Raw genomic sequence first — 72089 nt, forward strand, 5'->3', positions numbered from 1 at the left:
GTCCTCAGTAATATTAACACACTGACAGAGAACACAGATTAATATTAACACACTCACTGACACACTGTGTACATCATGACCCACAGTCAGATGCACCCTGTGAAGTGTAAAACACCCCCACTGTCCTCAGGAATATTAACACACTGACAGAGAACACAGATTAATATTAACACACTCACTGACACACTGTGTACATCATGACCCACAGTCAGATACAGCCTATGAAGTGTAAAACACCCCCACTGTCCTCAGGAATATTAACACACTGACAGAGAACACAGATTAATATTAACACACTCACTGACACACTGTGTACATCATGACCCACAGTCAGATACACCCTGTGAAGTGTAAAACATCCCCACTGTCCTCAGTAATATTAACACACTGACAGAGAACACAGATTAATATTAACACACTCACTGACACACTGTGTATATCATGACCCACAGTCAGATACACCCTGTGAAGTGTAAAACACCCCCACTGTCCTCAGGAATATTAACACACTGACAGAGAACACAGATTAATATTAACACACTCACTGACACACTGTGTATATCATGACCCACAGTCAGATACACCCTGTGAAGTGTAAAACATCCCCACTGTCCTCAGTAATATTAACACACTGACAGAGAACACAGATTAATATTAACACACTCACTGACACACTGTGTATATCATGACCCACAGTCAGATACACCCTGTGAAGTGTAAAACACCCCCAGTGTCCTCAGGAATATTAACACACTGACAGAGAACACAGATTAATATTAACACACTCACTGACACACTGTGTATATCATGACCCACAGTCAGATACACCCTGTGAAGTGTAAAACACCCCCAGTGTCCTCAGGAATATTAACACACTGACAGAGAACACAGATTAATATTAACACACTCACTGACACACTGTGTATATCATGACCCACAGTCAGATACACCCTGTGAAGTGTAAAACATCCCCACTGTCCTCAGTAATATTAACACACTGACAGAGAACACAGATTAATATTAATACACTCACTGACACACTGTGTATATCATGACCCACAGTCAGATACACCCTGTGAAGTGTAAAACACCCCCACTGTCCTCAGTAATATTAACACACTGACAGAGAACACAGATTAATATTAACACACTCACTGACACACTGTCTATATCATGACCCACAGCCAGATACACCCTGTGAAGTGTAAAACACCCCCACTGTCCTGAGTAATATTAACACACTGACAGAGAACACAGATTAATATTAACACACTCACTGACACACTGTGTATATCATGACCCACAGTCAGATACACCCTGTGAAGTGTAAAACACCCCCACTGTCCTCAGGAATATTAACACACTGACAGAGAACACAGATTAATATTAACACACTCACTGACACACTGTGTATATCATGACCCACAGTCAGATACACCCTGTGAAGTGTAAAACACCCCCACTGTCCTCAGTAATATTACTACACTGACAGAGAACACAGATTAATATTAACACACTCACTGACACACTGTGTATATCATGACTCACAGTCAGATAAACCCTGTGAAGTGTAAAACACACCCACTGTCCTCAGGAATATTAACACACTGACAGAGAACACAGATTAATATTAACACACTCACTGACACACTGTGTATATCATGACCCACAGTCAGATACACCCTGTGAAGTGTAAAACATTCCCACTGTCCTCAGTAATATTAACACACTGACAGAGAACACAGATTAATATTAACACACTCACTGACACACTGTGTATATCATGACCCACAGTCAGATACACCCTGTGAAGTGTAAAACACCCCCACTGTCCTCAGTAATATTACTACACTGACAGAGAACACAGATTAATATTAACACACTAACCTGACACACTGTGTATATCATGACCCACAGTCAGATACACCCTGTGAAGTGTAAAACACCCCCACTGTCCTCAGGAATATTAACACACTGACAGAGAACACAGATTAATATTAACACACTCACTGACACACTGTGTATATCATGACCCACAGTCAGATAAACACTGTGAAGTGTAAAACACCCCCACTGTCCTCAGTAATATTAACACACTGACAGAGAACACAGATTAATATTAACACACTCACTGACACACTGTGTATATCATGACCCAGAGTCAGATACACCCTGTGAAGTGTAAAACACCCCCACTGTCCTCAGCAATATTAACACACTGACAGAGAACACAAATTAATATTAACACACTCACTGACACACTGTGTATATCATGACCCACAGTCAGATACACCCTGTGAAGTGTAAAACATCCCCACTGTCCTCAGTAATATTAACACGCTGACAGAGAACACAGATTAATATTAACACACTCACTGACACTGTGTATATCATGACCCACAGTTAGATAAACCCTGTGAAGTGTAAAACACCCCCACTGTCCTCAGGAATATTAACACACTGACAGAGAACACAGATTAATATTAACACACTCACTGACACACTGTGTACATCATGACCCACAGTCAGATACACGCTGTGAAGTGTAAAACATCCCCACTGTCCTCAGCAATATTAACACACTGACAGAGAACACAGATTAATATTAACACACTCACTGACACACTGTGTATATCATGACCCACAGTCAGATACACCCTGTGAAGTGTAAAACACCCCCACTGTCCTCAGGAATATTAACACACTGACAGAGAACACAGATTAATATTAACACACTCACTGACACACTGTGTATATCATGACCCACAGCCAGGTACACCCGTTGAAGTGTAAAACACCCCCACTGTCCTCAGTAATATTAACACACTGACAGAGAACACAGATTAATATTAACACACCCACTGACACACTGTGCACATCATGACCCACAGTCAGATACACCCTGTGAAGTGTAAAACACCCCCACTGTCCTCAGCAATATTAACACACTGACAGAGAACACAGATTAATATTAACACACTCACTGGCACACTGTGTACATCATGACCCACAGTCAGATACACCCTGTGAAGTGTAAAACACCCCCGCTGTCCTCAGGAATATTAACACACTGACAGAGAACACAGATTAATATTAACACTCTCACTGACACACTGTGTATATCATGACCCACAGTCAGATACACCCTGTGAAGTGTAAAACACCCCCACTGTCCTCAGGAATATTAACACACTGACAGAGAACACAGATTAATATTAACACACTCACTGACACACTGTGTATATCATGACCCACAGTCAGATACACCCTGTGAAGTGTAAAACACCCCCACTGTCCTCAGGAATATTAACACACTGACAGAGAACACAGATTAATATTAACACACTCACTGACACACTGTGTACATCATGACCCACAGTCAGGTACACCCTGTGAAGTGTAAAACACCCCCAGTGTCCTCAGGAATATTAACACACTGACAGAGAACACAGATTAATATTAACACACTCACTGACACACTGTGTATATCATGACCCACAGTCAGATAAACCCTGTGAAGTGTAAAACACCCCCACTGTCCTCAGCAATATTAACACACTGACAGAGTACACAGATTAATATTAACACACTCACTGACACACTGTGTACATCATGACCCACAGTCAGATAAACCCTATGAAGTGTAAAACACCCCCACTGTCCTCAGGAATATTAACACACTGACAGAGAACACAGATTAATATTAACACACTCACTGACACACTGTGTACATCATGACCCACAGTCAGATACACCCTATGAAGTGTAAAACACCCCCACTGTCCTCAGGAATATTAACACACTGACAGAGAACACAGATTAATATTAACACACTCACTGACACACTGTGTACATCATGACCCACAGTCAGATAAACCCTGTGAAGAGTAAAACACCCCCACTGTCCTCAGTAATATTAACACACTGACAGAGAACACAGATTAATATTAACACACTCACTGACACACTGTGTATATCATGACCCACAGTCAGATACACCCTGTGAAGTGTAAAACACCCCCACTGTCCTCAGGAATATTAACACACTGACAGAGAACACAGATTAATATTAACACACTCACTGACACACTGTGTACATCATGACCCACAGTCAGATACACCCTGTGAAGTGTAAAACACCCCCACTGTCCTCAGGAATATTAACACACTGACAGAGAACACAGATTAATATTAACACACTCACTGACACACTGTGTACATCATGACCCACAGTCAGATACACCCTGTGAAGTGTAAAACACCCCCACTGTCCTCAGGAATATTAACACACTGACCAGAGAACACAGATTAATATTAACACACTCACTGACACACTGTGTATATCATGACCCACAGTCAGATACATCCTGTGAAGTGTAAAACATCCCACTGTCCTCAGTAATATTAACACATTGACAGAGAACACAGATTAATATTAACACACTCACTGACACACTGTGTATATCATGACCCACAGTCAGATACACCCTGTGAAGTGTAAAACACCCCCACTGTCCTCAGTAATATTAACACACTGACAGAGAACACAGATTAATATTAACACACTCACTGACACACTGTGTATATCATGACCCACAGTCAGATACACCCTGTGAAGTGTAAAACACCCCCACTGTCCTCAGGAATATTAACACACTGACAGAGAACACAGATTAATATTAACACACTGACTGACACACTGTGTATATCATGACCCACAGTCAGATACACCCTGTGAAGTGTAAAACATCCCCACTGTCCTCAGGAATATTAACACACTGACAGAGAACACAGATTAATATTAACACACTCACTGACACACTGTGTATATCATGACCCACAGTCAGATACACCCTGTGAAGTGTAAAACATCCCCACTGTCCTCAGTAATATTAACACGCTGACAGAGAACACAGATTAATATTAACACACTCACTGACACTGTGTATATCATGACCCACAGTTAGATAAACCCTGTGAAGTGTAAAACGCCCCCACTGTCCTCAGGAATATTAACACACTGACAGAGAACACAGATTAATATTAACACACTCACTGACACACTGTGTACATCATGACCCACAGTCAGATAAACCCTGTGAAGAGTAAAACACCCCCACTGTCCTCAGTAATATTAACACACTGACAGAGAACACAGATTAATATTAACACACTCACTGACACACTGTGTATATCATGACCCACAGTCAGATACACCCTGTGAAGTGTAAAACACCCCCACTGTCCTCAGGAATATTAACACACTGACAGAGAACACAGATTAATATTAACACACTCACTGACACACTGTGTACATCATGACCCACAGTCAGATACACCCTGTGAAGTGTAAAACACCCCCACTGTCCTCAGGAATATTAACACACTGACAGAGAACACAGATTAATATTAACACACTCACTGACACACTGTGTACATCATGACCCACAGTCAGATACACCCTGTGAAGTGTAAAACACCCCCACTGTCCTCAGGAATATTAACACACTGACCAGAGAACACAGATTAATATTAACACACTCACTGACACACTGTGTATATCATGACCCACAGTCAGATACATCCTGTGAAGTGTAAAACATCCCACTGTCCTCAGTAATATTAACACATTGACAGAGAACACAGATTAATATTAACACACTCACTGACACACTGTGTATATCATGACCCACAGTCAGATACACCCTGTGAAGTGTAAAACACCCCCACTGTCCTCAGTAATATTAACACACTGACAGAGAACACAGATTAATATTAACACACTCACTGACACACTGTGTATATCATGACCCACAGTCAGATACACCCTGTGAAGTGTAAAACACCCCCACTGTCCTCAGGAATATTAACACACTGACAGAGAACACAGATTAATATTAACACACTGACTGACACACTGTGTATATCATGACCCACAGTCAGATACACCCTGTGAAGTGTAAAACATCCCCACTGTCCTCAGGAATATTAACACACTGACAGAGAACACAGATTAATATTAACACACTCACTGACACACTGTGTATATCATGACCCACAGTCAGATACACCCTGTGAAGTGTAAAACATCCCCACTGTCCTCAGTAATATTAACACGCTGACAGAGAACACAGATTAATATTAACACACTCACTGACACTGTGTATATCATGACCCACAGTTAGATAAACCCTGTGAAGTGTAAAACACCCCCACTGTCCTCAGGAATATTAACACACTGACAGAGAACACAGATTAATATTAACACACTCACTGACACACTGTGTACATCATGACCCACAGTCAGATACACCCTGTGAAGTGTAAAACATCCCCACTGTCCTCAGCAATATTAACACACTGACAGAGAACACAGATTAATATTAACACACTCACTGACACACTGTGTATATCATGACCCACAGTCAGATACACCCTGTGAAGTGTAAAACACCCCCACTGTCCTCAGGAATATTAACACACTGACAGAGAACACAGATTAATATTAACACACTCACTGACACACTGTGTATATCATGACCCACAGCCAGATACACCCGGTGAAGTGTAAAACACCCCCACTGTCCTCAGTAATATTAACACACTGACAGAGAACACAGATTAATATTAACACACTCACTGACAAACTGTGTACATCATGACCCACAGTCAGATACACCCTGTGAAGTGTAAAACACCCCCACTGTCCTCAGCAATATTAACACACTGACAGAGAACACAGATTAATATTAACACACTCACTGACACACTGTGTACATCATGACCCACAGTCAGATACACCCTGTGAAGTGTAAAACACCCGCACTGTCCTCAGGAATATTAACACACTGACAGAGAACACAGATTAATATTAACACACTCACTGACACACTGTGTATATCATGACCCACAGTCAGATACACCCTGTGAAGTGTAAAACACCCCCACTGTCCTCAGGAATATTAACACACTGACAGAGAACACAGATTAATATTAACACACTCACTGACACACTGTGTATATCATGACCCACAGTCAGATACACCCTGTGAAGTGTAAAACACCCCCACTGTCCTCAGGAATATTAACACACTGACAGAGAACACAGATTAATATTAACACACTCACTGACACACTGTGTACATCATGACCCACAGTCAGATACACCCGGTGAAGTGTAAAACACCCCCAGTGTCCTCAGGAATATTAACACACTGACAGAGAACACAGATTAATATTAACACACTCACTGACACACTGTGTATATCATGACCCACAGTCAGATAAACCCTGTGAAGTGTAAAACACCCCCACTGTCCTCAGCAATATTAACACACTGACAGAGTACACAGATTAATATTAACACACTCACTGACACACTGTGTACATCATGACCCACAGTCAGATAAACCCTATGAAGTGTAAAACACCCCCACTGTCCTCAGGAATATTAACACACTGACAGAGAACACAGATTAATATTAACACACTCACTGACACACTGTGTACATCATGACCCACAGTCAGATACACCCTATGAAGTGTAAAACACCCCCACTGTCCTCAGGAATATTAACACACTGACAGAGAACACAGATTAATATTAACACACTCACTGACACACTGTGTACATCATGACCCACAGTCAGATAAACCCTGTGAAGTGTAAAACACTCCCACTGTCCTCAGTAATATTAACACACTGACAGAGAACACAGATTAATATTAACACACTCACTGACACACTGTGTATATCATGACCCACAGTCAGATACTCCCTGTGAAGTGTAAAACACCCCCACTGTCCTCAGGAATATTAACACACTGACCAGAGAACACAGATTAATATTAACACACTCACTGACACACTGTGTATATCATGACCCACAGTCAGATACATCCTGTGAAGTGTAAAACATCCCACTGTCCTCAGTAATATTAACACATTGACAGAGAACACAGATTAATATTAACACACTCACTGACACACTGTGTATATCATGACCCACAGTCAGATACACCCTGTGAAGTGTAAAACACCCCCACTGTCCTCAGTAATATTAACACACTGACAGAGAACACAGATTAATATTAACACACTCACTGACACACTGTGTATATCATGACCCACAGTCAGATACACCCTGTGAAGTGTAAAACACCCCCACTGTCCTCAGGAATATTAACACACTGACAGAGAACACAGATTAACATTAACACACTCACTGACACACTGTGTATATCATGACCCACAGTCAGATACACCCTGTGAAGTGTAAAACATCCCCACTGTCCTCAGGAATATTAACACACTGACAGAGAACACAGATTAATATTAACACACTCACTGACACACTGTGCACATCATGACCAACAGTCAGATACACCCTGTGAAGTGTAAAACACCCCCACTGTCCTCAGTAATATTAACACACTGACAGAGAACACAGATTAATATTAACACACTCACTGACACACTGTGTATATCATGACCCACAGTCAGATACACCCTGTGAAGTGTAAAACACCCCCAGTGTCCTCAGGAATATTAACACACTGACAGAGAACACAGATTAATATTAACACACTCACTGACACACTGTGTATATCATGACCCACAGTCAGATACACCCTGTGAAGTGTAAAACACCCCCACTGTCCTCAGGAATATTAACACAATGACAGAGAACACAGATTAATATTAACACACTCACTGACACACTGTGTATATCATAACCCAGAGTCAGATACACCCTGTGAAGTGTAAAACACCCCCACTGTCCTCAGTAATATTAACACACTGACAGAGAACACAGATTAATATTAACACACTCACTGACACACTGTGTATATCATGACCCACAGTCAGATACACCCTTTGAAGTGTAAAACACCCCCACTGTCCTCAGTAATATTAACACACTGACAGAGAACACAGATTAATATTAACACACTCACTGACACACTGTGTATATCATGACCCACAGTCAGATACACCCTGTGAATTGTAAAACACCCCCACTGTCCTCAGTAATATTAACACACTGACAGAGAACGCAGATTAATATTAACACACTCACTGACACACTGTGTACATCATGACCCACAGTCAGATATACCCTGTGAAGTGTAAAACACCCCCACTGTCCTCAGGAATATTAACACACTGACAGAGAACACAGATTAATATTAACACACTCACTGACACACTGTGTATATCATGACCCACAGTCAGATACACCCTGTGAAGTGTAAAACATTCCCACTGTCCTCAGGAATATTAACACACTGACAGAGAACACAGATTAATATTAACACACTCACTGACACACTGTGTATATCATGACCCACAGTGAGATACATCCTGTGAAGTGTAAAACACCCCCACTGTCCTCAGTAATATTAACACACTGACAGAGAACACAGATTAATATTAACACACTCACTGACACACTGTATACATCATGACCCACAGTCAGATACACCCTGTGAAGTGTAAAACACCCCCACTGTCCTCAGCAATATTAACACACTGACAGAGAACACAGATTAATATTAACACACTCACTGACACACTGTGTATATCATGACCCACAGTCAGATACACCCTGTGAAGTGTAAAACACCCCCACTGTCCTCAGGAATATTAACACACTGACAGAGAACACAGATTAATATTAACACACTCACTGACACACTGTGTATATCATGACCCACAGTCAGATACACCCTGAGAAGTGTAAAACATCCCCACTGTCCTCAGTAATATTAACACACTGACAGAGAACACAGATTAATATTAACACACTCACTGACACTGTGTATATCATGACCCACAGTTAGATAAACCCTGTGAAGTGTAAAACACCCCCACTGTCCTCAGGAATATTAACACACTGACAGAGAACACAGATTAATATTAACACACTCACTGACACACTGTGTACATCATGACCCACAGTCAGATACACCCTGTGAAGTGTAAAACATCCCCACTGTCCTCAGGAATATTAACACACTGACAGAGAACACAGATTAATATTAACACACTCACTGACACACTGTGTATATCATGACCCACAGTCAGATACACGCTGTGAAGTGTAAAACACCCCCACTGTCCTCAGTAATATTAACACACTGACAGAGAACACTGATTAATATTAACACACTCACTGACACACTGTGTACATCATGACCCACAGTCAGATACACCCTGTGAAGTGTAAAACACCCCCAATGTCCTCAGTAATATTAACACACTGACAGAGAACACAGATTAATATTAACACACTCACTGACACACTGTGTACATCATGACCCACAGTCAGATACACCCTGTGAAGTGTAAAACATCCCCACTGTCCTCAGGAATATTAACACACTGACAGAGAACACAGATTAATATTAACACACTCACTGACACACTGTGTACATCATCACCCACAGTCAGATAAACCCTGTGAAGTGTAAAACACCCCCACTGTCCTCAGCAATATTAACACACTGACAGAGAACACAGATTAAAATTAACACACTCACTGACACACTGTGTACATCATGACCCACAGTCAGATACACCCTGTGAAGTGTAAAACACCCCCAATGTCCTCAGTAATATTAACACACTGACAGAGAACACAGATTAATATTAACACACTCACTGACACACTGTGTACATCATGACCCACAGTCAGATACACCCTGTGAAGTGTAAAACATCCCCACTGTCCTCAGGAATATTAACACACTGACAGAGAACACAGATTAAAATTAACACACTCACTGACACACTGTGTACATCATGACCCACAGTCAGATACACCCTGTGAAGTGTAAAACACCCCCACTGTCCTCAGTAATATTAACACACTGACAGAGAACACAGATTATTATTAACACACTCACTGACACACTGTGTATATCATGACCCACAGCCAGATACACCCTGTGAAGTGCATAACACCCACACTCTCCTCAGGAATATTAACACACTGACAGAGTACACAGATTAATATTAACACACTCACTGACACACTGTGTATATCATGACCCACAGTCAGATACACCCTGTGAAGTGTAAAACACCCCCGCTGTCCTCAGCAATATTAACACACTGACAGAGAGTACAGATTAATATTAACACACTCACTGACACACTGTGTACATCATGACCCACAGTCAGATACACCCTGTGAAGTGTAAAACACCCCCACTGTCCTCAGTAATATTAACACACTGACAGAGTACACAGATTAATATTAACACACTCACTGACACACTGTGTATATCATGACCCACAGTCAGATACACCCTGTGAAGTGTAAAACACCCCCACTGTCCTCAGGAATATTAACACACTGACAGAGAACACAGATTAATATTAACACACTCACTGACACACTGTGTATATCATGACCCACAGTCAGATACACCCTGTGAAGTGTAAAACACCCCCGCTGTCCTCAGCAATATTAACACGCTGACAGAGAATACAGATTAATATTAACACACTCACTGACACACTGTGTATATCATGACCCACAGTCAGATAAACCCTGTGAAGTGTAAAACACCCCCACTGTCCTCAGGAATATTAACACACTGACAGAGTACACAGATTAATATTAACACACTCACTGACACACTGTGTACATCATGACCCACAGTCAGATACACCCTGTGAAGTGTAAAACACCCCCACTGTCCTCAGGAATATTAACACACTGACAGAGAAAACAGATTAATATTAACACACTCACTGACACACTGTGTATATCATGACCCACAGTCAGATAAACCCTGTGAAGTGTAAAACACCCCCACTGTCCTCAGTAATATTAACACACTGACAGAGAACACAGATTAATATTAACACACTCACTGACACACTGTGTATATCATGACCCACAGTCAGATACACCCTGTGAAGTGTAAAACACCCCCACTGTCCTCAGGAATATTAACACACTGACAGAGAACACAGATTAATATTAACACACTCACTGACACACTGTGTACATCATGACCCACAGTCAGATGCACCCTATGAAGTGTAAAACACCCCCACTGTCCTCAGGAATATTAACACACTGACAGAGAACACAGATTAATATTAACACACTCACTGACACACTGTGTACATCATGACCCACAGTCAGATAAACCCTGTGAAGTGTAAAACACCCCCACTGTCCTCAGTAATATTAACACACTGACAGAGAACACAGATTAATATTAACACACTCACTGACACACTGTGTACATCATGACCCACAGTCAGATACACCCTGTGAAGTGTAAAACATCCCCACTGTCCTCAGTAATATTAACACACTGACAGAGAACACAGATTAATATTAACACACTCACTGACACACTGTGTATATCATGACCCACAGTCAGATACACCCTGTGAAGTGTAAAACACCCCCACTGTCCTCAGGAATATTAACACACTGACAGAGAGCACAGATTAATATTAACACACTCACTGACACACTGTGTATATCATGACCCACATTCAGATACACCCTGTGAAGTGTAAAACACCCCCACTGTCCTCAGGAATATTAACACACTGACAGAGAATACAGATTAATATTAACACACTCACTGACACACTGTGTACATCATGACCCACAGTCAGATACACCCTGTGAAGTGTAAAACATCCCCACTGTCCTCAGTAATATTAACACACTGACAGAGAACACAGATTAATATTAACACACTCACTGACACACTGTGTACATCATGACCCACAGTCAGATACACCCTGTGCAGTGTAAAACACCCCCACTGTCCTCAGTAATATTAACACACTGACAGAGAATACAGATTAATATTAACACACTCACTGACACACTGTGTATATCATGACCCACAGTCAGATACAACCTGTGAAGTGTAAAACACCCCCACTGTCCTCAGCAATATTAACACACTGACAGAGAACACAGATTAATATTAACACACTCACTGACACACTGTGTATATCATGACCCACAGTCAGATACACCCTGTGAAGTGTAAAACACCCCCACTGTCCTCAGTAATATTAACACACTGACAGAGAACACAGATTAATATTAACACACTCACTGACACACTGTGTATATCATGACCCACAGTCAGATACACCCTGTGAAGTGTAAAACACCCCCTGTGTCCTCAGGAATATTAACACACTGACAGAGAACACAGATTAATATTAACACACTCACTGACACACTGTGTATATCATAACCCAGAGTCAGATACACCCTGTGAAGTGTAAAACACCCCCACTGTCCTCAGTAATATTACTACACTGACAGAGAACACAGATTAATATTAACACACTCACTGACACACTGTGTATATCATGACTCACAGTCAGATAAACCCTGTGAAGTGTAAAACACACCCACTGTCCTCAGGAATATTAACACACTGACAGAGAACACAGATTAATATTAACACACTCACTGACACACTGTGTATATCATGACCCACAGTCAATACACCCTGTGAAGTGTAAAACACCCCCACTGTCCTCAGTAATATTAACACACTGACAGAGAACACAGATTAATATTAACACACTCACTGACACACTGTGTATATCATGACCCACAGTCAGATACACCCTGTGAAGTGTAAAACACCCCCACTGTCCTCAGTAATATTAACACACTGACAGAGAACACAGATTAATATTAACACACTCACTGACACACTGTGTACATCATGACCCACAGTCAGATATACCCTGTGAAGTGTAAAACACCCCCACTGTCCTCAGGAATATTAACACACTGACAGAGAACACAGATTAATATTAACACACTCACTGACACACTGTGTATATCATGACCCACAGTCAGATACACCCTGTGAAGTGTAAAACATTCCCACTGTCCTCAGGAATATTAACACACTGACAGAGAACACAGATTAATATTAACACACTCACTGACACACTGTGTATATCATGACCCACAGTGAGATACATCCTGTGAAGTGTAAAACACCCCCACTGTCCTCAGTAATATTAACACACTGACAGAGAACACAGATTAATATTAACACACTCACTGACACACTGTATACATCATGACCCACAGTCAGATACACCCTGTGAAGTGTAAAACACCCCCACTGTCCTCAGCAATATTAACACACTGACAGAGAACACAGATTAATATTAACACACTCACTGACACACTGTGTATATCATGACCCACAGTCAGATACACCCTGTGAAGTGTAAAACACCCCCACTGTCCTCAGGAATATTAACACACTGACAGAGAACACAGATTAATATTAACACACTCACTGACACACTGTGTATATCATGACCCACAGTCAGATACACCCTGAGAAGTGTAAAACATCCCCACTGTCCTCAGTAATATTAAAACACTGACAGAGAACACAGATTAATATTAACACACTCACTGACACTGTGTATATCATGACCCACAGTTAGATAAACCCTGTGAAGTGTAAAACACCCCCACTGTCCTCAGGAATATTAACACACTGACAGAGAACACAGATTAATATTAACACAATCACTGACACACTGTGTACATCTTGACCCACAGTCAGATACACCCTGTGAAGTGTAAAACATCCCCACTGTCCTCAGGAATATTAACACACTGACAGAGAACACAGATTAATATTAACACACTCACTGACACACTGTGTATATCATGACCCACAGTCAGATACACCCTGTGAAGTGTAAAACACCCCCACTGTCCTCAGTAATATTAACACACTGACAGAGAACACAGATTAATATTAACACACTCACTGACACACTGTGTACATCATGACCCACAGTCAGATACACCCTGTGAAGTGTAAAACACCCCCAATGTCCTCAGTAATATTAACACACTGACAGAGAACACAGATTAATATTAACACACTCACTGACACACTGTGTACATCATGACCCACAGTCAGATACACCCTGTGAAGTGTAAAACATCCCCACTGTCCTCAGGAATATTAACACACTGAGAGAGAACACAGATTAATATTAACACACTCACTGACACACTGTGTACATCATGACCCACAGTCAGATAAACCCTGTGAAGTGTAAAACACCCCCACTGTCCTCAGTAATATTAACACACTGACAGAGAACACAGATTAATATTAACACACTCACTGACACACTGTGTATATCATGACCCACAGTCAGATAAACACTGTGAAGTGTAAAACACCCCCAATGTCCTCAGTAATATTAACACACTGACAGAGAACACAGATTAATATTAACACACTCACTGACACACTGTGTACATCATGACCCACAGTCAGATACACCCTGTGAAGTGTAAAACACCCCCGCTGTCCTCAGCAATATTAACACCCTGACAGAGAATACAGATTAATATTAACACACTCACTGACACACTGTGTATATCATCACCCACAGTCAGATAGACCCTGTGAAGTGTAAAACACCCCCACTGTCCTCAGTAATATTAACACACTGACAGAGAACACAGATTATTATTAACACACTCACTGACACACTGTGTATATCATGACCCACAGCCAGATACACCCTGTGAAGTGCATAACACCCACACTCTCCTCAGGAATATTAACACACTGACAGAGTACACAGATTAATATTAACACACTCACTGACACACTGTGTATATCATGACCCACAGTCAGATACACCCTGTGAAGTGTAAAACACCCCCGCTGTCCTCAGCAATATTAACACACTGACAGAGAGTACAGATTAATATTAACACACTCACTGACACACTGTGTACATCATGACCCACAGTCAGATACACCCTGTGAAGTGTAAAACACCCCCACTGTCCTCAGTAATATTAACACACTGACAGAGTACACAGATTAATATTAACACACTCACTGACACACTGTGTATATCATGACCCACAGTCAGATACACCCTGTGAAGTGTAAAACACCCCCACTGTCCTCAGGAATATTAACACACTGACAGAGAACACAGATTAATATTAACACACTCACTGACACACTGTGTACATCATGACCCACAGTCAGATACATCCTGTGAAGTGTAAAACACCCCCACTGTCCTCAGGAATATTAACACACTGACAGAGAACACAGATTAATATTAACACACTCACTTACACACTGTGTATAACATGACTCACAGTCAGATACACCCTGTGAAGTGTAAAACATCCCCACTGTCCTCAGTAATATTAACACACTGACAGAGAACACAGATTAATATTAACACACTCACTGACACACTGTGTACATCATGACCCACAGTCAGATACACCCTGTGAAGTGTAAAACACCCCCACTGCCCTCAGTAATATTAACACACTGACAGAGAACACAGATTAATATTAACACACTCACTGACACACTGTGTATATCATGACCCACAGTCAGATACACCCTGTGAAGTGTAAAACACCCCCGCTGTCCTCAGCAATATTAACACGCTGACAGAGAATACAGATTAATATTAACACACTCACTGACACACTGTGTATATCATGACCCACAGTCAGATAAACCCTGTGAAGTGTAAAACACCCCCACTGTCCTCAGCAATATTAACACACTGACAGAGTACACAGATTAATATTAACACACTCACTGACACACTGTGTACATCATGACCCACAGTCAGATACACCCTGTGAAGTGTAAAACACCCCCACTGTCCTCAGGAATATTAACACACTGACAGAGAACACAGATTAATATTAACACACTCACTGACACACTGTGTATATCATGACCCACAGTCAGATAAACCCTGTGAAGTGTAAAACACCCCCACTGTCCTCAGTAATATTAACACACTGACAGAGAACACAGATTAATATTAACACACTCACTGACACACTGTGTATATCATGACCCACAGTCAGATACACCCTGTGAAGTGTAAAACACCCCCACTGTCCTCAGTAATATTAACACACTGACAGAGAACACAGATTAATATTAACACATTCACTGACACACTGTGTACATCATGACCCACAGTCAGATACACCCTGTGAAGTGTAAAACACCCCCACTGTCCTCAGGAATATTAACACACTGACAGAGAACACAGATTAATATTAACACACTCACTGACACACTGTGTACATCATGACCCACAGTCAGATACACCCTATGAAGTGTAAAACACCCCCACTGTCCTCAGGAATATTAACACACTGACAGAGAACACAGATTAATATTAACACACTCACTGACACACTGTGTACATCATGACCCACAGTCAGATAAACCCTGTGAAGTGTAAAACACCCCCACTGTCCTCAGTAATATTAACACACTGACAGAGAACACAGATTAATATTAACACACTCACTGACACACTGTGTACATCATGACCCACAGTCAGATACACCCTGTGAAGTGTAAAACATCCCCACTGTCCTCAGTAATATTAACACACTGACAGAGAACACAGATTAATATTAACACACTCACTGACACACTGTGTATATCATGACCCACAGTCAGATACACCCTGTGAAGTGTAAAACACCCCCACTGTCCTCAGGAATATTAACACACTGACAGAGAACACAGATTAATATTAACACACTCACTGACACACTGTGTATATCATGACCCACAGTCAGATACACCCTGTGAAGTGTAAAACACCCCCACTGTCCTCAGGAATATTAACACACTGACAGAGAATACAGATTAATATTAACACACTCACTGACACACTGTGTACATCATGACCCACAGTCAGATACACCCTGTGAAGTGTAAAACATCCCCACTGTCCTCAGTAATATTAACACACTGACAGAGAACACAGATTAATATTAACACACTCACTGACACACTGTGTACATCATGACCCACAGTCAGATACACCCTGTGAAGTGTAAAACACCCCCACTGTCCTCAGTAATATTAACACACTGACAGAGAATACAGATTAATATTAACACACTCACTGACACACTGTGTATATCATGACCCACAGTCAGATACACCCTGTGAAGTGTAAAACACCCCCACTGTCCTCAGCAATATTAACACACTGACAGAGAACACAGATTAATATTAACACACTCACTGACACACTGTGTATATCATGACCCACAGTCAGATACACCCTGTGAAGTGTAAAACATCCCCACTGTCCTCAGTAATATTAACACACTGACAGAGAACACAGATTAATATTAACACACTCACTGACACACTGTGTATATCATGACCCATAGTCAGATACACCCTGTGAAGTGTAAAACACCCCCACTGTCCTCAGTAATATTAACACACTGACAGAGAACACAGATTAATATTAACACACTCACTGACACACTGTGTATATCATGACCCACAGTCAGATACACCCTGTGAAGTGTAAAACACCCCCACTGTCCTCAGGAATATTAACACACTGACAGAGAACACAGATTAATATTAACACACTCACTGACACACTGTGTACATCATGACCCACAGTCAGATACACCCTGTGAAGTGTAAAACACCCCCACTGTCCTCAGTAATATTAACACACTGACAGAGAACACAGATTAATATTAACACACTCACTGACACACTGTGTACATCATGACCCACAGTCAGATACACCCTGTGAAGTGTAAAACACCCCCAGTGTCCTCAGGAATATTAACACACTGACAGAGAACACAGATTAATATTAACACACTCACTGACACACTGTGTATATCATGACCCACAGTCAGATACACCCTGTGAAGTGTAAAACACCCCCACTGTCCTCAGGAATATTAACACACTGACAGAGAACACAGATTAATATTAACACACTCACTGACACACTGTGTATATCATGACCCACAGTCAGATACACCCTGTGAAGTGTAAAACACCCCCACTGTCCTCAGGAATATTAACACACTGACAGAGAATACAGATTAATATTAACACACTCACTGACACACTGTGTACATCATGACCCACAGTCAGATACACCCTGTGAAGTGTAAAACATCCCCACTGTCCTCAGTAATATTAACACACTGACAGAGAACACAGATTAATATTAACACACTCACTGACACACTGTGTACATCATGACCCACAGTCAGATACACCCTGTGAAGTGTAAAACACCCCCACTGTCCTCAGTAATATTAACACACTGACAGAGAATACAGATTAATATTAACACACTCACTGACACACTGTGTATATCATGACCCACAGTCAGATACACCCTGAGAAGTGTAAAACATCCCCACTGTCCTCAGTAATATTAACACACTGACAGAGAACACAGATTAATATTAACACACTCACTGACACACTGTGTATATCATGACCCACAGTCAGATACACCCTGTGAAGTGTAAAACATCCCCACTGTCCTCAGTAATATTAACACACTGACAGAGAACACAGATTAATATTAACACACTCACTGACACACTGTGTATATCATGACCCATAGTCAGATACACCCTGTGAAGTGTAAAACACCCCCACTGTCCTCAGTAATATTAACACACTGACAGAGAACACAGATTAATATTAACACACTCACTGACACACTGTGTATATCATGACCCACAGTCAGATACACCCTGTGAAGTGTAAAACACCCCCACTGTCCTCAGGAATATTAACACACTGACAGAGAACACAGATTAATATTAACACACTCACTGACACACTGTGTACATCATGACCCACAGTCAGATACACCCTGTGAAGTGTAAAAAACCCCCACTGTCCTCAGTAATATTAACACACTGACAGAGAACACAGATTAATATTAACACACTCACTGACACACTGTGTATATCATGACCCACAGTCAGATACACCCTGTGAAGTGTAAAACATCCCCAGTGTCCTCAGGAATATTAACACACTGACAGAGAACACAGATTAATATTAACACACTCACTGACACACTGTGTATATCATGACCCACAGTCAGATAAACCCTGTGAAGTGTAAAACACCCCCACTGTCCTCAGTAATATTACTACACTGACAGAGAACACAGATTAAAATTAACACACTCACTGACACACTGTGTACATCATGACCCACAGTCAGATACACCCTGTGAAGTGTAAAACACCCCCGCTGTCCTCAGCAATATTAACACCCTGACAGAGAATACAGATTAATATTAACACACTCACTGACACACTGTGTATATCATCACCCACAGTCAGATAGACCCTGTGAAGTGTAAAACACCCCCACTGTCCTCAGTAATATTAACACACTGACAGAGAACACAGATTATTATTAACACACTCACTGACACACTGTGTATATCATGACCCACAGCCAGATACACCCTGTGAAGTGCATAACACCCACACTCTCCTCAGGAATATTAACACACTGACAGAGAACACAGATTAATATTAACACACTCACTGACACACTGTGTATATCATGACCCACAGTCAGATACACCCTGAGAAGTGTAAAACATCCCCACTGTCCTCAGTAATATTAACACACTGACAGAGAACACAGATTAATATTAACACACTCACTGACACTGTGTATATCATGACCCACAGTTAGATAAACCCTGTGAAGTGTAAAACACCCCCACTGTCCTCAGGAATATTAACACACTGACAGAGAACACAGATTAATATTAACACACTCACTGACACACTGTGTACATCATGACCCACAGTCAGATACACCCTGTGAAGTGTAAAACATCCCCACTGTCCTCAGGAATATTAACACACTGACAGAGAACACAGATTAATATTAACACACTCACTGACACACTGTGTATATCATGACCCACAGTCAGATACACCCTGTGAAGTGTAAAACACCCCCACTGTCCTCAGTAATATTAACACACTGACAGAGAACACAGATTAATATTAACACACTCACTTACACACTGTGTACATCATGACCCACAGTCAGATACACCCTGTGAAGTGTAAAACACACCCAATGTCCTCAGTAATATTAACACACTGACAGAGAACACAGATTAATATTAACACACTCACTGACACACTGTGTACATCATGACCCACAGTCAGATACACCCTGTGAAGTGTAAAACATCCCCACTGTCCTCAGGAATATTAACACACTGAGAGAGAACACAGATTAATATTAACACACTCACTGACACACTGTGTACATCATGACCCACAGTCAGATAAACCCTGTGAAGTGTAAAACACCCCCACTGTCCTCAGCAATATTAACACACTGACAGAGAACACAGATTAAAATTAACACACTCACTGACACACTGTGTACATCATGACCCACAGTCAGATACACCCTGTGAAGTGTAAAACACCCCCGCTGTCCTCAGCAATATTAACACCCTGACAGAGAATACAGATTAATATTAACACACTCACTGACACACTGTGTATATCATCACCCACAGTCAGATAGACCCTGTGAAGTGTAAAACACCCCCACTGTCCTCAGTAATATTAACACACTGACAGAGAACACAGATTATTATTAACACACTCACTGACGCACTGTGTATATCATGACCCACAGCCAGATACACCCTGTGAAGTGCATAGCACCCACACTCTCCTCAGGAATATTAACACACTGACAGAGTACACAGATTAATATTAACACACTCACTGACACACTCTGTATATCATGACCCACAGTCAGATACACCCTGTGAAGTGTAAAACACCCCCGCTGTCCTCAGCAATATTAACACACTGACAGAGAGTACAGATTAATATTAACACACTCACTGACATACTGTGTACATCATGACCCACAGTCAGATACACCCTGTGAAGTGTTAAACACCCCCACTGCCCTCAGTAATATTAACACACTGACAGAGAACACAGATTAATATTAACACACTCACTGACACACTGTGTATATCATGACCCACAGTCAGATACACCCTGTGAAGTGTAAAACACCCCCGCTGTCCTCAGCAATATTAACACGCTGACAGAGAATACAGATTAATATTAACACACTCACTGACACACTGTGTATATCATGACCCACAGTCAGATAAACCCTGTGAAGTGTAAAACACCCCCACTGTCCTCAGCAATATTAACACACTGACAGAGTACACAGATTAATATTAACACACTCACTGACACACTGTGTACATCATGACCCACAGTCAGATACACCCTGTGAAGTGTAAAACACCCCCACTGTCCTCAGGAATATTAACACACTGACAGAGAACACAGATTAATATTAACACACTCACTGACACACTGTGTATATCATGACCCACAGTCAGATAAACCCTGTGAAGTGTAAAACACCCCCACTGTCCTCAGTAATATTAACACACTGACAGAGAACACAGATTAATATTAACACACTCACTGACACACTGTGTATATCATGACCCACAGTCAGATACACCCTGTGAAGTGTAAAACACCCCCACTGTCCTCAGTAATATTAACACACTGACAGAGAACACAGATTAATATTAACACATTCACTGACACACTGTGTACATCATGACCCACAGTCAGATACACCCTGTGAAGTGTAAAACACCCCCACTGTCCTCAGGAATATTAACACACTGACAGAGAACACAGATTAATATTAACACACTCACTGACACACTGTGTACATCATGACCCACAGTCAGATACACCCTATGAAGTGTAAAACACCCCCACTGTCCTCAGGAATATTAACACACTGACAGAGAACACAGATTAATATTAACACACTCACTGACACACTGTGTACATCATGACCCACAGTCAGATAAACCCTGTGAAGTGTAAAACACCCCCACTGTCCTCAGTAATATTAACACACTGACAGAGAACACAGATTAATATTAACACACTCACTGACACACTGTGTACATCATGACCCACAGTCAGATACACCCTGTGAAGTGTAAAACATCCCCACTGTCCTCAGTAATATTAACACACTGACAGAGAACACAGATTAATATTAACACACTCACTGACACACTGTGTATATCATGACCCACAGTCAGATACACCCTGTGAAGTGTAAAACACCCCCACTGTCCTCAGGAATATTAACACACTGACAGAGAACACAGATTAATATTAACACACTCACTGACACACTGTGTATATCATGACCCACAGTCAGATACACCCTGTGAAGTGTAAAACACCCCCACTGTCCTCAGGAATATTAACACACTGACAGAGAATACAGATTAATATTAACACACTCACTGACACACTGTGTACATCATGACCCACAGTCAGATACACCCTGTGAAGTGTAAAACATCCCCACTGTCCTCAGTAATATTAACACACTGACAGAGAACACAGATTAATATTAACACACTCACTGACACACTGTGTACATCATGACCCACAGTCAGATACACCCTGTGAAGTGTAAAACACCCCCACTGTCCTCAGTAATATTAACACACTGACAGAGAATACAGATTAATATTAACACACTCACTGACACACTGTGTATATCATGACCCACAGTCAGATACACCCTGTGAAGTGTAAAACACCCCCACTGTCCTCAGCAATATTAACACACTGACAGAGAACACAGATTAATATTAACACACTCACTGACACACTGTGTATATCATGACCCACAGTCAGATACACCCTGTGAAGTGTAAAACATCCCCACTGTCCTCAGTAATATTAACACACTGACAGAGAACACAGATTAATATTAACACACTCACTGACACACTGTGTATATCATGACCCATAGTCAGATACACCCTGTGAAGTGTAAAACACCCCCACTGTCCTCAGTAATATTAACACACTGACAGAGAACACAGATTAATATTAACACAATCACTGACACACTGTGTATATCATGACCCACAGTCAGATACACCCTGTGAAGTGTAAAACACCCCCACTGTCCTCAGTAATATTAACACACTGACAGAGAATACAGATTAATATTAACACACTCACTGACACACTGTGTATATCACGACCCACAGTCAGATACACCCTGTGAAGTGTAAAACACCCCCACTGTCCTCAGCAATATTAACACACTGACAGAGAACACAGATTAATATTAACACACTCACTGACACACTGTGTATATCATGACCCAGAGTCAGATACACCCTGTGAAGTGTAAAACACCCCCACTGTCCTCAGGAATATTAACACACTGACAGAGAACACAGATTAATATTAACACACTCACTGACACACTGTGTACATCATGACCCACAGTCAGATACACCCTGTGAAGTGTAAAACACCCCCACTGTCCTCAGTAATATTAACACACTGACAGAGAACACAGATTAATATTAACACACTCACTGACACACTGTGTATATCATGACCCACAGTCAGATACACCCTGTGAAGTGTAAAACACCCCCAGTGTCCTCAGGAATATTAACACACTGACAGAGAACACAGATTAATATTAACACACTCACTGACACACTGTGTATATCATAACCCAGAGTCAGATACACCCTGTGAAGTGTAAAACACCCCCACTGTCCTCAGTAATATTACTACACTGACAGAGAACACAGATTAATATTAACACACTCACTGACACACTGTGTATATCATGACTCACAGTCAGATAAACCCTGTGAAGTGTAAAACACACCCACTGTCCTCAGGAATATTAACACACTGACAGAGAACACAGATTAATATTAACACACTCACTGACACACTGTGTATATCATGACCCACAGTCAGATACACCCTGTGAAGTGTAAAACACCCCCACTGTCCTCAGGAATATTAACACACTGACAGAGAACACAGATTAATATTAACACACTCACTGACACACTGTGTATATCATGACCCACAGTCAGATACACCCTGTGAAGTGTAAAACATTCCCACTGTCCTCAGGAATATTAACACACTGACAGAGAACACAGATTAATATTAACACACTCACTGACACACTGTGTATATCATGACCCACAGTCTGATAAACCCTGTGAAGTGTAAAACACCCCCACTGTCCTCAGTAATATTAACACACTGACAGAGAACACAGATTAATATTAACACACTCACTGACACACTGTGAAAATCATGACCCAGAGTCAGATACACCCTGTGAAGTGTAAAACACCCCCACTGTCCTCAGCAATATTAACACACTGACAGAGAACACAGATTAATATTAACACACTCACTGACACACTGTGTATATCATGACCCACAGTCAGATACACCCTGTGAAGTGTAAAACACCCCCACTGTCCTCAGGAATATTAACACACTGACAGAGAACACAGATTAATATTAACACACTCACTGACACACTGTGTATATCATGACCCACAGTCAGATACACCCTGTGAAGTGTAAAACACCCCCACTGTCCTCAGGAATATTAACACACTGACAGAGAACACAGATTAATGTTAACACACTCACAGACACACTGTGTATATCATGACCCACAGTCAGATACACCCTGTGAAGTGTAAAACATCCCCACTGTCCTCAGTAATATTAACACACTGACAGAGAACACAGATTAATATTAACACACTCACTGACACTGTGTATATCATGACCCACAGTCAGATACACCCTGTGAAGTGTAAAACACCCCCACTGTCCTCAGGAATATTAACACACTGACAGAGAACACAGATTAATATTAACACACTCACTGACACACTGTGTATATCATGACCCACAGTCAGATACACCCTGTGAAGTGTAAAACACCCCCACTGTCCTCAGGAATATTAACACACTGACAGAGAATACAGATTAATATTAACACACTCACTGACACACTGTGTACATCATGACCCACAGTCAGATACACCCTGTGAAGTGTAAAACATCCCCACTGTCCTCAGTAATATTAACACACTGACAGAGAACACAGATTAATATTAACACACTCACTGACACACTGTGTACATCATGACCCACAGTCAGATACACCCTGTGAAGTGTAAAACACCCCCACTGTCCTCAGTAATATTAACACACTGACAGAGAATACAGATTAATATTAACACACTCACTGACACACTGTGTATATCATGACCCACAGTCAGATACACCCTGTGAAGTGTAAAACATCCCCACTGTCCTCAGTAATATTAACACACTGACAGAGAACACAGATTAATATTAACACACTCACTGACACACTGTGTATATCATGACCCACAGTCAGATACACCCTGTGAAGTGTAAAACACCCCCACTGTCCTCAGTAATATTAACACACTGACAGAGAACACAGATTAATATTAACACACTCACTGACACACTGTGTATATCATGACCCACAGTCAGATACACCCTGTGAAGTGTAAAACACCCCCACTGTCCTCAGTAATATTAACACACTGACAGAGAATACAGATTAATATTAACACACTCACTGACACACTGTGTATATCATGACCCACAGTCAGATACACCCTGTGAAGTGTAAAACACCCCCACTGTCCTCAGCAATATTAACACACTGACAGAGAACACAGATTAATATTAACACACTCACTGACACACTGTGTATATCATGACCCAGAGTCAGATACACCCTGTGAAGTGTAAAACACCCCCACTGTCCTCAGGAATATTAACACACTGACAGAGAACACAGATTAATATTAACACACTCACTGACACACTGTGTATATCATGACTCACAGTCAGATAAACCCTGTGAAGTGTAAAACACCCCCACTGTCCTCAGTAATATTAACACACTGACAGAGAACACAGATTAATATTAACACACTCACTGACACACTGTGTATATCATCACCCACAGTCAGATAAACCCTGTGAAGTGTAAAACATCCCCACTGTCCTCAGTAATATTAACACACTGACAGAGAACACAGATTAATATTAACACACTCACTGACACACTGTGTACATCATGACCCACAGTCAGATACACCCTGTGAAGTGTAAAACACCCCCACTGTCCTCAGTAATATTAACACACTGACAGAGAACACAGATTAATATTAACACACTCACTGACACACTGTGTATATCATGACCCACAGTCAGATACACCCTGTGAAGTGTAAAACACCCCCAGTGTCCTCAGGAATAGTAACACACTGACAGAGAACACAGATTAATATTAACACACTCACTGACACACTGTGTATATCATAACCCAGAGTCAGATACACCCTGTGAAGTGTAAAACACCCCCACTGTCCTCAGTAATATTACTACACTGACAGAGAACACAGATTAATATTAACACACTCACTGACACACTGTGTATATCATGACTCACAGTCAGATAAACCCTGTGAAGTGTAAAACACACCCACTGTCCTCAGGAATATTAACACACTGACAGAGAACACAGATTAATATTAACACACTCACTGACACACTGTGTATATCATGACCCACAGTCAGATACACCCTGTGAAGTGTAAAACACCCCCACTGTCCTCAGGAATATTAACACACTGACAGAGAACACAGATTAATATTAACACACTCACTGACACACTGTGTATATCATGACCCACAGTCAGATACACCCTGTGAAGTGTAAAACATTCCCACTGTCCTCAGGAATATTAACACACTGACAGAGAACACAGATTAATATTAACACACTCACTGACACACTGTGTATATCATGACCCACAGTCTGATAAACCCTGTGAAGTGTAAAACACCCCCACTGTCCTCAGTAATATTAACACACTGACAGAGAACACAGATTAATATTAACACACTCACTGACACACTGTGAAAATCATGACCCAGAGTCAGATACACCCTGTGAAGTGTAAAACACCCCCACTGTCCTCAGCAATATTAACACACTGACAGAGAACACAGATTAATATTAACACACTCACTGACACACTGTGTATATCATGACCCACAGTCAGATACACCCTGTGAAGTGTAAAACACCCCCACTGTCCTCAGGAATATTAACACACTGACAGAGAACACAGATTAATATTAACACACTCACTGACACACTGTGTATATCATGACTCACAGTCAGATAAACCCTGTGAAGTGTAAAACACCCCCACTGTCCTCAGTAATATTAACACACTGACAGAGAACACAGATTAATATTAACACACTCACTGACACACTGTGTATATCATCACCCACAGTCAGATAAACCCTGTGAAGTGTAAAACATCCCCACTGTCCTCAGTAATATTAACACACTGACAGAGAACACAGATTAATATTAACACACTCACTGACACACTGTGTACATCATGACCCACAGTCAGATACACCCTGTGAAGTGTAAAACACCCCCACTGTCCTCAGTAATATTAACACACTGACAGAGAACACAGATTAATATTAACACACTCACTGACACACTGTGTATATCATGACCCACAGTCAGATACACCCTGTGAAGTGTAAAACACCCCCAGTGTCCTCAGGAATAGTAACACACTGACAGAGAACACAGATTAATATTAACACACTCACTGACACACTGTGTATATCATAACCCAGAGTCAGATACACCCTGTGAAGTGTAAAACACCCCCACTGTCCTCAGTAATATTACTACACTGACAGAGAACACAGATTAATATTAACACACTCACTGACACACTGTGTATATCATGACTCACAGTCAGATAAACCCTGTGAAGTGTAAAACACACCCACTGTCCTCAGGAATATTAACACACTGACAGAGAACACAGATTAATATTAACACACTCACTGACACACTGTGTATATCATGACCCACAGTCAGATACACCCTGTGAAGTGTAAAACACCCCCACTGTCCTCAGGAATATTAACACACTGACAGAGAACACAGATTAATATTAACACACTCACTGACACACTGTGTATATCATGACCCACAGTCAGATACACCCTGTGAAGTGTAAAACATTCCCACTGTCCTCAGGAATATTAACACACTGACAGAGAACACAGATTAATATTAACACACTCACTGACACACTGTGTATATCATGACCCACAGTCTGATAAACCCTGTGAAGTGTAAAACACCCCCACTGTCCTCAGTAATATTAACACACTGACAGAGAACACAGATTAATATTAACACACTCACTGAAACACTGTGAAAATCATGACCCAGAGTCAGATACACCCTGTGAAGTGTAAAACACCCCCACTGTCCTCAGCAATATTAACACACTGACAGAGAACACAGATTAATATTAACACACTCACTGACACACTGTGTATATCATGACCCACAGTCAGATACACCCTGTGAAGTGTAAAACACCCCCACTGTCCTCAGGAATATTAACACACTGACAGAGAACACAGATTAATATTAACACACTCACTGACACACTGTGTATATCATGACCCACAGTCAGATACACCCTGTGAAGTGTAAAACACCCCCACTGTCCTCAGGAATATTAACACACTGACAGAGAACACAGATTAATATTAACACACTCACAGACACACTGTGTATATCATGACCCACAGTCAGATACACCCTGTGAAGTGTAAAACATCCCCACTGTCCTCAGTAATATTAACACACTGACAGAGAACACAGATTAATATTAACACACTCACTGACACTGTGTATATCATGACCCACAGTTAGATAAACCCTGTGAAGTGTAAAGCACCCCCAGTGTCCTCAGGAATATTAACACACTGACAGAGAACACAGATTAATATTAACACACTCACTGACACACTGTGTACATCATGACCCACAGTCAGATAAACCCTGTGAAGTGTAAAACACCCCCACTGTCCTCAGCAATATTAACACACTGACAGAGAACACAGATTAAAATTAACACACTCACTGACACACTGAGTACATCATGACCACAGTCAGATACACCCTGTGAAGTGTAAAACACCCCAGCTGTCCTCAGCAATATTAACACACTGACAGAGAATACAGATTAATATTAACACACTCACTGACACACTGTGTATATCATGACCCACAGTCAGATACACCCTGTGAAGTGTAAAACACCCCCGCTGACCTCAGCAATATTAACACACTGACAGAGAATACAGATTAATATTAACACACTCACTGAAACACTGTGTACATCATGACCCACAGTCAGATACACCCTGTGAAGTGTAAAACACCCCCACTGTCCTCAGCAATATTAACACACTGACAGAGAACACAGATTAATATTAACACACTCACTGACACACTGTGTATATCATGACCCAGAGTCAGATACACCCTGTGAAGTGTAAAACACCCCCACTGTCCTCAGGAATATTAACACACTGACAGAGAACACAGATTAATATTAACACACTCACTGACACACTGTGTATATCATGACTCACAGTCAGATAAACCCTGTGAAGTGTAAAACACCCCCACTGTCCTCAGTAATATTAACACACTGACAGAGAACACAGATTAATATTAACACACTCACTGACACACTGTGTATATCATCACCCACAGTCAGATAAACCCTGTGAAGTGTAAAACATCCCCACTGTCCTCAGTAATATTAACACACTGACAGAGAACACAGATTAATATTAACACACTCACTGACACACTGTGTACATCATGACCCACAGTCAGATACACCCTGTGAAGTGTAAAACACCCCCACTGTCCTCAGTAATATTAACACACTGACAGAGAACACAGATTAATATTAACACACTCACTGACACACTGTGTATATCATGACCCACAGTCAGATACACCCTGTGAAGTGTAAAACACCCCCAGTGTCCTCAGGAATAGTAACACACTGACAGAGAACACAGATTAATATTAACACACTCACTGACACACTGTGTATATCATAACCCAGAGTCAGATACACCCTGTGAAGTGTAAAACACCCCCACTGTCCTCAGTAATATTACTACACTGACAGAGAACACAGATTAATATTAACACACTCACTGACACACTGTGTATATCATGACTCACAGTCAGATAAACCCTGTGAAGTGTAAAACACACCCACTGTCCTCAGGAATATTAACACACTGACAGAGAACACAGATTAATATTAACACACTCACTGACACACTGTGTATATCATGACCCACAGTCAGATACACCCTGTGAAGTGTAAAACACCCCCACTGTCCTCAGGAATATTAACACACTGACAGAGAACACAGATTAATATTAACACACTCACTGACACACTGTGTATATCATGACCCACAGTCAGATACACCCTGTGAAGTGTAAAACATTCCCACTGTCCTCAGGAATATTAACACACTGACAGAGAACACAGATTAATATTAACACACTCACTGACACACTGTGTATATCATGACCCACAGTCTGATAAACCCTGTGAAGTGTAAAACACCCCCACTGTCCTCAGTAATATTAACACACTGACAGAGAACACAGATTAATATTAACACACTCACTGAAACACTGTGAAAATCATGACCCAGAGTCAGATACACCCTGTGAAGTGTAAAACACCCCCACTGTCCTCAGCAATATTAACACACTGACAGAGAACACAGATTAATATTAACACACTCACTGACACACTGTGTATATCATGACCCACAGTCAGATACACCCTGTGAAGTGTAAAACACCCCCACTGTCCTCAGGAATATTAACACACTGACAGAGAACACAGATTAATATTAACACACTCACTGACACACTGTGTATATCATGACCCACAGTCAGATACACCCTGTGAAGTGTAAAACACCCCCACTGTCCTCAGGAATATTAACACACTGACAGAGAACACAGATTAATATTAACACACTCACAGACACACTGTGTATATCATGACCCACAGTCAGATACACCCTGTGAAGTGTAAAACATCCCCACTGTCCTCAGTAATATTAACACACTGACAGAGAACACAGATTAATATTAACACACTCACTGACACTGTGTATATCATGACCCACAGTTAGATAAACCCTGTGAAGTGTAAAGCACCCCCAGTGTCCTCAGGAATATTAACACACTGACAGAGAACACAGATTAATATTAACACACTCACTGACACACTGTGTACATCATGACCCACAGTCAGATAAACCCTGTGAAGTGTAAAACACCCCCACTGTCCTCAGCAATATTAACACACTGACAGAGAACACAGATTAAAATTAACACACTCACTGACACACTGAGTACATCATGACCACAGTCAGATACACCCTGTGAAGTGTAAAACACCCCCGCTGTCCTCAGCAATATTAACACACTGACAGAGAATACAGATTAATATTAACACACTCACTGACACACTGTGTATATCATGACCCACAGTCAGATACACCCTGTGAAGTGTAAAACACCCCCGCTGACCTCAGCAATATTAACACACTGACAGAGAATACAGATTAATATTAACACACTCACTGAAACACTGTGTACATCATGACCCACAGTCAGATACACCCTGTGAAGTGTAAAACACCCCCACTGTCCTCAGTAATATTAACACACTGACAGAGAACACAGATTAATATTAACACACTCACTGACACACTGTGTATATCATGACCCACAGTCAGATACACCCTGTGAAGTGTAAAACACCCCCACTGTCCTCAGGAATATTAACACACTGACAGAGAACACAGATTAATATTAACACACTCACTGACACACTGTGTATATCATGACCCACAGTCAGATACACCCTGTGAAGTGTAAAACACCCCCACTGTCCTCAGTAATATTAACACACTGACAGAGAACACAGATTAATATTAACACACTCACTGACACACTGTGTATATCATGACCCACAGTCAGATACACCCTGTGAAGTGTAAAACACCCCCACTGTCCTCAGCAATATTAACACACTGACAGAGAACACAGATTAATATTAACACACTCACTGACACACTGTGTATATCATGACCCACAGTCAGATACACCCTGTGAAGTGTAAAACACCCCCACTGTCCTCAGGAATATTAACACACTGACAGAGAACACAGATTAATATTAACACACTCACTGACACACTGTGTACATCATGACCCACAGTCAGATACACCCTGTGAAGTGTAAAACACCCCCACTGTCCTCAGCAATATTAACACACTGACAGAGAACACAGATTAATATTAACACACTCACTGACACACTGTGTATATCATGACCCACAGTCAGATACACCCTGTGAAGTGTAAAACACCCCCACTGTCCTCAGTAATATTAACACACTGACAGAGAACACAGATTAATATTAACACACTCACTGACACACTGTGTATATCATGACCCACAGTCAGATACACCCTGTGAAGTGTAAAACACCCCCACTGTCCTCAGTAATATTAACACACTGACAGAGTACACAGATTAATATTAACACACTCACTGACACACTGTGTATATCATGACCCACAGTCAGATACACCCTGTGAAGTGTAAAACACCCCCACTGTCCTCAGTAATATTAACACACTGACAGAGAACACAGATTAATATTAACACACTCACTGACACACTGTGTATATCATGACCCACAGTCAGATACACCCTGTGAAGTGTAAAACACCCCCACTGTCCTCAGTAATATTAGCACACTGACAGAGAACACAGATTAATATGAACACACTCACTTACACACTGTGTATATCATGACCCACAGTCAGATACACCCTGTGAAGTGTAAAACACCCCCACTGTCCTCAGTAATATTAACACACTGACAGAGAACACAGATTAATATTAACACACTCACTGACACACTGTGTACATCATGACCCACAGTCAGATGCACCCTGTGAAGTGTAAAACACCCCCACTGTCCTCAGCAATATTAACACACTGACAGAGTACACAGATTAATATTAACACACTCACTGACACACTGTGTATATCATGACCCACAGTCAGATACACCCTGTGAAGTGTAAAACACCCCCACTGTCCTCAGTAATATTAACACACCGACACAGAACACAGATTAATATGAACACACTCACTGACACACTGTGTATATCATGACCCACAGTCAGATACATCCTGTGAAGTGTAAAACACCCCCACTGTCCTCAGGAATATTAACACACTGACAGAGAACACAGATTAATATTAACACACTCACTTACACACTGTGTATATCATGACCCACAGTCAGATACACCCTGTGAAGTGTAAAAGCACCCCCACTGCCCTCAGTAATATTAACACACTGACAGAGAACACAGCTTAATATTAACACACTCACTGACACACTGTGTATATCATGACCCACAGTCAGATACACCCTGTGAAGTGTAAAACACCCCCACTGTCCTCAGGAATATTAACACACTGACAGAGAACACAGATTAATATTAACACACTCACTGACACACTGTGTACATCATGACCCACAGTCAGATACACCCTGTGAAGTGTAAAACACCCCCACTGTCCTCAGCAATATTAACACACTGACAGAGAACACAGATTAATATTAACACACTCACTGACACACTGTGTATATCATGACCCACAGTCAGATAAACCCTGTGAAGTGTAAAACACCCCCACTGTCCTCAGCAATATTAACACACTGACAGAGTACACAGATTAATATTAACACACTCACTGACACACTGTGTACATCATGACCCACAGTCAGATAAACCCTGTGAAGTGTAAAACACCCCCACTGTCCTCAGTAATATTAACACACTGACAGAGAACACAGATTAATATTAACACACTCACTGACACACTGTGTACATCATGACCCACAGTCAGATACACCCTATGAAGTGTAAAACACCCCCACTGTCCTCAGGAATATTAACACACTGACAGAGAACACAGATTAATATTAACACACTCACTGACACACTGTGTACATCATGACCCACAGTCAGATACACCCTATGAAGTGTAAAACACCCCCACTGTGCTCAGGAATATTAACACACTGACAGAGAACACAGATTAATATTAACACACTCACTGACACACTGTGTACATCATGACCCACAGTCAGATACACCCTGTGAAGTGTAAAACACGCCCACTGTCCTCAGTAATATTAACACACTGACAGAGAACACAGATTAATATTAACACACTCACTGACACACTGTGTACATCATGACCCACAGTCAGATACACCCTGTGAAGTGTAAAACACCCCCACTGTCCTCAGGAATATTAACACACTGACAGAGAACACAGATTAATATTAACACACTCACTGACACACTGTGTACATCATGACCCACAGTCAGATACACCCTGTGAAGTGTAAAACACCCCCACTGTCCTCAGTAATATTAACACACTGACAGAGAACACAGATTAATATTAACACACTCACTGACACACTGTGTACATCATGACCCACAGTCAGATAAACCCTATGAAGTGTAAAACACCCCCACTGTCCTCAGGAATATTAACACACTGACAGAGAACACAGATTAATATTAACACACTCACTGACACACTGTGTACATCATGACCCACAGTCAGATACACCCTATGAAGTGTAAAACACCCCCACTGTCCTCAGGAATATTAACACACTGACAGAGAACACAGATTAATATTAACACACTCACTGACACACTGTGTACATTATGACCCACAGTCAGATAAACCCTGTGAAGTGTAAAACACCCCCACTGTCCTCAGGAATATTAACACACTGACAGAGAACACAGATTAATATTAACACACTTACTGACACACTGTGTACATCATGACCCACAGTCAGATACACCCTGTGAAGTGTAAAACATCCCCACTGTCCTCAGTAATATTAACACACTGACAGAGAACACAGATTAATATTAACACACTCACTGACACACTGTGTATATCATGACCCACAGTCAGATACACCCTGTGAAGTGTAAAACACCCCCACTGTCCTCATGAATATTAACACACTGACAGAGAACACAGATTAATATTAACACACTCACTGACACACTGTGTATATCATGACCCACAGTCAGATACACCCTGTGAAGTGTAAAACATCCCCACTGTCCTCAGTAATATTAACACACTGACAGAGAACACAGATTAATATTAACACACTCACTGACACACTGTGTATATCATGACCCACAGTCAGATACACCCTGTGAAGTGTAAAACACCCCCAGTGTCCTCAGGAATATTAACACACTGACAGAGAACACAGATTAATATTAACACACTCACTGAAACACTGTGTACATCATGACCCACAGTCAGATACACCCTGTGAAGTGTAAAACACCCCCACTGTCCTCAGTAATATTAACACACTGACAGAGAACACAGATTAATATTAACACACTCACTGACACACTGTGTATATCATGACCCACAGTCAGATACACCCTGTGAAGTGTAAAACAGCCCCACTGTCCTCAGGAATATAAAACACTGACAGAGAACACAGATTAATATTAACACACTCACTGACACACTGTGTATATCATGACCCACAGTCAGATACACCCTGTGAAGTGTAAAACACCCCCACTGTCCTCAGTAATATTAACACACTGACAGAGAACACAGATTAATATTAACACACTCACTGACACACTGTGTATATCATGACCCACAGTCAGATACACCCTGTGAAGTGTAAAACACCCCCACTGTCCTCAGCAATATTAACACACTGACAGAGAACACAGATTAATATTAACACACTCACTGACACACTGTGTACATCATGACCCACAGTCAGATACACCCTGTGAAGTGTAAAACACCCCCACTGTCCTCAGCAATATTAACACAATGACAGAGAACACAGATTAATATTAACACACTCACTGACACACTGTGTACATCATGACCCACAGTCAGATGCACCCTGTGAAGTGTAAAACACCCCCACTGTCCTCAGCAATATTAACACACTGACAGAGTACACAGATTAATATTAACACACTCACTGACACACTGTGTACATCATGACCCACAGTCAGATACACCCTGTGAAGTGTAAAACACCCCCACTGTCCTCTGGAATATTAACACACTGACAGAGAACACAGATTAATATTAACACACTCACTGACACACTGTGTATATCATGACCCACAGTCAGATACACCCTGTGAAGTGTAAAACACCCCCGCTGTCCTCAGCAATATTAACACACTGACAGAGAATACAGATTAATATTAACACACTCACTGACACACTGTGTACATCATGACCCACAGTCAGATACACCCTGTGAAGTGTAAAACATCCCCACTGTCCTCAGGAATATTAACACACTGACAGAGAACACAGATTAATATTAACACATTCACTGACACACTGTGTACATCATGACCCACAGTCAGATAAACCCTGTGAAGTGTAAAACACCCCCACTGTCCTCAGGAATATTAACACACTGACAGAGAACACAGATTAATATTAACACACTCACTGACACACTGTGTATATCATGACCCACAGTCAGATACACCCTGTGAAGTGTAAAACACCCCCACTGTCCTCAGGAATATTAACACACTGACAGAGAACACAGATTAATATTAACACACTCACTGACACACTGTGTACATCATGACCCACAGTCAGATACACCCTGTGAAGTGTAAAACACCCCCACTGTCCTCAGCAATATTAACACACTGACAGAGAACACAGATTAATATTAACACACTCACTGACACACTGTGTATATCATGACCCACAGTCAGATACACCCTGTGAAGTGTAAAACACCCCCACTGTCCTCAGTAATATTAACACACTGACAGAGAACACAGATTAATATTAACACACTCACTGACACACTGTGTATATCATGACCCACAGTCAGATACACCCTGTGAAGTGTAAAACACCCCCACTGTCCTCAGTAATATTAACACACTGACAGAGTACACAGATTAATATTAACACACTCACTGACACACTGTGTATATCATGACCCACAGTCAGATACACCCTGTGAAGTGTAAAACACCCCCACTGTCCTCAGTAATATTAACACACTGACAGAGAACACAGATTAATATGAACACACTCACTGACACACTGTGTATATCATGACCCACAGTCAGATACATCCTGTGAAGTGTAAAACACCCCCACTGTCCTCAGGAATATTAACACACTGACAGAGAACACAGATTAATATTAACACACTCACTTACACACTGTGTATATCATGACCCACAGTCAGATACACCCTGTGAAGTGTAAAACACCCCCACTGTCCTCAGTAATATTAACACACTGACAGAGAACACAGATTAATATTAACACACTCACTGACACACTGTGTACATCATGACCCACAGTCAGATGCACCCTGTGAAGTGTAAAACACCCCCACTGTCCTCAGCAATATTAACACACTGACAGAGTACACAGATTAATATTAACACACTCACTGACACACTGTGTATATCATGACCCACAGTCAGATACACCCTGTGAAGTGTAAAACACCCCCACTGTCCTCAGTAATATTAACACACTGACACAGAACACAGATTAATATGAACACACTCACTGACAAACTGTGTATATCATGACCCACAGTCAGATACATCCTGTGAAGTGTAAAACACCCCCACTGTCCTCAGGAATATTAACACACTATCAGAGAACACAGATTAATATTAACACACTCACTTACACACTGTGTATATCATGACCCACAGTCAGATACACCCTGTGAAGTGTAAAACACCCCCACTGCCCTCAGTAATATTAACACACTGACAGAGAACACAGCTTAATATTAACACACTCACTGACACACTGTGTATATCATGACCCACAGTCAGATACACCCTGTGAAGTGTAAAACACCCCCACTGTCCTCAGGAATATTAACACACTGACAGAGAACACAGATTAATATTAACACACTCACTGACACACTGTGTACATCATGACCCACAGTCAGATACACCCTGTGAAGTGTAAAACACCCCCACTGTCCTCAGCAATATTAACACACTGACAGAGAACACAGATTAATATTAACACACTCACTGACACACTGTGTACATCATGACCCACAGTCAGATACACCCTGTGAAGTGTAAAACACCCTCACTGTCCTCAGGAATATTAACACACTGACAGAGAACACAGATTAATATTAACACACTCACTGACACACTGTGTACATCATGACCCACAGTCAGATACACCCTGTGAAGTGTAAAACACCCCCACTGTCCTCAGTAATATTAACACACTGACAGAGAACACAGATTAATATTAACACACTCACTGACACACTGTGTACATCATGACCCACAGTCAGATAAACCCTATGAAGTGTAAAACACCCCCACTGTCCTCAGGAATATTAACACACTGACAGAGAACACAGATTAATATTAACACACTCACTGACACACTGTGTACATCATGACCCACAGTCAGATACACCCTATGAAGTGTAAAACACCCCCACTGTCCTCAGGAATATTAACACACTGACAGAGAACACAGATTAATATTAACACACTCACTGACACACTGTGTACATTATGACCCACAGTCAGATAAACCCTGTGAAGTGTAAAACACCCCCACTGTCCTCAGGAATATTAACACACTGACAGAGAACACAGATTAATATTAACACACTTACTGACACACTGTGTACATCATGACCCACAGTCAGATACACCCTGTGAAGTGTAAAACATCCCCACTGTCCTCAGTAATATTAACACACTGACAGAGAACACAGATTAATATTAACACACTCACTGACACACTGTGTATATCATGACCCACAGTCAGATACACCCTGTGAAGTGTAAAACACCCCCACTGTCCTCATGAATATTAACACACTGACAGAGAACACAGATTAATATTAACACACTCACTGACACACTGTGTATATCATGACCCACAGTCAGATACACCCTGTGAAGTGTAAAACATCCCCACTGTCCTCAGTAATATTAACACACTGACAGAGAACACAGATTAATATTAACACACTCACTGACACACTGTGTATATCATGACCCACAGTCAGATACACCCTGTGAAGTGTAAAACACCCCCAGTGTCCTCAGGAATATTAACACACTGACAGAGAACACAGATTAATATTAACACACTCACTGAAACACTGTGTACATCATGACCCACAGTCAGATACACCCTGTGAAGTGTAAAACACCCCCACTGTCCTCAGTAATATTAACACACTGACAGAGAACACAGATTAATATTAACACACTCACTGACACACTGTGTATATCATGACCCACAGTCAGATACACCCTGTGAAGTGTAAAACAGCCCCACTGTCCTCAGGAATATAAAACACTGACAGAGAACACAGATTAATATTAACACACTCACTGACACACTGTGTATATCATGACCCACAGTCAGATACACCCTGTGAAGTGTAAAACACCCCCACTGTCCTCAGTAATATTAACACACTGACAGAGAACACAGATTAATATTAACACACTCACTGACACACTGTGTATATCATGACCCACAGTCAGATACACCCTGTGAAGTGTAAAACACCCCCACTGTCCTCAGCAATATTAACACACTGACAGAGAACACAGATTAATATTAACACACTCACTGACACACTGTGTACATCATGACCCACAGTCAGATACACCCTGTGAAGTGTAAAACACCCCCACTGTCCTCAGCAATATTAACACACTGACAGAGAACACAGATTAATATTAACACACTCACTGACACACTGTGTACATCATGACCCACAGTCAGATGCACCCTGTGAAGTGTAAAACACCCCCACTGTCCTCAGCAATATTAACACACTGACAGAGTACACAGATTAATATTAACACACTCACTGACACACTGTGTACATCATGACCCACAGTCAGATACACCCTGTGAAGTGTAAAACACCCCCACTGTCCTCTGGAATATTAACACACTGACAGAGAACACAGATTAATATTAACACACTCACTGACACACTGTGTATATCATGACCCACAGTCAGATACACCCTGTGAAGTGTAAAACACCCCCGCTGTCCTCAGCAATATTAACACACTGACAGAGAATACAGATTAATATTAACACACTCACTGACACACTGTGTACATCATGACCCACAGTCAGATACACCCTGTGAAGTGTAAAACATCCCCACTGTCCTCAGGAATATTAACACACTGACAGAGAACACAGATTAATATTAACACATTCACTGACACACTGTGTACATCATGACCCACAGTCAGATAAACCCTGTGAAGTGTAAAACACCCCCACTGTCCTCAGGAATATTAACACACTGACAGAGAACACAGATTAATATTAACACACTCACTGACACACTGTGTATATCATGACCCACAGTCAGATACACCCTGTGAAGTGTAAAACACCCCCACTGTCCTCAGGAATATTAACACACTGACAGAGAACACAGATTAATATTAACACACTCACTGACACACTGTGTACATCATGACCCACAGTCAGATACACCCTGTGAAGTGTAAAACACCCCCACTGTCCTCAGCAATATTAACACACTGACAGAGAACACAGATTAATATTAACACACTCACTGACACACTGTGTATATCATGACCCACAGTCAGATACACCCTGTGAAGTGTAAAACACCCCCACTGTCCTCAGTAATATTAACACACTGACAGAGAACACAGATTAATATTAACACACTCACTGACACACTGTGTATATCATGACCCACAGTCAGATACACCCTGTGAAGTGTAAAACACCCCCACTGTCCTCAGTAATATTAACACACTGACAGAGTACACAGATTAATATTAACACACTCACTGACACACTGTGTATATCATGACCCACAGTCAGATACACCCTGTGAAGTGTAAAACACCCCCACTGTCCTCAGTAATATTAACACACTGACAGAGAACACAGATTAATATGAACACACTCACTGACACACTGTGTATATCATGACCCACAGTCAGATACATCCTGTGAAGTGTAAAACACCCCCACTGTCCTCAGGAATATTAACACACTGACAGAGAACACAGATTAATATTAACACACTCACTTACACACTGTGTATATCATGACCCACAGTCAGATACACCCTGTGAAGTGTAAAACACCCCCACTGTCCTCAGTAATATTAACACACTGACAGAGAACACAGATTAATATTAACACACTCACTGACACACTGTGTACATCATGACCCACAGTCAGATGCACCCTGTGAAGTGTAAAACACCCCCACTGTCCTCAGCAATATTAACACACTGACAGAGTACACAGATTAATATTAACACACTCACTGACACACTGTGTATATCATGACCCACAGTCAGATACACCCTGTGAAGTGTAAAACACCCCCACTGTCCTCAGTAATATTAACACACTGACACAGAACACAGATTAATATGAACACACTCACTGACACACTGTGTATATCATGACCCACAGTCAGATACATCCTGTGAAGTGTAAAACACCCCCACTGTCCTCAGGAATATTAACACACTGTCAGAGAACACAGATTAATATTAACGCACTCACTTACACACTGTGTATATCATGACCCACAGTCAGATACACCCTGTGAAGTGTAAAACACCCCCACTGCCCTCAGTAATATTAACACACTGACAGAGAACACAGCTTAATATTAACACACTCACTGACACACTGTGTATATCATGACCCACAGTCAGATACACCCTGTGAAGTGTAAAACACCCCCACTGTCCTCAGGAATATTAACACACTGACAGAGAACACAGATTAATATTAACACACTCACTGACACACTGTGTACATCATGACCCACAGTCAGATACACCCTGTGAAGTGTAAAACACCCCCACTGTCCTCAGCAATATTAACACACTGACAGAGAACACAGATTAATATTAACACACTCACTGACACACTGTGTATATCATGACCCACAGTCAGATAAACCCTGTGAAGTGTAAAACACCCCCACTGTCCTCAGCAATATTAACACACTGACAGAGTACACAGATTAATATTAACACACTCACTGACACACTGTGTACATCATGACCCACAGTCAGATAAACCCTGTGAAGTGTAAAACACCCCCACTGTCCTCAGTAATATTAACACACTGACAGAGAACACAGATTAATATTAACACACTCACTGACACACTGTGTACATCATGACCCACAGTCAGATACACCCTATGAAGTGTAAAACACCCCCACTGTCCTCAGGAATATTAACACACTGACAGAGAACACAGATTAATATTAACACACTCACTGACACACTGTGTACATCATGACCCACAGTCAGATACACCCTATGAAGTGTAAAACACCCCCACTGTCCTCAGGAATATTAACACACTGACAGAGAACACAGATTAATATTAACACACTCACTGACACACTGTGTATATCATGACCCACAGTCAGATAAACCCTGTGAAGTGTAAAACACCCCCACTGTCCTCAGTAATATTAACACACTGACAGAGAACACAGATTAATATTAACACACTCACTGACACACTGTGTACATCATGACCCACAGTCAGATACACCCTGTGAAGTGTAAAACACCCCCACTGTCCTCAGGAATATTAACACACTGACAGAGAACACAGATTAATATTAACATTCTCACTGACACACTGTGTACATCATGACCCACAGTCAGATACACCCTGTGAAGTGTAAAACACCCCCACTGTCCTCAGTAATATTAACACACTGACAGAGAACACAGATTAATATTAACACACTCACTGACACACTGTGTACATCATGACCCACAGTCAGATAAACCCTATGAAGTGTAAAACACCCCCACTGTCCTCAGGAATATTAACACACTGACAGAGAACACAGATTAATATTAACACACTCACTGACACACTGTGTACATTATGACCCACAGTCAGATAAACCCTGTGAAGTGTAAAACACCCCCACTGTCCTCAGGAATATTAACACACTGACAGAGAACACAGATTAATATTAACACACTCACTGACACACTGTGTACATCATGACCCACAGTCAGATACACCCTGTGAAGTGTAAAACATCCCCACTGTCCTCTGTAATATTAACACACTGACAGAGAACACAGATTAATATTAACACACTCACTGACACACTGTGTATATCATGACCCACAGTCAGATACACCCTGTAAAGTGTAAAACACCCCCACTGTCCTCAGGAATATTAACACACTGACAGAGAACACAGATTAATATTAACACACTCACTGACACACTGTGTATATCATGACCCACAGTCAGATACACCCTGTGAAGTGTAAAACATCCCCACTGTCCTCAGTAATATTAACACACTGACAGAGAACACAGATTAATATTAACACACTCACTGACACACTGTGTATATCATGACCCACAGTCAGATACACCCTGTGAAGTGTAAAACACCCCCAGTGTCCTCAGGAATATTAACACACTGACAGAGAACACAGATTAATATTAACACACTCACTGAAACACTGTGTACATCATGACCCACAGTCAGATACACCCTGTGAAGTGTAAAACACCCCCACTGTCCTCAGTAATATTAACACACTGACAGAGAACACAGATTAATATTAACACACTCACTGACACACTGTGTATATCATGACCCACAGTCAGATACACCCTGTGAAGTGTAAAACACCCCCACTGTCCTCAGGAATATAAAACACTGACAGAGAACACAGATTAATATTAACACACTCACTGACACACTGTGTATATCATGACCCACAGTCAGATACACCCTGTGAAGTGTAAAACACCCCCACTGTCCTCAGTAATATTAACACACTGACAGAGAACACAGATTAATATTAACACACTCACTGACACACTGTGTATATCATGACCCACAGTCAGATACACCCTGTGAAGTGTAAAACACCCCCACTGTCCTCAGCAATATTAACACACTGACAGAGAACACAGATTAATATTAACACACTCACTGACACACTGTGTATATCATGACCCACAGTCAGATACACCCTGTGAAGTGTAAAACACCCCCACTGTCCTCAGGAATATTAACACACTGACAGAGAACACAGATTAATATTAACACACTCACTGACACACTGTGTACATCATGACCCACAGTCAGATACACCCTGTGAAGTGTAAAACACCCCCACTGTCCTCAGGAATATTAACACACTGACAGAGAACACAGATTAATATTAACACACTCACTGACACACTGTGTACATCATGACCCACAGTCAGATAAACCCTATGAAGTGTAAAACACCCCCACTGTCCTCAGGAATATTAACACACTGACAGAGAACACAGATTAATATTAACACACTCACTGACACACTGTGTACATTATGACCCACAGTCAGATAAACCCTGTGAAGTGTAAAACACCCCCACTGTCCTCAGGAATATTAACACACTGACAGAGAACACAGATTAATATTAACACACTCACTGACACACTGTGTACATCATGACCCACAGTCAGATACACCCTGTGAAGTGTAAAACATCCCCACTGTCCTCAGTAATATTAACACACTGACAGAGAACACAGATTAATATTAACACACTCACTGACACACTGTGTATATCATGACCCACAGTCAGATACACCCTGTAAAGTGTAAAACACCCCCACTGTCCTCAGGAATATTAACACACTGACAGAGAACACAGATTAATATTAACACACTCACTGACACACTGTGTATATCATGACCCACAGTCAGATACACCCTGTGAAGTGTAAAACATCCCCACTGTCCTCAGTAATATTAACACACTGACAGAGAACACAGATTAATATTAACACACTCACTGACACACTGTGTATATCATGACCCACAGTCAGATACACCCTGTGAAGTGTAAAACACCCCCAGTGTCCTCAGGAATATTAACACACTGACAGAGAACACAGATTAATATTAACACACTCACTGAAACACTGTGTACATCATGACCCACAGTCAGATACACCCTGTGAAGTGTAAAACACCCCCACTGTCCTCAGTAATATTAACACACTGACAGAGAACACAGATTAATATTAACACACTCACTGACACACTGTGTATATCATGACCAACAGTCAGATACACCCTGTGAAGTGTAAAACACCCCCACTGTCCTCAGGAATATAAAACACTGACAGAGAACACAGATTAATATTAACACACTCACTGACACACTGTGTATATCATGACCCACAGTCAGATACACCCTGTGAAGTGTAAAACACCCCCACTGTCCTCAGTAATATTAACACACTGACAGAGAACACAGATTAATATTAACACACTCACTGACACACTGTGTATATCATGACCCACAGTCAGATACACCCTGTGAAGTGTAAAACACCCCCACTGTCCTCAGCAATATTAACACACTGACAGAGAACACAGATTAATATTAACACACTCACTGACACACTGTGTATATCATGACCCACAGTCAGATACACCCTGTGAAGTGTAAAACACCCCCACTGTCCTCAGGAATATTAACACACTGACAGAGAACACAGATTAATATTAACACACTCACTGACACACTGTGTACATCATGACCCACAGTCAGATACACCCTGTGAAGTGTAAAACACCCCCACTGTCCTCAGCAATATTAACACACTGACAGAGAACACAGATTAATATTAACACACTCACTAACACACTGTGTATATCATGACCCACAGTCAGATACACCCTGTGAAGTGTAAAACACCCCCACTGTCCTCAGTAATATTAACACACTGACAGAGAACACAGATTAATATTAACACACTCACTGACACACTGTGTATATCATCACCCACAGTCAGATACACCCTGTGAAGTGTAAAACACCCCCACTGTCCTCAGTAATATTAACACACTGACAGAGTACACAGATTAATATTAACACACTCACTGACACACTGTGTATATCATGACCCACAGTCAGATACACCCTGTGAAGTGTAAAACACCCCCACTGTCCTCAGTAATATTAACACACTGACAGAGAACACAGATTAATATGAACACACTCACTGACACACTGTGTACATCATGACCCACAGTCAGATGCACCCTGTGAAGTGTAAAACACCCCCACTGTCCTCAGCAATATTAACACACTGACAGAGTACACAGATTAATATTAACACACTCACTGACACACTGTGTATATCATGACCCACAGTCAGATACACCCTGTGAAGTGTAAAACACCCCCACTGTCCTCAGGAATATTAACACACTGACAGAGAACACAGATTAATATGAACACACTCACTGACACACTGTGTATATCATGACCCACAGTCAGATAAACCCTGTGAAGTGTAAAACACCCCCACTGTCCTCAGTAATATTAACACACTGACAGAGAACACAGATTAATATTAACACACTCACTGACACACTGTGTACATCATGACCCAGAGTCAGATACACCCTGTGAAGTGTAAAACACCCCCACTGTCCTCAGTAATATTAACACACTGACAGAGAACACAGATTAATATTAACACACTCACTTACACACTGTGTATATCATGACCCACAGTCAGATACACCCTGTGAAGTGTAAAACACCCCCACTGTCCTCAGGAATATTAGCACACTGACAGAGAACACAGATTAATATTAACACACTCACTTACACACTGTGTATATCATGACCCACAGTCAGATACACCCTGTGAAGTGTAAAACACCCCCACTGCCCTCAGTAATATTAACACACTGACAGAGAACACAGATTAATATTAACACACTCACTGACACACTGTGTATATCATGACGCACAGTCAGATACACCCTGTGAAGTGTAAAACACCCCCACTGTCCTCAGGAATATTAACACACTGACAGAGAACACAGATTAATATTAACACACTCACTGACACACTGTGTATATCATGACCCACAGTCAGATACACCCTGTGAAGTGTAAAACACCCCCACTGTCCTCAGCAATATTAACACACTGACAGAGAACACAGATTAATATTAACACACTCACTGACACACTGTGTATATCATGACCCACAGTCAGATACACCCTGTGAAGTGTAAAACACCCCCACTGTCCTCAGGAATATTAACACACTGACAGAGAACACAGATTAATATTAACACACTCACTGACACACTGTGTACATCATGACCCACAGTCAGATACACCCTGTGAAGTGTAAAACACCCCCACTGTCCTCAGCAATATTAACACACTGACAGAGAACACAGATTAATATTAACACACTCACTAACACACTGTGTATATCATGACCCACAGTCAGATACACCCTGTGAAGTGTAAAACACCCCCACTGTCCTCAGTAATATTAACACACTGACAGAGAACACAGATTAATATTAACACACTCACTGACACACTGTGTATATCATCACCCACAGTCAGATACACCCTGTGAAGTGTAAAACACCCCCACTGTCCTCAGTAATATTAACACACTGACAGAGTACACAGATTAATATTAACACACTCACTGACACACTGTGTATATCATGACCCACAGTCAGATACACCCTGTGAAGTGTAAAACACCCCCACTGTCCTCAGTAATATTAACACACTGACAGAGAACACAGATTAATATGAACACACTCACTGACACACTGTGTATATCATGACCCACAGTCAGATACATCCTGTGAAGTGTAAAACACCCCCACTGTCCTCAGGAATATTAACACACTGACAGAGAACACAGATTAATATTAACACACTCACTGACACACTGTGTACATCATGACCCACAGTCAGATGCACCCTGTGAAGTGTAAAACACCCCCACTGTCCTCAGCAATATTAACACACTGACAGAGTACACAGATTAATATTAACACACTCACTGACACACTGTGTATATCATGACCCACAGTCAGATACACCCTGTGAAGTGTAAAACACCCCCACTGTCCTCAGGAATATTAACACACTGACAGAGAACACAGATTAATATGAACACACTCACTGACACACTGTGTATATCATGACCCACAGTCAGATAAACCCTGTGAAGTGTAAAACACCCCCACTGTCCTCAGTAATATTAACACACTGACAGAGAACACAGATTAATATTAACACACTCACTGACACACTGTGTACATCATGACCCAGAGTCAGATACACCCTGTGAAGTGTAAAACACCCCCACTGTCCTCAGTAATATTAACACACTGACAGAGAACACAGATTAATATTAACACACTCACTTACACACTGTGTATATCATGACCCACAGTCAGATACACCCTGTGAAGTGTAAAACACCCCCACTGTCCTCAGGAATATTAACACACTGACAGAGAACACAGATTAATATTAACACACTCACTTACACACTGTGTATATCATGACCCACAGTCAGATACACCCTGTGAAGTGTAAAACACCCCCACTGCCCTCAGTAATATTAACACACTGACAGAGAACACAGATTAATATTAACACACTCACTGACACACTGTGTATATCATGACGCACAGTCAGATACACCCTGTGAAGTGTAAAACACCCCCACTGTCCTCAGGAATATTAACACACTGACAGAGAACACAGATTAATATTAACACACTCACTGACACACTGTGTACATCATGACCACAGTCAGATACACCCTGTGAAGTGTAAAACACCCCCACTGTCCTCAGCAATATTAACACACTGACAGAGAACACAGATTAATATTAACACACTCACTGACACACTGTGTATATCATGACCCACAGTCAGATAAACCCTGTGAAGTGTAAAACACCCCCACTGTCCTCAGCAATATTAACACACTGACAGAGTACACAGATTAATATTAACACACTCACTGACACACTGTGTACATCATGACCCACAGTCAGATAAACCCTGTGAAGTGTAAAACACCCCCACTGTCCTCAGTAATATTAACACACTGACAGAGAACACAGATTAATATTAACACACTCACTGACACACTGTGTACATCATGACCCACAGTCAGATACACCCTATGAAGTGTAAAACACCCCCACTGTCCTCAGGAATATTAACACACTGACAGAGAACACAGATTAATATTAACACACTCACTGACACACTGTGTACATCATGACCCACAGTCAGATACACCCTATGAAGTGTAAAACACCCCCACTTTGCTGAGGAATATTAACACACTGACAGAGAACACAGATTAATATTAACACACTCACTGACAAACTGTGTACATCATGACCCACAGTCAGATACACCCTGTGAAGTGTAAAACACCCCCACTGTCCTCAGTAATATTAACACACTGACAGAGAACACAGATTAATATTAACACACTCACTGACACACTGTGTACATCATGACCCACAGTCAGATACACCCTGTGAAGTGTAAAACACCCCCACTGTCCTCAGGAATATTAACACACTGACAGAGAACACAGATTAATATTAACACACTCACTGACACACTGTGTACATCATGACCCACAGTCAGATACACCCTGTGAAGTGTAAAACACCCCCACTGTCCTCAGTAATATTAACACACTGACAGAGAACACAGATTAATATTAACACACTCATTGACACACTGTGTACATCATGACCCACAGTCAGATAAACCCTATGAAGTGTAAAACACCCCCACTGTCCTCAGCAATATTAACACACTGACAGAGAACACAGATTAATATTAACACACTCACTGACACACTGTGTACATCATGACCCACAGTCAGATACACCCTATGAAGTGTAAAACACCCCCACTGTCCTCAGGAATATTAACACACTGACAGAGAACACAGATTAATATTAACACACTCACTGACACACTGTGTACATCATGACCCACAGTCAGATAAACCCTGTGAAGTGTAAAACACCCCCACTGTCCTCAGGAATATTAACACACTGACAGAGAACACAGATTAATATTAACACACTCACTGACACACTGTGTACATCATGACCCACAGTCAGATACACCCTGTGAAGTGTAAAACATCCCCACTGTCCTCAGTAATATTAACACACTGACAGAGAACACAGATTAATATTAACACACTCACTGACACACTGTGTATATCATGACCCACAGTCAGATACACCCTGTGAAGTGTAAAACACCCCCACTGTCCTCAGGAATATTAACACACTGACAGAGAACACAGATTAATATTAACACACTCACTGACACACTGTGTATATCATGACCCACAGTCAGATACACCCTGTGAAGTGTAAAACATCCCCACTGTCCTCAGTAATATTAACACACTGACAGAGAACACAGATTAATATTAACACACTCACTGACACACTGTGTATATCATGACCCACAGTCAGATGCACCCTGTGAAGTGTAAAACACCCCCAGTGTCCTCAGGAATATTAACACACTGACAGAGAACACAGATTAATATTAACACACTCACTGACACACTGTGTATATCATGACCCACAGTCAGATACACCCTGTGAAGTGTAAAACATCCCCACTGTCCTCAGTAATATTAACACACTGACAGAGAACACAGATTAATATTAACACACTCACCGACACACTGTGTATATCATGACCCACAGTCAGATACACCCTGTGAAGTGTAAAACATCCCCACTGTCCTCAGCAATATTAACACACTGACAGAGAACACAGATTAATATTAACACACTCACTGACACACTGTGTATATCATGACCCACAGTCAGATACACCCTGTGAAGTGTAAAACACCCCCACTGTCCTCAGTAATATTAACACACTGACAGAGAACACAGATTAATATTAACACACTCACTGACACACTGTGTATATCATAACCCAGAGTCAGATACACCCTGTGAAGTGTAAAACACCCCCACTGTCCTCAGTAATATTACTACACTGACAGAGAACACAGATTAATATTAACACACTCACTGACACACTGTGTATATCATGACTCACAGTCAGATAAACCCTGTGAAGTGTAAAACACACCCACTGTCCTCAGGAATATTAACACACTGACAGAGAACACAGATTAATATTAACACACTCACTGACACACTGTGTATATCATGACCCACAGTCAGATACATCCTGTGAAGTGTAAAACACCCCCACTGTACTCAGTAATATTAACACACTGACAGAGAACACAGATTAATATTAACACACTCACTGACACACAGTGTATATCATGACCCACAGTCAGATACACCCTGTGAAGTGTAAAACACCCCCACTGTCCTCAGTAATATTAACACACTGACAGAGAACACAGATTAATATTAACACACTCACTGACACACTGTGTATATCATGACCCACAGTCAGATACACCCTGTGAAGTGTAAAACACCCCCACTGTCCTCAGCAATATTAACACACTGACAGAGAACACAGATTAATATTAACACGCTCACTGACACACTGTGTATATCATGACCCACAGTCAGATACACCCTGTGAAGTGTAAAACACCCCCACTGTCCTCAGTAATATTAACACACTGACAGAGAACACAGATTAATATCAACACACTCACTGACACACTGTGTATATCATGACCCACAGTCAGATACACCCTGTGAAGTGTAAAACATCCCCACTGTCCTCAGTAATATTAACACACTGACAGAGAACACAGATTAATATTAACACACTAACTGACACACTGTGTATATCATGACCCAGAGTCAGATACACCCTGTGAAGTGTAAAACACCCCCACTGTCCTCAGGAATATTAACACACTGACAGAGAACACAGATTAATATTAACACACACACTGACACACTGTGTATATCATGACCCACAGTCAGATACACCCTGTGAAGTGTAAAACACCCCCACTGTCCTCAGTAATATTAACACACTGACAGAGAACACAGATTAATATTAACACACTCACTGACACACTGTGTACATCATGACCCACAGTCAGATACACCCTGTGAAGTGTAAAACATCCCCACTGTCCTCAGTAATATTAACACACTGACAGAGAACACAGATTAATATTAAGACACTCACTGACACACTGTGTACATCATGACCCACAGTCAGATACACCCTGAGAAGTGTAAAACATCCCCACTGTCCTCAGTAATATTAACACACTGACAGAGAACACAGATTAATATTAACACACTCACTGACACACTGTGTACATCATGACCCACAGTCAGATACACCCTGTGAAGTGTAAAACACCCCCACTGTCCTCAGTAATATTAACACACTGACAGAGAACACAGATTAATATTAACACACTCACTGACACACTGTGTATATCATGACCCACAGTTAGATAAACCCTGTGAAGTGTAAAACACCTCCACTGTCCTCAGTAATATTAACACACTGACAGAGAACACAGATTAATATTAACACACTCACTGACACACTGTGTCCATCATGACCCACAGTCAGATAAACCCTGTGAAGTGTAAAACACCCCCACTGTCCTCAGGAATATTAACACACTGACAGAGAACACAGATTAATATTAACACACTCACTGACACACTGTGTATATCATGACCCACAGTCAGATACACCCTGTGAAGTGTAAAACATCCCCACTGTCCTCAGTAATATTAACACACTGACAGAGAAAACAGATTAATATTAACACACTCACTGACACACTGTGTATATCATGACCCAGAGTCAGATACACCCTGTGAAGTGTAAAACACCCCCACTGTCCTCAGGAATATTAACACACTGACAGAGAACACAGATTAATATTAACACACTCACTGACACACTGTGTATATCATGACCCACAGTCAGATACACCCTGTGAAGTGTAAAACACCCCCACTGTCCTCAGTAATATTAACACACTGACAGAGAACACAGATTAATATTAACACACTCACTGACACACTGTGTACATCATGACCCACAGTCAGATACACCCTGTGAAGTGTAAAACATCCCCACTGTCCTCAGTAATATTAACACACTGACAGAGAACACAGATTAATATTAACACACTCACTGACACACTGTGTATATCATGACCCACAGTTAGATAAACCCTGTGAAGTGTAAAACACCTCCACTGTCCTCAGTAATATTAACACACTGACAGATAACACAGATTAATATTAACACACTCACTGACACACTGTGTATATCATGACCCACAGTCAGATACACCCTGTGAAGAGTAAAACACCCCCACTGTCCTCAGGAATATTAACACACTGACAGAGAACACAGATTAATATTAACACACTCACTGACACACTGTGTATATCATGACTCACAGTCAGATACACCCTGTGAAGTGTAAAACACCCCCACTGTCCTCAGTAATATTAACACACTGACAGAGAACACAGATTAATATTAACACACTCACTGACACACTGTGTACATCATGACCCACAGTCAGGTACACCCTGTGAAGTGTAAAACACCCCCACTGTCCTCAGTAATATTAACACACTGACAGAGAACACAGATTAATATTAACACACTCACTGACACACTGTGTACATCATGACCCACAGTCAGATACACCCTGTGAAGTGTAAAACACCCCCACTGTCCTCAGTAATATTAACACACTGACAGAGAACACAGATTAATATTAACACACTCACTGACACACTGTGTATATCATGACCCACAGTCAGATAAACCCTGTGAAGTGTAAAACACCCCCACTGTCCTCAGTAATATTAACACACTGACAGATAACACAGATTAATATTAACACACTCACTGACACACTGTGTATATCATGACCCACAGTCAGATACACCTTGTGAAGTGTAAAACACCCCCACTGTCCTCAGGAATATTAACACACTGACAGAGAACACAGATTAATATTAACACACTCACTGACACACTGTGTATATCATCACCCACAGTCAGATAAACCCTGTGAAGTGTAAAACACCCCCACTGTCCTCAGTAATATTAACACACTGACAGAGAACACAGATTAATATTAACACACTCACTGACACACTGTGTATATCATGACCCACGGTCAGATACACCCTGTGAAGTGTAAAACACCCCCACTGTCCTCAGTAATATTTACACACTGACAGAGAACACAGATTAATATTAACACACTCACTGACACACTGTGTACATCATGACCCACAGTCAGATACACCCTGTGAAGTGTAAAACATCCCCACTGTCCTCAGTAATATTAACACACTGACAGAGAACACAGATTAATATTAACACACTCACTGACACACTGTGTACATCATGACCCACAGTCAGATACACCCTGTGAAGTGTAAAACATCCCCACTGTCCTCAGTAATATTAACACACTGACAGAGAACACAGATTAATATTAACACACTCACTGACACACTGTGTATATCATGACCCACAGTCAGATACACCCTGAGAAGTGTAAAACATCACCACTGTCCTCAGTAATATTAACACACTGACAGAGAACACAGATTAATATTAACACACTCACTGACACACTGTGTATATCATGACCCACAGTCAGATACACCCTGTGAAGTGTAAAACACCCCCACTGTCCTCAGGAATATTAACACACTGACAGAGAACACAGATTAATATTAACACACTCACTGACACACTGTGTATATCATGACCCACAGTCAGATACACCCTATGAAGTGTAAAACACCCCCACTGTCCTCAGTAATATTAACACACTGACAGAGAACACAGATTAATATTAACACACTCACTGACACACTGTGTATATCATGACCCACAGTCAGATACACCCTGTGAAGTGTAAAACACCCCCACTGTCCTCAGTAATATTAACACACTGACAGAGAACACAGATTAGTATTAACACACTCACTGACACACTGTGTACATCATGACCCACAGTCAGATACACCCGGTGAAGTGTAAAACACCCCCACTGTCCTCAGTAATATTAACACACTGACAGAGAACACAGATTAATATTAACACACTCACTGACACACTGTGTATATCATGACCCACAGTCAGATACACCCTGTGAAGTGTAAAACACCCCCACTGTCCTCAGGAATATTAACACACTGACAGAGAACACAGATTAATATTAACACACTCACTGACACACTGTGTATATCATGACCCACAGTCAGATACACCCTGTGAAGTGTAAAACACCCCCACTGTCCTCAGTAATATCAACACACTGACAGAGAACTCAGATTAATATTAACACACTCACTGACACACTGTGTATATCATGATCCACAGTCAGATACACCCTGTGAAGTGTAAAACACCCCCACTGTCCTCAGTAATATTAACACACTGACAGAGAACACAGATTAATATTAACACACTCACTGACACACTGTGTATATCATGATCCACAGTCAGATACACCCTGTGAAGTGTAAAACACCCCCACTGTCCTCAGTAATATTAACACACTGACAGAGAACTCAGATTAATATTAACACACTCACTGACACACTGTGTATATCATGACCCACAGTCAGTTACACCCTGTGAAGTGTAAAACACCCCCACTGTCCTCAGCAGTATTAACACACTGACAGAGAACACAGATTAATATTAACACACTCACTGACACACTGTGTATATCATGACCCACAGTCAGATACACCCTATGAAGTGTAAAACACCCCCACTGTCCTCAGTAATATTAACACACTGACAGAGAACACAGATTAATATTAACACACTCACTGACACACTGTGTATATCATGACCCACAGTCAGATACACCTTGTGAAGTGTAAAACACCCCCACTGTCCTCAGGAATATTAACACACTGACAGAGAACACAGATTAATATTAACACACTCACTGACACACTGTGTATATCATCACCCACAGTCAGATAAACCCTGTGAAAAGTAAAACACCCCCACTGTCCTCAGTAATATTAACACACTGACAGAGAACACAGATTAATATTAACACACTCACTGACACACTGTGTATATCATGACCCACGGTCAGATACACCCTGTGAAGTGTAAAACACCCCCACTGTCCTCAGTAATATTTACACACTGACAGAGAACACAGATTAATATTAACACACTCACTGACACACTGTGTACATCATGACCCACAGTCAGATACACCCTGTGAAGTGTAAAACACCCCCACTGTCCTCAGTAATATTAACACACTGACAGAGAACACAGATTAATATTAACACACTCACTGACACACTGTGTACATCATGACCCACAGTCAGATACACCCTGTGAAGTGTAAAACATCCCCACTGTCCTCAGTAATATTAACACACTGACAGAGAACACAGATTAATATTAACACACTCACTGACACACTGTGTATATCATGACCCACAGTCAGATACACCCTGTGAAGTGTAAAACATCACCACTGTCCTCAGTAATATTAACACACTGACAGAGAACACAGATTAATATTAACACACTCACTGACACACTGTGTATATCATGACCCACAGTCAGATACACCCTGTGAAGTGTAAAACACCCCCACTGTCCTCAGGAATATTAACACACTGACAGAGAACACAGATTAATATTAACACACTCACTGACACACTGTGTATATCATGACCCACAGTCAGATACACCCTATGAAGTGTAAAACACCCCCACTGTCCTCAGTAATATTGACACACTGACAGAGAACACAGATTAAAATTAACACACTCACTGACACACTGTGTATATCATGACCCACAGTCAGATACACCCTGTGAAGTGTAAAACACCCCCACTGTCCTCAGTAATATTAACACACTGACAGAGAACACAGATTAATATTAACACACTCACTGACACACTGTGTACATCATGACCCACAGTCAGATACACCCGGTGAAGTGTAAAACACCCCCACTGTCCTCAGTAATATTAACACACTGACAGAGAACACAGATTAATATTAACACACTCACTGACACACTGTGTATATCATGACCCACAGTCAGATACACCCTGTGAAGTGTAAAACACCCCCACTGTCCTCAGGAATATTAACACACTGACAGAGAACACAGATTAATATTAACACACTCACTGACACACTGTGTATATCATGACCCACAGTCAGATACACCCTGTGAAGTGTAAAACACCCCCACTGTCCTCAGTAATATTAACACACTGACAGAGAACTCAGATTAATATTAACACACTCACTGACACACTGTGTATATCATGATCCACAGTCAGATACACCCTGTGAAGTGTAAAACACCCCCACTGTCCTCAGTAATATTAACACATTGACAGAGAACACAGATTAATATTAACACACTCACTGACACACTGTGTATATCATGATCCACAGTCAGATACACCCTGTGAAGTGTAAAACACCCCCACTGTCCTCAGTAATATTAACACACTGACAGAGAACTCAGATTAATATTAACACACTCACTGACACACTGTGTATATCATGACCCACAGTCAGTTACACCCTGTGAAGTGTAAAACACCACCACTGTCCTCAGTAATATTAACACACTGACAGAGAACACAGATTAATATTAACACACTCACTGACACACTGTGTACATCATGACCCACAGTCAGATACACCCTGTGAAGTGTAAAACACCCCCACTGTCCTCAGGAATATTAACACACTGACAGAGAACACAGATTAATATTAACACACTCACTGACACACTGTGTATATCATGACCCACAGTCAGATACACCCTGTGAAGTGTAAAACACCCCCGCTGTCCTCAGCAATATTAACACACTGACAGAGAATACAGATTAATATTAACACACTCACTGACACACTGTGTACATCATGACCCACAGTCAGATACACCCTGTGAAGTGTAAAACATCCCCACAGTCCTCAGGAATATTAACACACTGACAGAGAACACAGATTAATATTAACACATTCACTGACACACTGTGTACATCATGACCCACAGTCAGATAAACCCTGTGAAGTGTAAAACACCCCCACTGTCCTCAGGAATATTAACACACTGACAGAGAACACAGATTAATATTAACACACTCACTGACACACTGTGTATATCATGACCCACAGTCAGATACACCCTGTGAAGTGTAAAACACCCCCACTGTCCTCAGCAATATTAACACACTGACAGAGAACACAGATTAATATTAACACACTCAGTGACACACTGTGTATATCATGACCCACAGTCAGATACACCCTGTGAAGTGTAAAACACCCCCACTGTCCTCAGTAATATTAACACATTGACAGAGAACACAGATTAATATTAACACACTCACTGACACACTGTGTATATCATGACCCACAGTCAGATACACCCTGTGAAGTGTAAAACACCCCCACTGTCCTCAGTAATATTAACACACTGACAGAGAACACAGATTAATATTAACACACTCACTGACACACTGTGTACATCATGACCCACAGTCAGATACACCCTGTGAAGTGTAAAACACCCCCACTGTCCTCAGGAATATTAACACACTGACAGAGAACACAGATTAATATTAACACACTCACTGACACACTGTGTATATCATGACCCACAGTCAGATACACCCTGTGAAGTGTAAAACACCCCCACTGTCCTCAGTAATATTAACACACTGACAGAGAACACAGATTAATATTAACACACTCAGTGACACACTGTGTATATCATGACCCACAGTCAGATACACCCTGTGAAGTGTAAAACACCCCCACTGTCCTCAGGAATATTAACACACTGACAGAGAACACAGATTAATATTAACACACTCACTGACACACTGTGTATATCATGACCCACAGTCAGATACACCCTGTGAAGTGTAAAACACCCCCACTGTCATCAGTAATATTAACACACTGACAGAGAACTCAGATTAATATTAACACACTCACTGACACACTGTGTATATCATGATCCACAGTCAGATACACCCTGTGAAGTGTAAAACACCCCCACTGTCCTCAGTAATATTAACACACTGACAGAGAACACAGATTAATATTAACACACTCACTGACACACTGTGTATATCATGATCCACAGTCAGATACACCCTGTGAAGTGTAAAACACCCCCACTGTCCTCAGTAATATTAACACACTGACAGAGAACTCAGATTAATATTAACACACTCACTGACACACTGTGTATATCATGACCCACAGTCAGTTACACCCTGTGAAGTGTAAAACACCACCACTGTCCTCAGTAATATTAACACACTGACAGAGAACACAGATTAATATTAACACACTCACTGACACACTGTGTACATCATGACCCACAGTCAGATACACCCTGTGAAGTGTAAAACACCCCCACTGTCCTCAGGAATATTAACACACTGACAGAGAACACAGATTAATATTAACACACTCACTGACACACTGTGTATATCATGACCCACAGTCAGATACACCCTGTGAAGTGTAAAACACCCCCGCTGTCCTCAGCAATATTAACACACTGACAGAGAATACAGATTAATATTAACACACTCACTGACACACTGTGTACATCATGACCCACAGTCAGATACACCCTGTGAAGTGTAAAACATCCCCACTGTCCTCAGGAATATTAACACACTGACAGAGAACACAGATTAATATTAACACATTCACTGACACACTGTGTACATCATGACCCACAGTCAGATAAACCCTGTGAAGTGTAAAACACCCCCACTGTCCTCAGGAATATTAACACACTGACAGAGAACACAGATTAATATTAACACACTCACTGACACACTGTGTATATCATGACCCACAGTCAGATACACCCTGTGAAGTGTAAAACACCCCCACTGTCCTCAGCAATATTAACACACTGACAGAGAACACAGATTAATATTAACACACTCAGTGACACACTGTGTATATCATGACCCACAGTCAGATACACCCTGTGAAGTGTAAAACACCCCCACTGTCCTCAGTAATATTAACACATTGACAGAGAACACAGATTAATATTAACACACTCACTGACACACTGTGTATATCATGACCCACAGTCAGATACACCCTGTGAAGTGTAAAACACCCCCACTGTCCTCAGTAATATTAACACACTGACAGAGTACACAGATTAATATTAACACACTCACTGACACACTGTGTATATCATGACCCACAGTCAGATACACCCTGTGAAGTGTAAAACACCCCCACTGTCCTCAGTAATATTAACACACTGACAGAGAACACAGATTAATATTAACACACTCACTGACACACTGTGTATATCATGACCCACAGTCAGATACATCCTGTGAAGTGTAAAACACCCCCACTGTCCTCAGGAATATTAACACTCTGACAGAGAACACAGATTAATATTAACACACTCACTTACACACTGTGTATAACATGACTCACAGTCAGGTACACCCTGTGAAGTGTAAAACACCCCCACTGTCCTCAGTAATATTAACACACTGACAGAGAACACAGATTAATATTAACACACTCACTGACACACTGTGTACTTCATGACCCACAGTCAGATACACCCTGTGAAGTGTAAAACACCCCCACTGCCCTCAGTAATATTAACACACTGACAGAGAACACAGATTAATATTAACACACTCACTGACACACTGTGTATATCATGACCCACAGTTAGATACACCCTGTGAAGTGTAAAACACCCCCACTGTCCTCAGTAATATTAACACACTGACAGAGAACACAGATTAATATTAACACACTCACTGACACACTGTGTATATCATGACCCACAGTCAGATACACCCTGTGAAGTGTAAAACACCCACACTGTCCTCAGCAATATTAACACGCTGACAGAGAATACAGATTAATATTAACACACTCACTGACACATTGTGTATATCATCACCAACAGTCAGATACACCCTGTGAAGTGTAAAACACCCCCACTGTCCTCAGGAATATTAACACACTGACAGAGAACACAGATTAATATTAACACACTCACTGACACACTGTGTATATCATGACCCACAGTCAGATACACCCTGTGAAGTGTAAAACACCCCCACTGTCCTCAGTAATATTAACACACTGACAGAGAACACAGATTAATATTAACACACTCACTGACACACTGTGTATATCATGACCCACAGTCAGATACACCCTGTGAAGTGTAAAACACCCCCACTGTCCTCAGGAATATTAACACACTGACAGAGAACACAGATTAATATTAACACACTCACTGACACACTGTGTATATCATGACCCACAGTCAGATACACCCTGTGAAGTGTAAAACATCCCCACTGTCCTCAGTAATATTAACACGCTGACAGAGAACACAGATTAATATTAACACACTCACTGACACTGTGTATATCATGACCCACAGTTAGATAAACCCTGTGAAGTGTAAAACACCCCCACTGTCCTCAGGAATATTAACACACTGACAGAGAACACAGATTAATATTAACACACTCACTGACACACTGTGTACATCATGACCCACAGTCAGATACACCCTGTGAAGTGTAAAACATCCCCACTGTCCTCAGCAATATTAACACACTGACAGAGAACACAGATTAATATTAACACACTCACTGACACACTGTGTATATCATGACCCACAGTCAGATACACCCTGTGAAGTGTAAAACACCCCCACTGTCCTCAGGAATATTAACACACTGACAGAGAACACAGATTAATATTAACACACTCACTGACACACTGTGTATATCATGACCCACAGCCAGATACACCCGGTGAAGTGTAAAACACCCCCACTGTCCTCAGTAATATTAACACACTGACAGAGAACACAGATTAATATTAACACACTCACTGACACACTGTGTACATCATGACCCACAGTCAGATACACCCTGTGAAGTGTAAAACACCCCCACTGTCCTCAGCAATATTAACACACTGACAGAGAACACAGATTAATATTAACACACTCACTGACACACTGTGTACATCATGACCCACAGTCAGATACACCCTGTGAAGTGTAAAACACCCCCACTGTCCTCAGGAATATTAACACACTGACAGAGAACACAGATTAATATTAACACTCTCACTGACACACTGTGTATATCATGACCCACAGTCAGATACACCCTGTGAAGTGTAAAACACCCCCACTGTCCTCAGGAATATTAACACACTGACAGAGAACACAGATTAATATTAACACACTCACTGACACACTGTGTACATCATGACCCACAGTCAGATACACCCTGTGAAGTGTAAAACACCCCCAGTGTCCTCAGGAATATTAACACACTGACAGAGAACACAGATTAATATTAACACACTCACTGACACACTGTGTATATCATGACCCACAGTCAGATAAACCCTGTGAAGTGTAAAACACCCCCACTGTCCTCAGCAATATTAACACACTGACAGAGTACACAGATTAATATTAACACACTCACTGACACACTGTGTACATCATGACCCACAGTCAGATAAACCCTATGAAGTGTAAAACACCCCCACTGTCCTCAGGAATATTAACACACTGACAGAGAACACAGATTAATATTAACACACTCACTGACACACTGTGTACATCATGACCCACAGTCAGATACACCCTATGAAGTGTAAAACACCCCCACTGTCCTCAGGAATATTAACACACTGACAGAGAACACAGATTAATATTAACACACTCACTGACACACTGTGTACATCATGACCCACAGTCAGATAAACCCTGTGAAGTGTAAAACACCCCCACTGTCCTCAGTAATATTAAAACACTGACAGAGAACACAGATTAATATTAACACACTCACTGACACACTGTGTATATCATGACCCACAGTCAGATACACCCTGTGAAGTGTAAAACACCCCCACTGTCCTCAGGAATATTAACACACTGACCAGAGAACACAGATTAATATTAACACACTCACTGACACACTGTGTATATCATGACCCACAGTCAGATACATCCTGTGAAGTGTAAAACATCCCACTGTCCTCAGTAATATTAACACATTGACAGAGAACACAGATTAATATTAACACACTCACTGACACACTGTGTATATCATGACCCACAGTCAGATACACCCTGTGAAGTGTAAAACACCCCCACTGTCCTCAGTAATATTAACACACTGACAGAGAACACAGATTAATATTAACACACTCACTGACACACTGTGTATATCATGACCCACAGTCAGATACACCCTGTGAAGTGTAAAACACCCCCACTGTCCTCAGGAATATTAACACACTGACAGAGAACACAGATTAATATTAACACACTCACTGACACACTGTGTATATCATGACCCACAGTCAGATACACCCTGTGAAGTGTAAAACATCCCCACTGTCCTCAGGAATATTAACACACTGACAGAGAACACAGATTAATATTAACACACTCACTGACACACTGTGTACATCATGACCCACAGTCAGATACACCCTGTGAAGTGTAAAACACCCCCACTGTCCTCAGTAATATTAACACACTGACAGAGAACACAGATTAATATTAACACACTCACTGACACACTGTGTACATCATGACCCACAGTCAGATACACCCTGTGAAGTGTAAAACACCCCCACTGTCCTCAGTAATATTAACACACTGACAGAGAACACAGATTAATATTAACACACTCACTGACACACTGTGTATATCATGACCCACAGTCAGATACACCCTGTGAAGTGTAAAACACCCCCAGTGTCCTCAGGAATATTAACACACTGACAGAGAACACAGATTAATATTAACACACTCACTGACACACTGTGTATATCATGACCCACAGTCAGATACACCCTGTGAAGTGTAAAACACCCCCACTGTCCTCAGGAATATTAACACACTGACAGAGAACACAGATTAATATTAACACACTCACTGACACACTGTGTATATCATAACCCAGAGTCAGATACACCCTGTGAAGTGTAAAACACCCCCACTGTCCTCAGTAATATTACTACACTGACAGAGAACACAGATTAATATTAACACACTCACTGACACACTGTGTATATCATGACTCACAGTCAGATAAACCCTGTGAAGTGTAAAACACCCCCACTGTCCTCAGTAATATTAACACACTGACAGAGAACACAGATTAATATTAACACACTCACTGACACACTGTGTACATCATGACCCACAGTCAGATAAACCCTATGAAGTGTAAAACACCCCCACTGTCCTCAGGAATATTAACACACTGACAGAGAACACAGATTAATATTAACACACTCACTGACACACTGTGTATATCATGACCCACAGTCAGATACACCCTGTGAAGTGTAAAACACCCCCACTGTCCTCAGGAATATTAACACACTGACAGAGAACACAGATTAATATTAACACACTCACTGACACACTGTGTACATCATGACCCACAGTCAGATACACCCTATGAAGTGTAAAACATCCCCACTGTCCTCAGGAATATTAACACACTGACAGAGAACACAGATTAATATTAACACACTCACTGACACACTGTGTATATCATGACCCACAGTCAGATACACCCTGTGAAGTGTAAAACACCCCCACTGTCCTCAGGAATATTAACACACTGACAGAGAACACAGATTAATATTAACACACTCACTGACACACTGTGTACATCATGACCCACAGTCAGATACACCCTATGAAGTGTAAAACACCCCCACTGTCCTCAGGAATATTAACACACTGACAGAGAACACAGATTAATATTAACACACTCACTGACACACTGTGTACATCATGACCCACAGTCAGATACACCCTATGAAGTGTAAAACACCCCCACTGTGCTCAGGAATATTAACACACTGACAGAGAACACAGATTAATATTAACACACTCACTGACACACTGTGTACATCATGACCCACAGTCAGATACACCCTGTGAAGTGTAAAACACCCCCACTGTCCTCAGTAATATTAACACACTGACAGAGAACACAGATTAATATTAACACACTCACTGACACACTGTGTACATCATGACCCACAGTCAGATACACCCTGTGAAGTGTAAAACACCCCCACTGTCCTCAGGAATATTAACACACTGACAGAGAACACAGATTAATATTAACACACTCACTGACACACTGTGTACATCATGACCCACAGTCAGATACACCCTGTGAAGTGTAAAACACCCCCACTGTCCTCAGTAATATTAATACACTGACAGAGAACACAGATTAATATTAACACACTCACTGACACACTGTGTACATCATGACCCACAGTCAGATAAACCCTATGAAGTGTAAAACACCCCCACTGTCCTCAGGAATATTAACACACTGACAGAGAACACAGATTAATATTAACACACTCACTGACACACTGTGTACATCATGACCCACAGTCAGATAAACCCTGTGAAGTGTAAAACACCCCCACTGTCCTCAGGAATATTAACACACTGACAGAGAACACAGATTAATATTAACACACTCACTGACACACTGTGTACATCATGACCCACAGTCAGATACACCCTGTGAAGTGTAAAACACCCCCACTGTCCTCAGTAATATTAACACACTGACAGAGAACACAGATTAATATTAACACACTCACTGACACACTGTGTATATCATGACCCACAGTCAGATACACCCTGTGAAGTGTAAAACACCCCCAGTGTCCTCAGGAATATTAACACACTGACAGAGAACACAGATTAATATTAACACACTCACTGACACACTGTGTATATCATGACCCACAGTCAGATACACCCTGTGAAGTGTAAAACACCCCCACTGTCCTCAGGAATATTAACACACTGACAGAGAACACAGATTAATATTAACACACTCACTGACACACTGTGTATATCATAACCCAGAGTCAGATACACCCTGTGAAGTGTAAAACACCCCCACTGTCCTCAGTAATATTACTACACTGACAGAGAACACAGATTAATATTAACACACTCACTGACACACTGTGTATATCATGACTCACAGTCAGATAAACCCTGTGAAGTGTAAAACACCCCCACTGTCCTCAGTAATATTAACACACTGACAGAGAACACAGATTAATATTAACACACTCACTGACACACTGTGTACATCATGACCCACAGTCAGATAAACCCTATGAAGTGTAAAACACCCCCACTGTCCTCAGGAATATTAACACACTGAGAGAGAACACAGATTAATATTAACACACTCACTGACACACTGTGTACATCATGACCCACAGTCAGATACACCCTATGAAGTGTAAAACACCCCCACTGTCCTCAGGAATATTAACACACTGACAGAGAACACAGATTAATATTAACACACTCACTGACACACTGTGTACATCATGACCCACAGTCAGATAAACCCTGTGAAGTGTAAAACACCCCCACTGTCCTCAGGAATATTAACACACTGACAGAGAACACAGATTAATATTAACACACTCACTGACACACTGTGTACATCATGACCCACAGTCAGATACACCCTATGAAGTGTAAAACACCCCCACTGTCCTCAGGAATATTAACACACTGACAGAGAACACAGATTAATATTAACACACTCACTGACACACTGTGTACATCATGACCCACAGTCAGATACACCCTATGAAGTGTAAAACACCCCCACTGTGCTCAGGAATATTAACACACTGACAGAGAACACAGATTAATATTAACACACTCACTGACACACTGTGTACATCATGACCCACAGTCAGATACACCCTGTGAAGTGTAAAACACCCCCACTGTCCTCAGTAATATTAACACACTGACAGAGAACACAGATTAATATTAACACACTCACTGACACACTGTGTACATCATGACCCACAGTCAGATACACCCTGTGAAGTGTAAAACACCCCCACTGTCCTCAGGAATATTAACACACTGACAGAGAACACAGATTAATATTAACACACTCACTGACACACTGTGTATATCATGACCCACAGTCAGATACACCCTGTGAAGTGTAAAACACCCCCACTGTCCTCAGTAATATTAACACACTGACAGAGAACACAGATTAATATTAACACACTCACTGACACACTGTGTACATCATGACCCACAGTCAGATAAACCCTATGAAGTGTAAAACACCCCCACTGTCCTCAGGAATATTAACACACTGACAGAGAACACAGATTAATATTAACACACTCACTGACACACTGTGTACATCATGACCCACAGTCAGATACACCCTATGAAGTGTAAAACACCCCCACTGTCCTCAGGAATATTAACACACTGACAGAGAACACAGATTAATATTAACACACTCACTGACACACTGTGTACATCATGACCCACAGTCAGATAAACCCTGTGAAGTGTAAAACACCCCCACTGTCCTCAGGAATATTAACACACTGACAGAGAACACAGATTAATATTAACACACTCACTGACACACTGTGTACATCATGACCCACAGTCAGATACACCCTGTGAAGTGTAAAACATCCCCACTGTCCTCAGTAATATTAACACACTGACAGAGAACACAGATTAATATTAACACACTCACTGACACACTGTGTATATCATGACCCACAGTCAGATACACCCTGTGAAGTGTAAAACACTCCCACTGTCCTCAGGAATATTAACACACTGACAGAGAACACAGATTAATATTAACACACTCACTGACACACTGTGTATATCATGACCCACAGTCAGATACACCCTGTGAAGTGTAAAACATCCCCACTGTCCTCAGTAATATTAACACACTGACAGAGAACACAGATTAATATTAACACACTCACTGACACACTGTGTATATCATGACCCACAGTCAGATACACCCTGTGAAGTGTAAAACACCCCCAGTGTCCTCAGGAATATTAACACACTGACAGAGAACACAGATTAATATTAACACACTCACTGACACACTGTGTATATCATGACCCACAGTCAGATACACCCTGTGAAGTGTAAAACATCCCCACTGTCCTCAGTAATATTAACACACTGACAGAGAACACAGATTAATATTAACACACTCACCGACACACTGTGTATATCATGACCCACAGTCAGATACACCCTGTGAAGTGTAAAACATCCCCACTGTCCTCAGCAATATTAACACACTGACAGAGAACACAGATTAATATTAACACACTCACTGACACACTGTGTATATCATGACCCACAGTCAGATACACCCTGTGAAGTGTAAAACACCCCCACTGTCCTCAGTAATATTAACACACTGACAGAGAACACAGATTAATATTAACACACTCACTGACACACTGTGTATATCATAACCCAGAGTCAGATACACCCTGTGAAGTGTAAAACACCCCCACTGTCCTCAGTAATATCACTACACTGACAGAGAACACAGATTAATATTAACACACTCACTGACACACTGTGTATATCATGACTCACAGTCAGATAAACCCTGTGAAGTGTAAAACACACCCACTGTCCTCAGGAATATTAACACACTGACAGAGAACACAGATTAATATTAACACACTCACTGACACACTGTGTATATCATGACCCACAGTCAGATACATCCTGTGAAGTGTAAAACACCCCCACTGTACTCAGTAATATTAACACACTGACAGAGAACACAGATTAATATTAACACACTCACTGACACACTGTGTATATCATGACCCAGAGTCAGATACACCCTGTGAAGTGTAAAACACCCCCAATGTCCTCAGTAATATTAACACACTGACAGAGAACACAGATTAATATTAACACGCTCACTGACACACTGTGTATATCATGATCCACAGTCAGATACACCCTGTGAAGTGTAAAACACCCCCACTGTCCTCAGTAATATTAACACACTGACAGAGAACACAGATTAATATTAACACACTCACTGACACACTGTGTATATCATGACCCACAGTCAGATACACCCTGTGAAGTGTAAAACATCCCCACTGTCCTCAGTAATATTAACACACTGACAGAGAACACAGATTAATATTAACACACTCACTGACACACTGTGTATATCATGACCCAGAGTCAGATACACCCTGTGAAGTGTAAAACACCCCCACTGTCCTCAGGAATATTAACACACTGACAGAGAACACAGATTAATATTAACACACACACTGACACACTGTGTATATCATGACCCACAGTCAGATACACCCTGTGAAGTGTAAAACACCCCCACTGTCCTCAGTAATATTAACACACTGACAGAGAACACAGATTAATATTAACACACTCACTGACACACTGTGTACATCATGACCCACAGTCAGATACACCCTGTGAAGTGTAAAACATCCCCACTGTCCTCAGTAATATTAACACACTGACAGAGAACACAGATTAATATTAACACACTCACTGACACACTGTGTACATCATGACCCACAGTCAGATACACCCTGTGAAGTGTAAAACATCCCCACTGTCCTCAGTAATAATAACACACTGACAGAGAACACAGATTAATATTAACACACTCACTGACACACTGTGTACATCATGACCCACAGTCAGATACACCCTGTGAAGTGTAAAACACCCCCACTGTCCTCAGTAATATTAACACACTGACAGAGAACACAGATTAATATTAACACACTCACTGACACACTGTGTATATCATGACCCACAGTTAGATAAACCCTGTGAAGTGTAAAACACCTCCACTGTCCTCAGTAATATTAACACACTGACAGAGAACACAGATAAATATTAACACACTCACTGACACACTGTGTACATCATGACCCACAGTCAGATACACCCTGTGAAGTGTAAAACACCCCCACTGTCCTCAGTAATATTAACACACTGACAGAGAACACAGATTAATATTAACACACTCACTGACACACTGTGTATATCATGACCCACAGTCAGATACACTCTGTGAAGTGTAAAACACCCCCACTGTCCTCAGGAATATTAACACACTGACAGAGAACACAGATTAATATTAACACACTCACTGACACACTGTGTACATCATGACCCACAGTCAGATAAACCCTGTGAAGTGTAAAACACCCCCACTGTCCTCAGGAATATTAACACACTGACAGAGAACACAGATTAATATTAACACACTCACTGACACACTGTGTATATCATGACCCACAGTTAGATAAACACTGTGAAGTGTAAAACACCCCCACTGTCCTCAGGAATATTAACACACTGACAGAGAACACAGATTAATATTAACACACTCACTGACACACTGTGTATATCATGACTCACAGTCAGATACACCCTGTGAAGTGTAAAACACCCCCACTGTCCTCAGGAATATTAACACACTGACAGAGAACACAGATTAATATTAACACACTCACTGACACACTGTGTACATCATGACCCACAGTCAGATACACCCTGTGAAGTGTAAAACACCCCCACTGTCCTCAGTAATATTAACACACTGACAGAGAACACAGATTAATATTAACACACTCACTGACACACTGTGTATATCATGACCCACAGTCAGATAAACCCTGTGAAGTGTAAAACACCCCCACTGTCCTCAGTAATATTAACACACTGACAGAGAACACAGATTAATATTAACACACTCACTGACACACTGTGTATATCATGACCCACAGTCAGATACACCTTGTGAAGTGTAAAACACCCCCACTGTCCTCAGGAATATTAACACACTGACAGAGAACACAGATTAATATTAACACACTCACTGACACACTGTGTATATCATCACCCACAGTCAGATAAACCCTGTGAAGTGTAAAACACCCCCACTGTCCTCAGTAATATTAACACACTGACAGAGAACACAGATTAATATTAACACACTCACTGACACACTGTGTATATCATGACCCACAGTCAGATACACCCTGTGAAGTGTAAAACACCCCCACTGTCCTCAGTAATATTTACACACTGACAGAGAACACAGATTAATATTAACACACTCACTGACACACTGTGTACATCATGACCCACAGTCAGATACACCCTGTGAAGTGTAAAGCATCCCCACTGTCCTCAGTAATATTAACACACTGACAGAGAACACAGATTAATATTAACACACTCACTGACACACTGTGTACATCATGACCCACAGTCAGATACACCCTGTGAAGTGTAAAACATCCCCACTGTCCTCAGTAATA

Source organism: Heterodontus francisci, unplaced genomic scaffold (genome assembly GCF_036365525.1).
Source record: "Heterodontus francisci isolate sHetFra1 unplaced genomic scaffold, sHetFra1.hap1 HAP1_SCAFFOLD_689, whole genome shotgun sequence".
NCBI lineage: Eukaryota > Metazoa > Chordata > Chondrichthyes > Heterodontiformes > Heterodontidae > Heterodontus > Heterodontus francisci.